This window comes from Scyliorhinus torazame, chromosome 14 (assembly GCF_047496885.1).
Source record: "Scyliorhinus torazame isolate Kashiwa2021f chromosome 14, sScyTor2.1, whole genome shotgun sequence".
NCBI lineage: Eukaryota > Metazoa > Chordata > Chondrichthyes > Carcharhiniformes > Scyliorhinidae > Scyliorhinus > Scyliorhinus torazame.
The window spans coordinates 137,193,758-137,265,619 of NC_092720.1; the positions used below are offsets into that span (position 1 = coordinate 137,193,758).

Below are 71,862 nucleotides of genomic sequence, written 5' to 3' on the forward strand. Positions count from 1 at the left end.
TCCTGGGCTATGGGAATAGATTGGGGGAGTGGGCCAAGGTGGGGTGCTCTTTCAGTGCAGACTCAATGGACCGAATGATCTGCTTCTGCACTATAAGGATTCTATGATTCATCCGGCACCCGATATTCACCGGAGCGCCTGGGAGGTCTTGCCAGAACACCGTCTAGTACAGGTTCACCCAAACATGGACCAGGCCATTGGAGAGCCCCGATTGTGGGGGACCAGTCAGTGTGGCACACTGGCATTCCCCCTGGCGCCTGGGCACCAGGGCATTCTGGCAGTGTCACACGGGCCTGGAATTGCTACCTGGGCACCCTAACAGTGCCACCCTGGCACCATCAGGGTGCCTTGGTGGCACTGCCAAGGATCCAGGCACTGTCATGGGTCAGGCCCAGGGGGCGTTTCTATTTAGTGGGGATTGCGCGTGGGGGTTCCTGGCGCTGCGCTGGGGTTGGGGGAGTGAGCGGATGGGGGAGGGGGGGTGGGGGGATGGAGGGAGGAAGATCAGGGCTGATGCTGAAAATGGCTTGTTTCCTGCCACTCCGGCCTGCAGAAAACACGCTACGGAACCCACCCGCCAACTTAGTTTCAAAAACAGAAACCTCAGCACAGCAGTACAAACAGGAAGAGAATGATTTCCCTCTCCATCCTGTCAATTACTTTCAGTACGGCTTTCCTCCTCTCATGATGCTCTGTGTCGGAAAATCCGGGGTTAAAGCCCCACTCCGGGCACCAGAGCACAGAATTCGGGCTGGCGCTCCTATGCACGACCGAGGAACTGCTGCACTGTTGGAGGTGCTGGCTCCTGACTGAGACTGTGGCCCTGCCTGCCCTCTCAGGACAGAAAATATCCCAATGCCCTGGTAAATATTTAGCCCAGTAGTGGACAGTATTGGTCTCCCTATTTTAAGAAAGATGTGAATGTGTTGGAGGCAGTTCAGAGAAGGTTTACTAGACTGATACCTGGATCGGGTGGGTTGTCTTATGAGGAATGTTTAGACTGGCTCAGTTTGTATCCACTGCAGTTTAGAAGTCTGAGAGGGTGAAACATATAGGTCGGGATTCGGCAACCCCACACCGGGTCGGAGAATCCCCGGGGGGGGGGGATGTGAGAATTGCCGCCCTGACGACGGCTTACCTATTCGTCGGCGCCGATTCTCGGGCACCCGCGGGATCGCTGACGCGCCGGTCGGGGGGCCGTTGAAAGCGCCCCCCCCTAGCGATTCTCCGGGCCCCGAAGGGCCGAGTGGCCGCCGGGTTCGGCCGAGTCCCGCCGGTGTGGGTTACCCAGGTCCCACACGGCGGGACCTGGAAGGAGTGTCTGCGGGGACCATCCTGGAGGGGGGGGGTGGGGGGGGCAGGGGGGTGGGGGGGGGGGGGGCCCACGGTGGCCTAGCCCGCGATCGGGGCCTATTAATCAGCAGGCAGGCTGGTTCCATGGGGGCCTATGTTCCTCCGTGCTGGGCCCCGTAGGGCTCTGCCATATTGTCTGGGGGCCGGCGCAGAAATGGGAACCCACACGCATGCGCGGAATCACGCCGGCCGCTCCGCGCGTGCGCGGAATCACGCCGGCCATACCACGCATGCGCAAACTCGCGTCGGCCATTCCACGACGGCTGGAGCTGCGGGGACCACTCCGGCACCGACCTAGCCCCCTAGGAAGGGGAGCATTCCTCAATATCGGGGACCTTCGACGCCGGAGTGGTTGGCGGCACTTTTCACACCGGCGTCAGAACTTGGCCGTGTGATTGGAGAATCCCTGAGGATAGAAGTGGATAAATGTTTGAGAAGGAGGGTTGAAAGGTTATCAGGTGTCAGCAAGAATGTGGGGGTTGAGGTTACAATCAGATCAGCCATGATCTTATTGAATGGCGGAGGAGGTTCGAAGGGCCGAGTGGCCTACTCCTGCTCCTAAAGCGTATCTGTGCAAGTAATTAGCATCAGCAAAGTAGATGATCATTTGATCATTGCTGTTTGTGGGATCTTGTTCTGCACAGATTGGCTGCCACGTTTCCTAGGTGACAAGTTGACTGTAAATAACTTTGGGATTTCTTGAGGTTGCGACAAGTGCCCTGTAAATAAAAGGGCTCAAAAATGATCGGCGTTATCTTGCTCCACTCCATCTTTCCTGTACAGTTTCACCTTGGCCTTAACCCCGAACATTTGCTTGCCCATGGCGAAGAACCAGGCAGTTTATTCTGCCCGCTTCTTTCAAGGCAGCTGCTTCACTTCTCATGTCTCTGCAAAGTTTTGTGCATCGTAAACAGCCTGAGGACTGCGTGCCAGATGAGTGTTGCTGCTGTATTAATTTACAGGCAGCGGAAGCAAGAAGCTGTCTGATTCATTGCTAGGATACCAGCTGGTGTGCAGCCAATCACTTGCTTCTCTTGCAGTCTGGCTCCACCCTCCCAACCCAGATACTGCATTTTCAGTAGTCACCTCAACTTATTTCTCTCCGCTGGCACAAAGATCGAAGAATCAATTGCTCTGCCTGAGCTGCAGGCTGCTGAGGAGGAATTCAGTACAAATGAAACAGGACAGTTACTCAGACGGTCTTTTTGGAGAAGTAAGATAAGTGAATATTTCTGCCTCTTTAACACGACAGCAGTGTTATGTTTAGGTTTCTGTTAGCTGTGCTCCTTCCCAATGATGGTGAGATTCCCAGTGCTATCCATGTTTCCCTGATTCTCAGCTCGGCTTGATATTCAAATTCAGGCGGGTCAAAGCTTGAGGCCCAGTGGAATGTTTTGAAACCCCCAGAGGCCTGTGCAGAACGTTTTAAAGGGACACACCTATCTATCTTAGCAGGAAGCTGAACTTCGCCTGCAGTGCCCAACACTGTCGATAATTTGTGAAAGTAACGTTATACATTCTGCCCGTTCAGTGAGTTTAATGTGGGAAAATGTGAGGTTGTCCACTTTGGCACGGAGACGAGGAAAGCAGAATATTATTTAAATGAGGAGAGAGAGAGCTCGCAGAATGCTCCACTACAGAGAGATCTGGGTATTCGTTGACTGTGAATCGCAAAAAGTTAATATGCAAGTACACTCAGTGATTTGGAAGACAAAAATAATGTTGACCTTTATTGCAAAGGTGATGGAGTATAAAAACAGATAAGTCAGGTCGCAGCTCGACAGGGCATTTGATGAGACCCCACCTGGAATATTGGGTGGAATTACCCCATCCCTCCCTCAGCGGGTTTGGTGGTCGGCGGGGGCAGGGAATCTAGCGGGAGTCAAAAATTCAGGAACCCACCAGCGTAATATTGGGCGGGATTCTCCCTTTTGGGGACTAAGTCCCCAATCCCGCCGGAAAACGGGTGAGAATCACTCCGGACTTTTTCTCGAACGTCCGGGGTGATTCTCCGTTTTCCAGGGGGCTGGCAGGATCCTGGAGTGCGTCCCGCAGCTCTGGCTGCCGGTGGGGCCCTACTGGCCAGACCGTGCGGCTGTGCCACGGCGGCCGCAAGCGGGTCCACGCATGCACGCAGCGGCCTACCTCGGCGTAGGCGCCGCCGACATGGCGGACCCACACAGCGGGTCCGCAGTGAGTAATGTAGTTCCCCCCCCGATCGTGATGGCCTACCGATGGGTGGCCCCCGATCGCGGGCCTGGCCACCGCTGAGGCCCCCCTGGAGTCAGATTGCCTCCGCCCCCCCCACCAGGACTGCCACCGCGGCTGCAGGTCCGAGCTCCGTCTGGGTGGTACCAGATGTAAACCACGTAGGTAGGTGTTCGGCAGGTCGACCGCGGGGGCCTCTTTCAGCGGCGCGCGACTTGCGGGTCCGTGGAAGTGCCGTCGCACAGGATTTCCGGTATGAACGGATATTCTCCGCCCCCGCGCAGGGCATGATTCTCGCGCGGAGGGTCGGAGAATTCCGCCCGTAATGTTTCAATTCTCCCATTGGTGGGTGGGTCATCCTGCTGGCTGGTGGCGTGAACTCCAGTTGTGTTCATTTGCATCCCATGAATCGTCAGTTAAAACAGCTGCCCGCCGGAATCCCGTCAGGCCTTCTAATCTAGTGTCACGCCAGCGGGAAATCACCTTGGTCTCTTACCTGATTGATGAAGAGTGGCGTGCGCCAGGCGGTCCTCAGCTTACAAGAGATGAGTGCAACATACAAAGACTTTCGGCCAAAGCGCTGCTCCTGATTTTGCTGGTCACCACTCTGCCGGGGCTGCCCAGTTCCTGCCGCCTCCATGCTGAGCTTGTCTCCATGGACAGCACAGTGCTGCTGGAAACATGGACCCTCCTGTGCCACCGACTCAGATAGTACTGTGCCTGGGGTTGGGGAGTACAAGGGTCTCCTCGCCCCCCCTAACCTCCGCTGCTTCACACCAGTGTCCATCTGGACTGCACTGTGCTGTGGGACACGTGCAGCCGCCACAACAAATTTGGACGGGGTTGGAGTGCAAGGTGAGGCTCGGGGGAAGGGAGAAGGGGTTGGGTTGATGAAGACAAGGGGGGCTGTGTAAGGAGGGCAGATCGGGGAGGGGGGATGTAAACACAAGGGGAAAATATGGAAGGAGGGTGAGGGCTCACAATAGGAGGCAGAGGGGAAAGGAGGTGGATGAAGAAGATGAACAATGGAAGGCAGAGGGAAGACCGAGGGGAGGGAAGCTGGACCCACACTAGGCTTCATGAAACACAGACAAACTACAGGGCCTAAGATATTACTGGAAGAGGATGGACACAGACTGCAGATTATGGGGTGGAGGTGTGTTAGTGTGGCACATTAGGGATGGTTCGTACGAATGCTAAACAGGTTGGAGCTGCGCTGCTTTGTGAAGGTCAGTTTTCATAGTCCTCTTTGGAAATAAGATCGATGTCAAGTCTCCCCTTTATGTTCAGGGATTGGCAGACAGGAATCAGAGAGTGCAGGCATTCCTGCTGTGAAATGGAAAGGAGTCACAGATGGCAGGCAGCCCAGAGGCTATGTTGGCCTCTCAGACTGAAGTCAGAGATGGAGACAGCGCAGAAGCACAGTGGGCATACAGCAAAAACAATCATTGGGAGCAACGGTGTACCCCAACTGGAGAGAGGGGCAAGTGCTGTGTGCTCCAGAGCAGGAATGCACAGCTTGGTGTGCAGGGTTGGCCTATAGTCAATGTCTCTGGACATGGTGGGCTCTATTCTGAGCTACAGGGGGTATGATGATGGTCACAGGGAGCATCTGCAGCCTGTAAATAGGGAACTGCATTTGGAGTGAGGGGGGATGGGGGCTGGTGGTGGAGGAAGCCCTGTAAGCACGCGGTCTCCAGATGTGGTGGGTTCAGGTGCATGTGGCATGGGCTCATGGGGCGGGTTGCAAGGAATGTGGGAACATCACCACCATAACGATGGTCTCCAGGTCAATTACATAGGGCGGTGGCCCCATTGTCGAAGTAACGAGAAAAGGCCGGATTTCTAATCTTGTGCTTTTAAAGAGATCGGCACAACTCAATAGACTTATGTCAAGGTTTCCAGAGCGACATAGTGGAAGGCAGGAATGCAGTCTTGGGGAGCAAATGGGGCACAGCTGCATCAATTCTGCCATCCCATCAATAAATGGAAGTCCCAGGTTAACAATTAACACCATTCATCAGTAGCCAAATGGCTTCCATTCATTCATCATGAGCAAGTGAATGCTCTCGGTTCTGCCAAATCAATGGAATTCAGAGCCACATTGGTTCAATGATATCATTCACAAGTTCTCATCCTCCACATGGCTCCAGATGTCATATCTGTGGAATGGAATGCTGCTAACCTCTATTGTTTGCGAGAGTCCCAGGGGTATGCAAGTTTGAGGAACAATGCCAAAGCTTCACTTCCCAACCTCTCCCTTGGTTCTCTCATTCATACATTTTTCTGCATCCTTTTACTGTTCTGGTCTTCAATATATCTTTTCAGAAAAGAGGCAAAAGTAATAATGGATCCAATAGTGCAACTAGCTTTTTGCAGAATCCTGATTCGATTCAGGAGGCGAAGGAGAGAAAGGCATCGCCAAGCACAGCTCCAGCAGGAGGTATTGCCTGGGGAACATGGTCAAGAGGGGGGGCTGAGCATCAGCAAGAAGTTGAGGAGCAGAGACCCAGACAGTGGAGATGACCCACCACCTCTTGGGTCTACTGTTCCTGAGTTTCCTACCTGCACATGAGTATGTGGCAGTCCAGGGCAAGGTTGCGGTTGTCCAGATCTCTCGTCTGTCACATGTAGGACATCCTTCACGAGGACCTGACGCCACGTGGGTTTGGATGAATCCCCCAGTCGGTGGCCCTGAAGGTGACAGAAGCACTCAATTTCATTGCCTCTGGATCTTTCCAGGGACCAACTGGGGACCTGTGGTGCAGGTGATTAATGTCCTTCACAGGAGGCCTATCATTATGTAAACTTTCCTCTGGGCAAGGAAAGCCAGACTCAGAGAGTCACCAGCTTTGCAGCTATCTCTGGGTTCCCTAGTGTGTAAGCTGCAACTGACTGCACACATGTGGCAATAAGGGCTCCCTCGCAGCTGTCCTTGATGTTCATCAACTGTAAGGGCTTCCATTCCATCAACGTGCAGTAGGTGTGTAACGATCGCAAGTAAATCCTGCACATGTGTGCACGATACCCTGGGAGCTGCCTTGACTCCTGCATCCTCAGTCACTTCCAGGTGCCTGGGATCTTCAAGGGGCCAGAACATCTACAGGGATGGTTACTGGGGGATAAGGGTTACACTGGCTGATGCCTCTGGTGCACCGCCTGTCGTGTTCTGATGCACAAACGATCCAACACGGCTGGAGATGGTGTAACTCAATTTTATTAACTACTCAACTGTGTGTGTGTGATTGCACCATAATATGCTGATCTAGATATCATGACATCGCCCTCAAACACCAGCTGAGGAATGGTGCAACATTGGCATGCTGCCACAAGCTCCCTCAAAGAGCAGACCGTAGGACTGTTGAATATATAATTCAGATGCCTGGACTGTGAGGCGGCTCTCAGCATTGCGCACTGGAGAGGGTTTGTCGCTGGATCGCAGTTTGCTGTGCCCTTCACAATCTGACCATGCAGAGATGTGAGGCCCTATCAGAGGGTTTACACACCTCTCCCTGAGGACACACAAGGGCCAGGTGTGCAGGCCATGAAGTGCAGGGGCGAGTGCAAGTGCAGATGTCCAGCAGGACATCTTAGGCCAAGGCCTCTATGGTGGTTGTCAACTGTTATAACCCCCATGAGACCCATGAGAGTTTGATGGTAGAGGGAGCTGAGGGAGAACTTACCCTGGTGGGTGGATGAGATCAGGCATCTGTTTCCTGCACTGTATGGCACTTCATGGGAGGGTGCCAACCAGGGCAATGACTTCCCAGGCCCAAGAGGTGGGATAAATATCCTTCTTTGAACCATTCCTGGGGTCAAGCGTATGCCAGTGGGCCCAGACTCCCCTGGCGGCACGGTAGCACAGTGGTTAGCACTGTTGCTTCACAGCGCCAGGAAGCCAGGTTCGATGTGAATGTGGTGATGAATCCATCAGGAGCTCCGGTACAGGAGGTGGTGGCGTCCATGGACCCGGAGAAGGCATTTGATCGAGTGGAGTGGTGGTACTTGTTTGAGGTTTTGGCAAGGTTTGGGTTGGGCCGAAATTTGTCGCATGGGTACGGTTGGCACCAAGGGTGAGGATGAGGACGAATGATATGAGCTCACGAAGCTTTGACTTACACAGGAGTACGAGGTAGGGATGCCCGCTGTCACCGGTGCTGTTTGCGCTGGCCATAGAGCCATTGGCGGTGGCTCTCAGGGGGTCGGCAGAGTGGTGGGGGGTTATGAGGGGACAGAGGGAGCACGGGTGTCGCTCTATGCTGATGACCTCTTGCTGTATGTTTCGGACCCGCTGGAGAGTATGGGAAGGGTTATGGGCCTGTTGGGGAGGTTTGGAGGGTTCTCAGGGTTCAAGCTGAATGTGGGGAAAAGTGAGGTATTCCCGGTGAATGAGCATAGTGAGGTAATTTAGGGGGGGTTGCCATTTACGGTAGCGAGGGATAGGTTCAGGTATTTGGGGACAGAGGTAGCGAGGGAATGGACGGAGCTCCATAAGTGGAACTTAACGAAGTTGGTGGAGGAGGTGAGGGAGGATCTTAAGATGTGGGATGCACTCACTCCACTTAACGCTGGCGGGGAGGGTCCCAGTGGTGAAAATGAATATTCTGCCGAGGTTCTTGATTATCTTTCAAGCTCTCCCGATCTTTATACCAAAGGCTTTTTTTCAGAAAGTGGACACGATCGCTTCTGAATTTGTAGGGCAGGGAAGGCGCCGAGAGTGGGGAGGACCCTGCCACAGAGGCAGAGGCAGCAGGGGGGGTTGGCGTTGCCAAACTTGCTTCATTATTATTGGGTGGCGAATGTGGACAAGGTGCAACGGTGGTGGGAAGGAGAAGGGGTAGAGTGGGTTAGGATGGAGGAGGAATCTTGTAAGGAGTCTAGTTTGAGGGCTATGGTGACGGCAGCGTTGCCAATGGCTCCGAGTAGGTATTCAGGGAGCCCAGTGATGCAGTCCATGGTGAAGATATGGAATCAGTTGAGGAGGCATTTTAGGGTGGAAGGGATGTCGGTGCCAAAACCGCTGTGCATATTTAAAAGAGACTTCAGTTCCTGGAGCAGGCCACAGGCTGCAGGGTTGCTGGGAGAGGTGAGTGCATATTTAAAAGAGACTTCAGTTCCTGGAGCAGGCCACAGGCTGCAGGGTTGCTGGGAGAGGTGAGTGCATATTTAAAAGAGACTTCAGTTCCTGGAGCAGGCCACAGGCTGCAGGGTTGCTGGGAGAGGTGAGTGCATATTTAAAAGAGACTTCAGTTCCTGGAGCGGGCCGATTGGCTCATTGGAAATCAGGCAGGGTACAAAAGGTGTGGCAGGAGTGCCTTTAGACACGGAGTGCTGATTGGAACAGAGTGCATCTGAGTTTAGGTGAGTGACTGAGTGCTGATTGGAACAGAGTGCGTCTGAGTTTAGGTGAGTGACTGAGTGCTGATTGGAACAGAGTGCATCTGAGTTTAGGTGAGTGACTGAGTTCGGGTGAGTGGCAAGCGAGGGCTGTGTTTTTGTTGGTGTTCGGGTTTATCCTTGAGGTTCTATAAAAAAATATGAAAAAAATTATTTAAATTAATTAACTAGTTGAATATGGCTGGACAGGTGATGTGCTGTTGCTGTATGATGATGGAACTGGTGGATCCCATTGAGACCGTCAGTGACCACATCTGCAGCAAGTGTTGGCTGCTCGAGGAACATCGGCTCAGAATTGATGAGTTGGAGACCGAGCTGCACACACTGCGGCAAATCAGGGAGGGGGAAAATTACCTGGACGCTTTGTTTGAGGAGGCAGTCACACCCAGTGGAATAAGTACTGTTAATTCGGTCAGTGGCCAGGGACAGAATGGTGTGACTGCAAGGGAGGCAGGTAGGGGGATCCTGAGTTTAGGAGTTGAGGAGCCTCAGCCCTTGACCTTGTCCAACAGGTATGAGGTATTTGCTCCCTGTGTGGATGAGGAAGAGGGCTGTAGGGAGGATGCGTTGACTGACCACTGCATCGTGGTACAGGAAGCCATTCAAGAGGGGGGAGCAAAAAGACAAGTGGTAGTTGTAGGGGATTCTATAATTAGGGGGATTGATGGCATCCTTTGTAAACCAGATTGTGAGTCCCGCATGGTATGTTGCCTGCCCGTTGCCAGGGTGAGGGACATCTCTGATCGGCTTGAAAGGATTTTGGAGAGGGAGGGGGAGGATCCAGTTGTTGTGGTCCACGTTGGGACTAACAACATAGGTAAGACTCGGAAAGAGGACCTGTTTGGGGATTATCAAACACGAGGGACTAAATTAAAGAACAGGTCCTCCAGGGTTATAATCTCTGGATTACTACCCGAGCCACGTGCCAATTGGCATAGGGTTGAGAAAATTAGGGAAGTTAACACGTGGCTAAAAGAGTGGTGCGGGAAAGAGGGATTCCATTTCATGGGGCATTGGCATCAGTACTGGGGCAGGAGGGACCTGTACCGTTGGGACGGTCTTCACCTGAACCATTCTGGGACCAGTGTTCTAGCGAATAGGATAAATAGGTTGGTCACAAGGACTTTAAACTAGCAAGTTGGGGGGAAGGGAAGGGTAAAGCTATGGACAGTATAATGGTTAATGGAGAGCAAGGCAGCAGGTTACATGACAGGTTATTATGTAGAGATATGGGTTCAAAGACAAGGAAAATTAGGAGAAAGGATAAGAGGAAAAATAATTTGCGAAAAGTTACTGATCAAGGTGTTAGGATTCATAACAAAGACATAAAAAACAGCATAAGTGTACTTTACCTGAATGCTCGTAGTATACAGAATAAGCTGAATGAGTTGATGGCGCAAATCATCGTGAATGACTATGATTTAGTGGCCATTACTGAAACATGGTTAAAAGATGGTCACGACTGGCAGTTAAATATCCAAGGGTATCAGACTATACGAAAGGATAGAATGGACGGTAAGGGCGGTGGTGTAGCTTTGTTGTTTAAGGATGGCATCCGGGCAATAGTAAGGGATGATATTGGTGCTATGGAGGACAAGGTTGAATCAATTTGGGTGGAAATCAGGAATAGTAAGGCGAAAAGGTCACTGATAGGAGTAGTCTATAGGCCACCAAATAGTAACAGGATGGAAGGGCAGGCAATAAGCAAAGAAATAACGGATGCATGTAGAAATGGTACAGCGGTTACCATGGGAGATTTTAATCTGCATGTCGATTGGTTTAACCAGGTTGGTAAAGGCAACCTTGAGGAGGAGTTTATAGAATGTGTCCGGGATAATTTCCTGGAACAGTATGTAATGGAACCTACAGGGGAACACGCGGTCCTAGATCTGGTCCTGTGTAATGAGGCAGGATTGATTAATGATCTCATAGTTCGGGATCCTCTTGGAAGGAGCGACCATAATATGGTGGAATTTAAAATACAGTTGGAGGATGACAAGGTAAAATCAAACACTAGTGTCTTGTGCTTAAACAAAGGCAATTACAATGGGATGAGAGAAGAACTAGCTAAGGTAGACTGGGAGCAAAGACTTCATGGTGAAGCAGTTGAGGAACAGTGGAGAACCTTCCGAGCGATCTTTCACAGTGTTCAGGAAAGGTTCATACCGACAAAAAAGAAAGACGGTAGAAAGGGGAAAAATCGACCGTGGATATCTAAGGAGGTGAGGGAGAGTATCAAATTGAAGGAAAAAACATACAAAGTGGCAAAAATTAGTGGGAGACTAGAGGACTGGGAAGTCTTTAGGGGACAACAGAAAGCTACTAAAAAAGCTATAAAGAAGAGTAAGGTAGACTATGAAAGTAAACTGGCTCAGAACATAAAAGCAGATAGTAAAAGCTTCTACAAATATATAAGACAAAAAGGAGTGGCTGAGGTAAATATTGGTCCTTTGGAAGATGAGAAGGGAGATTTAATAATAGGAGACGGGGAAATGGCTGAGGAGCTGAACAGGTTTTTTGGGTCAGTCTTCACAGTGGAAGACACAAATAACATGCCAGTGACTGATGGAAATAAAGATAAGATAGGTGAGGACCTTGAGATGATTGTAATCACTCAGGAGGCAGTATTGGGCAAGCTAATGGGGCTAAAGGTAGAAAAGTCTCCTGGCCCTGATGGGATGCATCCCAGAGTGTTAAAAGAGATGGCTAGGGAAATTGTAAACGCACGAGTGATAATTTATCAAAATTCACTAGACTCTGGGGTGGTCCCAGAGGATTGGAAAGTAGCAAACGTGACACCACTGTTTAAAAAAGGAGGTCGGCAGAAAGCGGGTAATTATAGGCCGGTAAGCTTAACTTTGGTTGTAGGGAAAATGCTGGAATCTATCATTAAGGAGGAAATAGCGGGGCACCTGGAGGGAAATTGTCCCATTGGGCAGACGCAGCATGGGTTCATAAAGGGTAGGTCATGTCTGACTAATTTGGTAGAATTTCTTGAGGCCATTACCTGTGCAGTAGATAACGGGGAGCCAATGGATGTGGTATATCTGGATTTCCAGAAAGCTTTTGACAAGGTGCCACACAAAAGGTTGCTGCATAAACTAAAGATGCATGGCATTGAGGATAAAGTGGTAGCATGGGTAGAGGATTGGTTAACTAACAGAAAGCAGAGAGTGGGGATAAATGGGTGTTTCTCTGGTTGGCAACCTGTAACAAGTGGGGTCCCTCAAGGATCAGTGTTGGGCCCGCAGTTGTTCACAATTTACATAGATGATTTGGAGTTGGGGACCAAGTGCAATGTGTCAAAGTTTGCAGACGACACTAAGATGAGTGGTAAAGCAAAAAGTGCAGAGGATACCGGAAGTCTGCAGAAGGATTTGGATAGGTTAGGTGAATGGGCTAGGGTCTGGCAGATGGAATTCAATGTTGCCAAGTGTGAGGCTATCCATTTTGGGAGGAATAACAGCAGAATGGATTATTATTTAAACGGTAAGATGTTAAAACATGCTGCTGTGCAGAGGGACCTGGGTGTGCTGGTGCACGAGTCGCAAAATGTTGGTGTGCAGGTTCAACAGGTGATTAAGAAGGCTAATCGAGTTTTGTCTTTCATTGTTAGAGGGATGGAGTTCAAGACTAGGGAGGTTATGCTGCAATTGTATAAGGTGTTGGTGAGGCCACATCTGGAGTATTGTGTTCAGTTTTCGTCTCCTTACCTGAGAAAGGACATATTGGCACTGGAGGGAGTGCAGAGGAGATTCACTAGGTTGATCCCAGAGTTAAGGGGATTAGATTATGACGAGAGGTTGAGTCGACTGGGACTGTACTCATTGGAGTTTAGTAGATCTTATTGAAACATATAAAATTATGAAGGGAATAGATAGTATAGATGCGGGCAGGTTGTTTCCACTGGTCGGGGAAAGCAGAACTAGGGGGCATAGCCTCAAAATAAGGGGAATTAGATTTAGGACCGAGTTTAGGCGGAACTTCTTCACCCAAAGGGTTGTGAATCTCTGGAATTCCTTGCCCAGTGAAGCAGTTGAGGCTCCTTCTTTAAACGTTTTTAAGAAAAAGATAGATATCTTTCTAAAGAATAAACGGATTCGGCGATATGGTGTACGGGCCGGAGAGTGGAGCTGAGTCCACAAAGGTCAGCCATGTTCTCATTGAATGGCGGAGCAGGCTCGAGGGGCCAGATGGCCTACTCCTGTTCCTAATTCTGATGATACACCCTGCTGGAGCGATTGCTGCTTCCGGATGTGGAAGGGGAGGGAGGAATTGGGGATATATACAAGTGGCTGGGGGAGCAAGGAGGCGAGCGGGTGGTGAAGATCAAGGAGAAATGGGAAGCGGAGTTGGGAGGGAAGATCAATTGGGGAGTATGGAGTGAGGCACTGCGTAGAGTAAACAGGACCTCCTCTTGTGCAAGGATGAGTCTGATACAATATCAGGTGGTGCACAGGGTGCAAATGACTCAGGCGAGAATGAGTGGGTTCTTTCAGGGGGTAGCAGATGAGTGCGAGAGGTGTGGGCGGGGGCCAGTGAATCATGGGCACATGTTTTGGGGTTGCGAAAAATTGGGAAGTTTCTGGTCTGGAATGTTCGCGGTCTTAGCCAGGATAGTGGAGCAGGAGTTGGACCCGGACTATTTGGTGGCAATATTTGGGGTTTCAGAGAAGCCGGAGCTCATGGAGAGGAGGAAGGCTGATGTCTTGGCCTTCGCCTCTCTGATTGCATGGCGGCGAATTTTGCTGGAGTGGCAGTCAGCATCGCCACCGGGGGTACAGTTTGGTTGGGTGACCTGTTCTCTGACCTACTCTTGTAGCCACAGTATATGGCTAGTCCAGGTCAGTTTCTGGTCAATGATAATCCCCAGGATGTTGTTGGTGTGGGATTTAGCGATGGTAAAGCCATTAAATAGTCTTTATTAGTGTCACAAGTCGGCTTACATTAACACTGCAATGAAGGTACTGTGAAAATCCCCTCATCGCCACACTACAGCGCCTGTTCGGGTACACCGATGGAGAATTCAGAATGTCCAATTCACCTAACAAGCACGTCCTTCGGGATATATGGGAGGAAACTGGAACACCTGGAGGAAACCCATGCAGACACAGGGAGAACTCCGCACAGACAGTGACCTAAGCTGGGAATCGAGCCCGGATCCAATGAGCTACTGCAGCCTATTGTCAAGGACATGTAATTTGATTCTTTCTTGTTGGACATGGTCATTGCCTGACACTTGTGTGGCACAAATTTGCCACTTAAGAACAAGGGCCTGAAGGTTGTCGAGTTTTGCTGCATGCAGGAATGCTTCTGTACCTGAAGAATCATGAATGCTGCTGGATATTATGCACTTATCAGTGAACAACTCCACTTTTGATTTTTCATTGAATATCATTGATGAAGCAGCTGAAGATGGTTGGACCAAGGACATGACCCTGAGCAACTCCTGCAGTGACGTCACGGAACTGAGATTTATGACCTCCAATAACTCCAATCATCTTCCTTTCTGTTAGGCATGACTCCAGCCAGCAGAGAGTTTTCCTCCTGATTCCTATTGAATTTTGCCAGAGCACCTTAATGCCACACTCGCTCGAATGTTGCCTTGATGTCTAGGGCAGTCACTCTCACCTCACCTCTGGCATTCAGCTCTTTTTTTGTGCATGTTTGGAACAATGTTGTAATGAGGATAGGGGCTGACCCTGGTAGAACCCAAACTGAGCATCAGTGAGCAGGTTATTGCGGTGTCAATGCCACTTGACAGCACTATCTTTTTTTTTAAAGTTAGAGTACCCAACTCTTTTTTTCAATTAAGAGGCAAATTAACATGGCCAATTCACCTACCTGGCACATCTTTTTGGGTTGTGGGAGTGAGACCCATGCAGACACGGGTAGAATGTGCAAACTCCACACAGACAGTGACCCGGGGCCGGGATCGAACCTGGGACCTCGGCGCTGTGAGGCAGCAGCTACTGCGCTACCGTGCCCCGTCTGCTTGACAGCACTGTTGACAACACATTCCATCACTTTGCTGATGATCTGGAGTAGAAGATGGGCCAGTAGTTGGCCAAATTTGAGTTTAAATTACTTCTGTGGATAGGACATATCTGGGAAATTCTCCCCATTGTTGGAAAAATACCACTGTTGTATCTGTACGAGAACATTTTAGCTAAGTACTCAGCACTACAGTTGGGATGTTACCAGGATATCTGTGATGTTGGGGACCTCAGGAGGAATCTGAGATAGATTGCCCGCTCAGCACTTCGGGCTGATCATGGTTACAAATGCCTCAGCCTTGTTTTTTAACTGCTGTGCTGGGCTTCTCCATGATTGAGAAAGAGAAAATTAGTGGCCCTTATCCATTGGTTAGTTGTTTAATTGAGCACCACCATTTACGACTAGATGTGGCAGGACTGCAGAGCTGAGATCTGATCTGCTGGTTGTGAGATTATTGTTCCAATTAATTAGTCTGAGCATCTTTCTTACTGCGATCCATCCTATTATGCCACCTCAGCCCACAACTTTATTGCACCTGACTCAACATTTTGTAATGCTTTTCCTGGCGAGTTTTCCACCTGTGTAATTCCCGTACGCTGCTGGGTAGAGCTGATTTCACACCAGTTCATCCATCACTCCTGTGCTCATTGAACTACACTGTCGAGTTTCCTGCTTATCCTTCAAACACAAACTCATCAATCACTCAATAGGATTGGTAAACTATATTGTGAGTTTTTTAGTCGAAGATTACGGTAGCACATACGCATAACCAGCGAGCTTTTACTAGTACCTTGATTGGTCAAACACATTCCTACTACATCACATGACTGATGGCATCAAATCCTGTCTGATAATGTACACAGAATATGGACTTGTCTACTTAAAGATATTCAACATATATTGGCTCCCAGTCCGCATGGGCTGTACCTCAATTTTAAATTTTTCATTCTCATATTCAAGCCTTTCCACGATTTCACCTCTCACTATTTCTTTAAGCTGACAACGCTTCAAGATTTCTGTCTTCCTCCAATCCCCCACTTCCTTTGCTCTGCCATTGACAGCCGTGGCTTCAGCAATCCTACCTCATCCAGTCCGGGTCTGTGTACAGTTCCGAACTTCATAAGCAGGATATGGAGGTGGTGGAAATAAAATTACTTGGATGAGAACAGTACTGAGAGCTTATAACCATCAGGAAAGTTTGAACAGGCTGTTCCTCTAGGGTAGAGCAGCATTTAGAGGTCAGTAACAATTGTATCAGAAGGTTTTGGCTGGCCATGGAAAAGGACAAGGAACAATCCAGAGCCGGAATAATTTCTTTTGAAATTGTTTTTATTGGGTTTTCTCTTATTTATAAACAGTTGTTGTGTGTTAACATTATATTTGTCTTGCCTGCGCTAATTTACTTTATTGTACAGAAAGGTTTATTTTGTCCTTCATTTAATTAACTCTGTACATTTCGCTGCCCTCAGGATCGGTTTATAATTCCACCCCCTTCCCTGTTGCCTTTTCTTCCTCTCCTCTCCCCCTCTTTGGCTTCAGCACACTTGTGGTTTCCCCACCTTCCGTCCATTTCTCTACGCCTCGGCATTTCTCTTTGAATTCAGATACTTTAGTTCAATCTGATCACAGAGTCCCTTGTAATTCTCCAACACAGAGCAGTGGTTATCACAGCTTTCAGGCCGTCAAATGCCTGTTGAAACTCTGCTGTCCACTGGAATTTGTTACAGTTCTTGAGCAAGTCCGTCAGTGGAGCAATCACGCTACAAAAATGTTTCACAAATGTTTGAACAAATTCACTCATGCCAAGAAATCGCATTAGTTCCCTTTGTGTCGAGGGTATCAGAAAATCTTCAAGGTAAGTGACTTAGGGTTTTCCAAATTTACTTTTGGCTAGGGTAACTACCACACCCGCCTCCTGAAGTCGATCAAATAACTCCATCAGATGTTTTAAATGTTCCTTCCATGTCTGGCTGAAAATTACCAGATCGTTGATGTATACCACACAATTGGGTAATCCTGAAACAACTTTGTTAGTTAACCATTGAAGTGTGGCTGGGGCGTTTATCATGCCAAATGGCACAGCTTTGAATTGGTATCTACCATCTGGAGTCACAAAAGCTGAAATCTCCTTCGCCCTTTCGGATAAAGGTACCTGCTAGTAACCTTTAAGTAAACCCAGTTTAGAAATAAAAGCTGATTGTCCCACTTGCTCAATGCAATCCTCCAAATGTGGGATAGGATAAGAGTCCGTTCTTGTAACTGCATTAACCTTTCTATAGTCCACAAAATGTTGCTTTTAAAGGTTCACCGACCACTGGTAACAATACTAAAACTTTATCTCCACTGGCAAAACTGCGAACTTTGGATTTCTTGTCCGCTACCCGTTTCATCACATTTTGTGCAACTTTTAAATGTTGTCTAGCCAATTCACCTGCTCTATTTAATCGTTCCCTAAAATTTGACACGTAATCCAATAATGTAAGTTCTGATTTCTCATTCACCAATTTTCTCTTAATCAATTTAAGTGGTCCTCTTACCTCATGACCAAAAATTCGTTCAAAAGGACTGAATTTGGTTGACTCATTAGGTGAATCCCTAATTGCAAACAGTATGAATGGAATTAATTATCCCAATCCTCTGGCTAACCTTGACAATAAGCCCTCAACATTGTCTTTAATGTCTGATGCCACCTTTCTAACGCTCCCTGCAATTCTGGATGGTACGCAGTTGATTTAAATTGTTTTATTCCTAAGCTATCCATAACTTCTTTCAATAACCGTGAGGTAAAATTCGATCCTTGATCCGATTGTATTTCTGTGGGTAGTCCATATCTGGTAAAGAATTTAATTAACTCCTCCACAATCTTTTTAGCTGTAATATTACATACTGGAATGGCCTCTGGAAACCTAGTAGACACATCCATTATTGTCAAAAGATATTGATTCCCACTTTTTGTTTTAGGAAGTGGTCCGACACAATCAATTAAGACCCTTGTAAAAGGTTCCTCAAATGCTGCAATGAGTGTTAAGGGCGCTGGTTTTATCACTGCTTGAGGTTTCCCTATCACTTGACATGTGTGACATGATTGACAAAATCTAACTACATCTTTATGTAGTCCAGGCCAATAAAAATGTTTCTGGATTTTAGCTTGAGTTTTCCTTATTCGCAAATGACCTCCCACTGGTACCTCACGTGCAACTCGCAACACTTCCTTTCTATACCCTACTGGCAATACTACTTGATGAACTTCTGCCCACTTTTCATCCGCCTGCATATGTAAAGGTCTCCATTTTCTCATCAAGCCATCACTTTTACGGTAATAACACTCTGGTATACACTCAGATTCCTCTTCCGTATATGCTTTCTGATACATCCGTTTTAATTCTATATCTTTCTGTTGTAACGCTGCCAATTTTCCTGAACTAAAAATATCTGCCTCATCCTCCACCTGTTCTTGTAGTTTTTCAACCATCTGATCAAAAATCGTTTCTGATAATTGCATTTCAACTTCATCGTCACTGTTTGATTTCTCCTCTTGTCTTAACATGTGACTTTGCGACGTTGTTACTACACAATCCGGAAAAATCCCAGGATATTCGTCCTTCAACACTTCAGTTGTCTGATTTTCCACTGTCTTATCAGCCACAGCAGGCATCACTCACACCTGCGATCCAGCTATATCATTACCCAAGATAAACTGTATTCCTGGACAAGATAGTTTCTCTATTACTCCTACTACCACTTCACCACTCTTCACTGAAGTTTCCAACCTTACCTTATATAATGGAACACTACTCCTCTCACCCTGAATTCCACATATTACATTTATATTACATATAACATTTTCTGGTTATATTCTTCCCAGACTACATAACTCCCATCTCTTACCATTAAAGATTGACGAGCTCCCATATCTCTTAAAATTGTGACTTCTTTACCTGCTCCTCCTGATATACATGAGTAAACTTTACCCACACAAGTAAATTCTTCAAAGAGATCTGGTACCTTCTTATCAATCATCTCTTGATCAGGCTGTACAATCATTTGCACCTCCTTCACTTCACTTGGGCTTTCCTTTACCACTTTAACAAACCGTACTGTCTTGTCCTGTTTTACCACATCTGCCTTTCCAGTGCTTTTCTTCAACCACCAACTCTGTGGCTTTACATGGCCTAGTTTATTGCAGTGAAAACATTTGAAATTTTTCATTTCTTTTCCACCCACCTGGATTTCTTTTTAAATCTGAGGTACGCTCTCCTTATTATCTCCCAATCAGATCACCTTTAACTTTACCACTTGAGTATTTCTCATGTCCCCAGTTTCCATCCCTCATAGGTGAAACTGATGTCGGAAACCAAGCTTTGATTTATGAACTAATTCATAATCATCTGCCATTTCTGCTGCTAATGTCACAGTTTTAACCCTCTGCTCTTCCACATGAGTTCTCACTACATCGGGAATTTAATTTTTAAACTCCTCCAAAAGTCTAATTTCTCTGAGAGCTTCATATGTTTGGTCTATTTTCAAAGCCCTTATCCACCTCTCAAAATTACTTTGTTTGAGCCTTTTAAACTCCATGTATGTTTGACCAAATTCTTTCCTTAAATTTCTAAACCTTTGTCTGTCAGCTTAAGGCACTAGTTCATAGGCACCTAAGATGGATTTTTTCACCTCCTCGTACGTCCCAGATACCTCCACCGGTCGTGGTGCAAATACTTCACTAGCGCTACCTATCAGCTTTGTTTGAATCAGTATACCCACATGTCCTGTGGCCATTTCATTTGTTTAGCTACCTTCTCAAATGAAATGAAAAAGGCTTCTACCTCCTTCTCGTCAAATGTTGGCAGTGCTTGGGCATATTTAAATAGATTCCCACCAAGCCTTCGACTTTGATGCTCTTTCTCACTATCCTCATCACTATCAACCAACTGTACGTTTCCCTTTACGTCTGCCAATTTTAACTGACTATCATCTTTCATGGCCATTTTCTGAAGTTCAAACTCTCTCTCTTTATCTGTTTCTCTGATCTGTATCTCCCTTTCTGTTTCTTTTTATTCTGCCAGGACTATTCTTTCGGTTTTCCTTTCTTCTCTCTCTTTTTCCTCTCTCTCACTTTCTCTTTCTTTTTCCTCTCTCTCTCTTTCGTGTTTAAGCTGCTTTATTTCTTTCTCATGTTCCATTTGTTTAATTTGGACCTGAATTTTTGCCATTTCCAATGAGTCAAACTGTATCTCAGGTAACTTTAAATGCTTAGCCACCGCAATAGTTACCTCACCTTTTTGCATTTTGTCAGGTAATGTTAACTGCAATGTTTTTGCCAAATCTAACAGTCTGCTTTTAGTCTCTGTCCGTAAAGTGCTGCGTGTGACCATCTCCACCCCCAAATACTTCAGAGCCTCTGAAAGAGCCATTGTCCACAACACACACCCTACTTAAACTAAAATACCACACCAGAAAAGCACCCACAATATGCTCACCCCTCACTGCCTTTAAGTTCACAAAGCCAATCCAATAGATAGACTTTTATCCTCCTCGAGCCCCCAATTTGTTATGGGCCAGGGATTAGAGAACCCCAAAGTGTATCATGGAGTTCACCTGACCCACAACTTCTAATAGATTGTGGTATGAGGAGCACGTGGCCCATTCTACAGGTGCGGCACAGGAGACATGGAAAAGTATTTTTAAAGCAAAACAATGTTTATTCTATTAACTCAAGTTAACCTTTTTAAAACAAACAGTGAGCATCTTAGCAACCATTAATTCAAATACAACCCCAAAGAATACAACACTAAGTAATGTGTATGCTGTCCTTTTAACATCCAAAAGACTTACAAAAAACATGAACCTTTAACAGAAGCACATCAGGTTAAAGTCACTACTCAGAACATTTATAATTCTGAATTCACCAAATGATCAAGAGACAGTCTGTTGATGGCAGAGAGAACAGCAGTACAGTTGCTTTGTCTGGTTTCAGCGCCAACACTGAAAACGAAACCAAAAAGACAAAGGCACACCCAAGCTTTTCCACCCAATTCATGAACTTTGGACTCATAAATATTATTTGGTATTGTATGATCATCACTGCCATCATGATTTGTACATGTCATCACTTATCTACCTATTTTGTTCAATTTTCTTTCACACTGTACAGAAAATATGTAACACGAAAAAAGGGGGGATGTGGTGATATGCATCACTGTAAATACACAAGGGGTTAATTTAAATACACTAAGACTAAGTAAACACTAGAGGGATCACCAGAGACATCATGACATGCAGACATACAGCTAATGAACACATAGAATAGGACACGACCAATGGGCAGTCAAGACACCCAGAGGTGACACTACCACAAGGGGGCTACCCATATAAAAGGACAGGGCACACATGCTCTTTCTCTTTCCACAGGCGACACTCAGAAAGAAGCACAGGGGCAGATCAGAAGCACCACACCCACCGCATGGCTTAGAGCAGACTGGTTAGTTAGACTGAGTTACTATAGCAAGATTAGCAGGAGAGTCAAACTCAAGTAGGAGAATTGTTAACTGTTCAATAAATGTGTTAAACCTATCTCCAAGTCAGAACCTTCCTTTGTCAGAGCATACATCAAGGAAGCAGCTTATGCTACATGAAGAAGCATGACACAACAGTCAGGACCTATTTTCCTGGCCTTCCTCTTTCCCCTTAGGCTCCCTTGGGACGTTACCAACCTTTTCACCTCGGCTTCGGGGCTATCACCCTGTCGCTCTGGTCCGAGGCGGCCCTCTCCAACTCCAGAATCGTTTTCTCCTGTGCCTCCATTTTCCTTCCCAGGCCTTCGATAGTCTGCTGCATTTTATGCGTTGTCTCCACCAGCACCTCCTTCATCATTGAGTGGAGCTCCGACCAGATCACCTCCTTTATGGTGCTTAGCTCCTTTTTTATCACGTTTCTCTACTCTTCCCCCTGTGCGGGGGGGATGCTGGTCGCTGCGTCCTGCTCCCGCTCCGCTGTTTGGTCCCCCAGTCTTTTCCCTTCCAGGCTCGCCCAAACCTCCGTCTCGTCTCGTGGGGCCACCTGCCTGTGCATATGCCGCTGCTGCTCTTTTCCTCATTGCTGCTGCTCCTTGTGTCTCGCCATCCCTTCACTTTGGTATTTTTCTTTTCTCCAGCCATCTGTCTCTCTCTCTCTCTCGCTCTTCACGCTGCTGTTCCTTACCCTGAGGTTGCTCTCCCCTCCCCCACTCCTCTCGTGTCTCGCCGGCTCTGGTCTGCCTCAGGTTTCAGGTTTAGGTATTACTTTATTTGTCTGTCCGATTTTGTTTATGTTTTGTGGTTAGTCCCCCCCCCCCCCCCGGTTGACGGATCCCCCGCTCCCCACCAGGGCGGCCGCGGACTGGGTCCGCAGCCGCCACTCCGAGTTCTCGCCAGGTGGAACCATGAATGAAACACACCAGCGAAAACTCGGCCAGTTGTTGGCGGAGAATGGTTGCATGGGCCTCTTTCAATGGCCCCCGACCGGTCTGCATCTACTGCGCACGACTGGCGGCCATTCTCCGAGAATTGCAGGAAAGCATTGGACTCGATCGTGGGTCTTACACCCCTATTCTCCGTCCCCGCGCCGAGCTTGATTTCGGCGGGGAGCCTTGGCGAACACCGTCCAGGATTCCTGCCTTCCTTGGCCACAGAGGTGGCGACAGAGGACTGGAGAATTGTGAATGTTACACACTTGTTCAAAAAGATGTACAAGGATAAAGCCGGTAACTACAGACCATTCAGTTTGACTTCAGTCGTAGTGAAACGCTTGGAAACTATCGTGTGGGTAATTAAGGAAAGTCAGCATAGAGTCATTGGAGGAAAATTGGCTAAGATTCTCTGACCCCCGATGGGTCGGAGAATCCCCGGGGGAGGCGCGAATGCTGCCCAGATGCCGGCTGCCCTATTTGCCGGCGCCGTTTTTCGGGCACCGGTGGGATTCCCGCCACGCCAGTCGGGGACCGTTGACAGCGGACCCTCCGGCGATTCTCCAGGCCCCGCTGGGCTGAGCGGCGGTCCAGTTTTGACCAGACCCGCCGCTGTGAATTACTCACCTCACGCACGGCGGGGCCTGGCAGGCAAGTGTGCGGGGGTGGTTCTGGGGGGGGGCGCGGGGGGATCTGACCACGGGTGGGGCCCCCACCGTAGCCTGGCCCGCGATTGGGGCCTACCGATCCTGCAGGCGTGCTGTTTCCGTGGGGGCCTTCTTTCCTCTGCGCCGGGCCTACTGTCAGGCTCCGCCATATTGCCCAGGGGCTGGCGCAGAGAGGAGAACCCCCGCACATGCACAGAAATACGCCGGCCGGTCCGCGCATGTGCGAGATCACGGTGGGCGTTCCGCTGGCGTTGGCTGGAGCGGCGCCAACCCCTCCAGCGTTAAACTAGCCCCCGAAAGTTTGGAGAGTTCCTGCCCATATAAAAAGCTGTTGACAGAGTGGACTTAGTCCCCAGAAGGGAGAATCCCACCCATCATGTTTGACTAACTTGCTAGAGTTTTTTGATGAGGTAACAGAGAAGGTTGAAAAAGACAATGCTGTTATCGTGGTACATGTGGATTTTGAAAAGGCATTTGAGAGTGCCACACAACAAACCTTTGAGCAAAATTCTAGCTCATGGAATAAAAGGGAAAATAGTCACTTGGATAAGAAATTGGCTGAGTAACAGGAAACAGAGAGTAGTGATGAAAAACTGTTTTTCAGATTGGGAGAAGGTTTGTCGTGGAGTCCCCAAGTGTCAGTGTTGGGACCTTTGTTCTTACTGATGTATATCAATGACCTAGACTGTGGTGTGCAGGGCATGATTTCAACATTTTCAGAAGATACACAAATTGGAAATGTTGTCAATTGTGATGAGGATAGTCTTGAAATCCAATTGGGTAAACAAGTGGCAGATGAAGTTTAATGTCTGGAGGCCCGCCATGGATCATGTATACCCGTAACGGGGGCAACCCCAGCCTTGCCTCTCCTGCCGACCCCCCCATAACTCCCACTGACCATAGAGACCTGCAGATGGTGTGCCAGAGAAGGGGGTTGGGGGGGGGGGGGGGGGGGGCTGCGGGGGCGGGGGGGGGGGGGGGCGTGGTTTGGATTGATATTTGAAAATAAAGAATATTCAAGGTCACGGGGGAATGGCAGAGGAGTGGAACTAGATAGAATGCTCTTTCAGAGAGACAGTGCAGACTCAATGAGCCAAATGGCCTCCTTTTGTACTGGAAAGATTCTGTGACTGACCGTGACCTGATCGAGATCTTTAAGAATATTCCATGGAATCCTGAAATGTAGAAGGAGGCCATTTGGCCCATCGAATCTGCACGACCCTCTATAAGAGGACCATTCCCCCACCCTAGCCCCTGAATCGCACCTAACCACCACCTTGGAACACTAAGGGGCAATTTAACATGGTCATTCCACCTAATCTGCATATCTTTGGACTTGGAGGAAAGCGGAGCACCTGGAGGAAACTTACGTCGGCACTGGGAGGATGCACAAACTCCACACAGTCACCGAAGGCCAGAATCAAACCTGGGTCCCTGGTGCTGTGAGGCAGCAGTGCTAACCGCTGTACCACCCTGAACAAATCAGAAGATTGCCACCTGGAAGAAAGTGTCCTGCTTACCTTCCCCTTCATGTTGCAGTGCAGTGTCTGTAGCTCAGCCTGCAGATCATTGGGCAGGATTCTCCAATAATGGGGCTATGTCATCACGCACGCGAAAAAACACGAACAAATCACTCTGGACTTACCTGGAGAAAGTCCAGGGTGATTCTCCTACCTGAAGGGGGCTAGCAGGACCCTGGAGTGCTCATCGCAGCTCTGGCTGCCGATACGGGGCCCTGCACTTCCGGTCGGGGGTCCGCGCATGCGCACACTGGCGGCCTGTGGCGACTGCCCTGCACGACATGGCAGACCCCGATCGGTAGCCTGGCCGTCCTGGAGCCAGCCCCCCCCCCCGCCCCCCCCCCCGCCCCCCGTGAATGATCCCCCCGTCCCCTACCAGGGCGGCTGGGGACTGAGTCCGCAGCCACCACGCCGAGTTCACGACGGAATCATGAGAGAACCACGCCGGCGGGAACTCGGCCAGCTGCACTCAGTGAATCGCCGCGGGGGCCTCTTTTAATGGCCCCCGACCGGCACCGCATCGACCGCGCGCGCGTAATTGGTGGCGATTCTCCGGGAACCAGAGAATCGCAGGAGCAGCGTCGGACCCGATCTCGGGTTTGACGCCCATTCTCCGCCCTCGCGTGAAGCCTGATTTCAGCGTGGAGGCTCGGAGAATCCCGCACCTTTTCTGTGGATCACACTGGCATCAACAGTGACTTCATACTGCAGCTGCAACACATTACCTGCATTCCTTATTGCATTTTAGTTACTTAATTGATTTTTTAATTGATACCTGTTCTCACCATTTACTGAACTGATTAAAACCTTAGTAATATATAAATCTTACCACTTAAAACTAAAATACAACTCACCTTCTGCTTGCACCTTCTTAACTAAAGTAAAGTAACCATAGTCCCAGAGTACCAGAGGCTGCTTTCCCCTTTCAGAGGGGGAGCTGACGGTGGTGATTTAACCTTAGAGAGGCAAGGTTGAGAAGACAGAGTCTTCATGAATGACCTCAGCTGGTACGGATCTTAATCATGATGAGGTAGCTACTTCAGAATTTTAATTAAAAATTTCTAATTTCCAGCTATTTACACACACACCCTAATAGCAGTGAACTACTTTAGCTATTTACAGACATTCCCTAACAGCAGTTACTCACCAACCAATCAACCCACAGCTGTCACTGATTTTTTTCAAACTCTGTCAGCGCGTGCCAGCTCCTGAAGGCCCCGAGTCTCACTCGCTATTTATTCGCTCCTCACTTTAGGTGCATCCTCGCCTGTACGATCTCTCTCTGTTTCCTGAAGGTAAGCAAAGTGAAGGTTTTGTGATATCTGCATTCCTCCAATTCTGGTGTCAGGCACAACCTCTATTTTTAAATTGCTGTGTCATTGGCTGCTGTATGCTCCAGAATTCCCTCCTTAAACCTTGACACCTCTCTGCCTCTCCCAGTTCCTTTTAGGGTTTCCTCCGGGTGCTTCGGTTTCCTCCCACAGTCCCAAGATGTGCAGGTTCGGTGGATTGGCCACACTAAATTGCCCTTAGTGTCTAAAAAGGTTAGGTGGGGGTTTCTGGGTTGCAGGGATAGGGATAGGTCTTGGGTAGGGTGCTCTTTCCAAGGGCCAGTGCAGACTTGATGGGCCAAATGGCCTTCTGCACTGTAAATTCTATGACTCCTTAAAACTTAACCCTTTGATTGATATTTTATCTGATATTCTGTTATGTGGCTTAGTGTCAAATACTATTGTGAAGCGTCTTGCGATGTTTTACAATCTTAAGGATGCTGTATTAAGGATGGCACTGTAGCACAGTGGTTAGCACTGTTGCTTCACAGTGCCAGGGTCCCAGGTTCGATTCCCGACTTGGGTCACTGTCTGTGTGGAGTCCGCACGTTCTCTGCGTGTCTGCGTTGGTTTCCGCCAGGCGCTCCAGTTTCCTGCCCCAAGTCAAGAAAGACTTGAGGTGCTTCTGAGGTGAATTGGACATTCTGAATTCTCCCTCGGTGTACCCAAGCATGCGCCGGAATGTGACGACTCGGAGACATCATTCAGTGTTAATTAAAGCCTACTTGTGACAATAAACATTATTATTATTATTATTATTATTAATGTAATTTGTTGAAGCCTCAATTCCTGGATATTGGCCAGATCCTGACATACGGAAGGTAGAAGGTTAAAGAGTGTAACTAACCCATTCCTTGAGTTAAATGCCAGACTTGTGATGTTCCAGTGTCCAATGCCTCAGAGGGATTGTTTTAACCCCCTGATAAATTCAGTCACTCAGTCCAAAATTCCCAGTTGAGGCGAAGAGATGGGTTATGATACCATCAATGTGTCTGACCATCCGAATTAAAATATGCAAAATTTAAATGGGTGGGGAATCTGCTCCCTGAAATGTGTGTAGAAAGGGAGTTTTCCAGAAAATTTGGCCGAGCTTCCTGAAATAGTCCTGCCCATCGAAAGGGCTAATGCCCAAAACTGTTGCTTCACCCTTTCCCCCTCTCTCCTGAAGCTGAGTTAAAGAGGCTGACTCATCCTCCAGAGGATTAACGCTTCATTTGATATGTTGACTTGTTTGTTATTTCAAACGCGTCCAGTTACAAGCCTCCCCTCGCAGCTGAGTGAGAGCAAAATGAGCCCTGTTGACCTGAAAGAGAATGCTAGTGGATCAGAGGGTGGGGGTTGTGAGGGTCGAGGGACCCCGTGTGTTCATGTCGAGGGGAATTGACAATAAACTATAGGCAGCTTGGGAAAGCTCCAAACCAAGTGACTGAGTTCACTGTCGCAGCTCAAACAAAGGCATCTGTGAGCTAATTTTGAACTGTAAAGTGTTATTCTATCTCCAAAACACAGGGCGTTGTTATGTGATCAAACATCATGCGGTCAAATTTCCAGGATGATATTCAAAACAAGCTGGAAGTCCTTCTGAGCAGGGCTTGTAAAGAACAGGAATCAAGAATCATCAGAATGGAAGAAAACATGAGGGAATATTGTAATCAGAAATGTTGGCACAGGGAAAGGAGAGAGAGAGAGAGAGAGAGAGAGAGAGATAAGATTTGAAGGTCTGTGTGTGAGTGAGTGTGTGTGTTTGCCGACACATCAATCCGCTTTGCATACAGGATAAGAATGACAGGACCATCGAGTCTGCACTGGCTCTCGCAAAGAGCATTCTACCTAGTCCCACTCCCTGACCGTATGCCCATAACTTTGCCTGTCCTTTCTTTTCAGACAACAATCCAATTCCCTTTAGGATGCCTCGATTGAACCTGCCTCTGCCCCCTTCTAGAAAGTTCATTCTGTGTGAAGACGATTTTTCCTAACATCGCTTTCACTTTTTGGCAATTATTTTGAATCTGTGCCCTTCAGTTATTGATGCCCCCCTTGAGAGGAAACAATTTCTCACTATTTATCCTGTCCATACCTCTCAGGAGCTTGAATACCTCCATCAAGTCTCCCCTCAGTCTTTTCTCCAAGGAAACAGTCTCAACTTCTCCAATCTATCTTCACAGCTCCAGTTCTTTATCCCTGGAATCATACTTGTGATTCTCGTCTGTACTCTCTCCAATGTCTTCACATTCTTTCTCCTGTATAGCGCCCATAACTGAACACAGTACAACAGCTGAGCTCCCACTAGTGTCTTATACAATTTCAACATGACCTCTTTGCATCCATACATTTATTTCTATGATTTCTGCTTCCCGCCTATGACTTGGAGGATGTGATTCAACGGCCTTGTCGTGCCTGTTGAATCTTGGCGAGGTGAATTCAACAAGGCTGTTGAATCTTGCGAGGTGCCTCTTTCACGATTCGCCATGTTCAAACTTAACGGAGTCTTGCGAGAAGTCGCAATCTGGATCTCATTCTCGCTGGGTGAGATCCAGATATGCATATAATGGCTCATTTAAATATGCATTCGCCAGATTCTACCGACGTCCGGGATTCACCAGCCGCGCCTGGGAGACCTCGCCAAGGCGTCCTTTAGTACTGGTCCACACAAACGTGGACCAGCTGGAACGGCACCTGGGAGGGTCGCCAAGGTCATTGGAAATCTCTGCAGGTCGGGAATTGGGCAGAGTTTACCCATATTTAATGTTAATAAATCATTTATAGCTTTAGCTACAAGTGTTCTTGTAATGTTAATCAGGCCATCCGACAAGAATATTGCACGCACCTGCCCCGTCATGCACCTGCCCTGTCTGCACCTGCCCTGGCAAGCATTGCCAAGCCACGTATTGCTCTGCCAAGAAAACCGCAGACTTGAACCTTTAACAACTTACCTGAGTATAGCAGCTACAATTAGGAAACGACAGGGTGTCCTCCCTTCACCCATATCTTCTCGTGCTCCTCCCCTAGAGAGGCTTCACTGAGCCTTCCATGTTTTAGCCGAGATCAGAAGATGTGACTGAAATAAATCCTGAGGGTTGGGTCGCAGGAATCTTCATGAGCCGGTCAGCGTTGGCACTTACCATAAAGCTTTGGCCATTGTAAATAGTTGAGATCAATGCCAATGAGCCAAGCAATAAAATGCTCTGTCCTTCCATTTCCTTGAATGCCTCTATTAATTCCCTAGTCTCATCCTCTAAGGGACCAATGTTTACCTGAGCTAGTCTCTTCCTTTTTTCCTTTGTTGACATCTCACTGTGTTTTTATATTTCTTGCCAGTTTACTCACCCATTCTTATTCCTCCTTCAGTTTTAGTCATTCTTTGCTGGTTTCTAAAATGTTCCCAGTATTCTCCGCTACCATTGAACTTCATAGCATTGTATATTCATCCTGTAATGAAGAACTTGTTGTATGAAGAACGTTTGAGGACTCTGGGTCTGTACTCGTTGGAGTATAGAAGGATGAGGGGGGATCTTATTGAAACTTACAAGGTACTGCGAGGCCTGGATAGAGTGGACATGGAGAGGATGTTTCCACTTGTAGGAAAAACTAGAACCAGAGGACACCATCTCAGATTAAAGGGACGATCCTTTAAAACACAGATGAGAAGGAATTTCTTCAGCCAGAGGGTGGTGAATCTGTGGAGCTGTTTGCCGCAGAAGGCTGTGGAGGCCAAATCACTGAGTGTCTTTAAGACAGAGATAGATATGTTCTTGATTAATAAGGGGATCAGGGGTTATGGGGAGAAGGCAGGAGAATGGGGATGAGAAAATATCAGCCTTGATTAGATGGTGGAACGGACTCGATGGGCCGAGTGGCCTAATTCTGCTCCTATGTCTTATGGTCTTATTTTGTTTTACAATTTGATACCATCCTTCACTTCCCCAGTTAGCCACAGGTGATACATTCTTCTCAATAGGATATACCTTTGTTGAGAATTATGAAGCATCTCCTTAAATGTCTGCCATCACTTCTCTACCATCTTGCCTTTTAACTAGTTTTCCCAGTCTACCCGAGCCAAAAATGTTCTCATACCTACGTAATGGCCTTTATTTAATTTTAAGACACTAGTTTAAGCCCAGGCTTCTCACCCTCCAATTGAATGTGAAATGTTATCATGTTATGATCACTCTTGCCTCGAGGATCCTTTTACTATTGAAATCATTAATTCATCCTGTTTCATTGTATTTCTGTGAACCTGTCCTGCAGGCTACCATTGCCAATTCAGCTTGACAGACCTACATGATTATTGCAGTACCTTTCTTAAGGCCCTATTACATTTCGATTTATACTCTATCCTACATTGTTGCTGCTGTCAAGGGCCTATTAACTACTCTCATAGGTAACTTATTTCCCTGTCTGTCTTATTTGTACCCAAACTGATTCTACAAGAGGAATGATCAGCTCTCATTGCCGGTGGGTGCGTTTTGTGGCGCGAGCAGAAAATATGACAAAAGTCCAAAACTGGATTTAATGTCATCGTTCCCCCTGTCAATGGTGGGTTGCATTTCCCATTGCTACATGCCGGGAATCTAATTTCAATACATTAGAATCTGCTCATTAAAATTTCATAACAATACATAAGCAGTGCGTACCTGGCGAACTGCACTTCTCCCGGGACGTTGAGGTTAGCTGGCTTCGTTTGATTTGGGCAGCACTCATGGTCATCAGCTCCAGGCTCCTCAGGCAGCACCATATCACTTTTAGGGGAGCTCACTGGAAAGTCTCCACCTACCAGACCAGTGGTAAGACGAGGTTGGCTTTTTAGTGACTGTAGGGCTCGAGCTTCCTGGGGAAGGGGAAGAAGTGGCCTCAAGATGATAAGGGCTGTGGAAACAGTCTCCAGATGAGATGAGGTAAATTACTCCTCTGATACTGAAGCAGTCCATGTCCACTTGCAGCAAGACCTGGACAACATCCAGGCTTGGGCTGACAAGTGACCAGTAATATTCATGTCACACAAGTGCCAGACAATGAATATATTCAGCATAAGGGAATCTCATCATTGCCCCTTGATATTTAATGGCATGACCATTGCTGACTCTTCTCAAGGGCAATTAGGGATGGACAATAAATGCTACCCTTGCCAGCGAAGCCCACATCCCCTCAAATGAATATAAAAAAGAAAAGATGGAGATGTGAGGGTGTGTGTGACTTGAGCTGGCAGTGAGTGAGATGCCGGTGAGTGTGTGTGGGCGGGTAAGTGAGTGAGTTGAGAGTGAAGAGATGGTTCACTTTTGCTGGCTGCACGGATGAGATTATTCATCATTCTGCACTGAATTGTCAACCTCTTGTGTACAGTGTTGGCACTGGCCACCGCCTCCCATGGTGCAGTGTTGAGATTGATGGACCTGCAGCCAAAGCAAAGGTAGAGGACATCACAGCTGGCCTCCACAACATCGCTAAATCAGAGAGCTGTGCTGTTCTTGGATTCTGGAGCCATGTCTTCATTGGGAACTGTGCGCATGGCTGCAGTTTATATATGGCACCTAGAGTGAGGAAGCGGTGGGATAATGGTGTGGCGGGCGAATCGGAGACCACCTGTCAGTGAGACGGCATGTTTCCCGATTCTGCATAATTTGAGGTGGGAAAGGGATGGTACTGTGCAAAATTGCTCCATTGCCGGTGGCAGGTAAAAGCTTGTTTCCCATGCCCATTGCCCCACTTAGCGTAATTCTGGGATGTTTATGCCCTCTCTCTTGATTTTCCACACCAAGATCATTTCCCACTACTGTATTGATCTCGCCCTTCATTAACAGAGCTACCCCACCTCCTTTTCATTTCTTTGTATTTTGAATGAGTTGATACCTCCATTAAATAAAGCAGAGCGAAATGTTCTGGGAATGCAATGTTCTGGGAATGCATTGATTTTATCTGTTAATGTTACCTGTGGTCATTTCGATGTTTTTAGCTGTTGGCATCACCCTGACTGTTCCACAATGTAATAAGGCTTTTGAATCTTGGGTCCTGAGGTTTTGAGTTATGTGATTTTTTTTTTTTTTTTTTTTTTTTCTCATTTAGGGCTCTTTATAAGGTAATTTTCCAGGAAGTAAAATAGCCTGAGGTTTTTCTTCCTGATAAATCGTTCCTCAATCTTTTTTGTTTCAGGGAAACATTTGAGGAAAAATCTCAGCTCAAGGTGATGAAGAAGCTTCAGAAAGTTCTCCTGGCTCTCCTTGTTCTCCTAGTTTTCATCATTTATTTTCTTCAACATGTTTCCCTCAGCTGTTATTTTCTGACCTGCTATTCAAAGGATGAATTCCCTTCAGATCTTGATGAGACAAACATAATGAAAGCTCCTGGGATTATGTTTGTTGAGACCACAGACACCGTGGAGCCCTCGGCACTTGCTGTTTGCTCAGTGGAATCGGCTAGTCTGAGAAACCCGGACAAACATGTTTATTACTTCCTGAAAGGATTCAGTGGGGAATTGTCGCATTATCCACGCTCTCGGCATAAAGCCATTCACGTGCTCGCATCATTGAAAAATGTGACCATTTCTCCTCTGAGTCTAAAAGCACTATTTCAGGAGACCCCTCTGAGCAGCTGGTATGAGCAGGTAAGGAGGTATGGTATACATTTAATAAATGTCAGTCATGGCTCAGTGGGCAGCGCTCAGGTGTGCTTTCACAAGCCCCCATTTCAGAATTTTGACGCCAGACTGAACTGATGCTCCAGTGCAGTACTGAGGGTTTGCTGCAGTGTTGAAGGTACAGTCTCGCAGATCAGATGTAAACCAAGGCCCTGTATACCGTCTCGGGTAGATAGAAAGTATCCCATGACATAAGTTTGAAGAACAGTGGAGTCTTCCATGTGCCATGATCAGATGATCTGTTTTGGTGATGTTCAGTGAGGGGTAAATATTGACCAGGATCCCAGCTGGAACTCCCCTGCACTTCTTGGGATTGTGTATCATCTACTCAGTCCCTAAATCGTTGAAGGTAGGGGTCTGACCATCTCCCTCACCTGGTTTTGCTTTCCTGTTAAAGAGGTATACCGGGGTGTGGTCACTGATATGTGTTAACAGCTACTTGGAGCCAGAGAAGAGAGCAGGGTGATGGCCTCTCGCGAGAATGACCAGCGGTGCGGCCGTTAGATTTCGCCCCTTGTAGTCCTGTATTGTAACTTCACCAGGTTGACTCCCTGTTAAGCATTCCCGGTGCTAGGGCAGCACGGTGGCGCAATGGTTAGCACTGCTGCCCTCACGACGGCGAGGTCCCAGGTTTGATCCTGGCTATGGGTCACTGACCGTGTGGAGTTTGCACATTCTCCCCGTGTTTGTGTGGGTTTCGCCTCCACAACACAAAGATGTGCAGGGTAGGTGAAGAGGTCAAGCTAAATTGCCCCTTAATTGGAATAAATGAATTGGGCGCTCTAAATTTAAAAAAAAAAAAAAGAAGAAAGTATTCCTGATGCTGGAACATGCTCTTCTGCATTCCTCTCTGAACCCGTCTTTGTCCCCAGGTTTGATGTCAGTGTGAGGTATCCGCTGGACCATAGGTTGACAGATTGTGGCCATATAACATTCTGCCGATGGTCCACAAAACTGAAACATTTAATTCTCTTTCTCTCTGCCAACCAGAGTAAGCCCAGCATTTGTTATGTGTATTTTGGGTTTCCTGTATTAGCAGTGATTTGCTCCATCCCTGTAACAGGTTTTGCTCCATCCCTGTAACAGGTTATCAACAAAATGCCTGTTGGACCCCCCCCCCCCCCCCCCCCCCCCCCCCCCCCCCCCCCCGTGCTGCTGGCCTGCCTTGGTCTGCTTTCAAAGCCAGCGATTTAGCCCTGTGCTAAACAGCCCCATATTGTCAACCATATTGCTGTGGGTTTGGAGTCACATGTAGGCCAGACCAGGTAAGGATGACATATTTCAGAAAAGACATTAGTGACACAGGATTTCCAACTATCAATGAATCATTGAGGCTGGCCAGTATAAATTGCGATTGTTTGAAATTTGGAATTTTTGGATTTGTGAAAGTCAAAGATTCAGCAGCATGCCTCTTCTCAACAATAATCAAGGAAAACAGACAAAACCAACCAGGGAGAGGTTATTTTATATCTTGTGTTGTGTATGAGCAATTACATAGTGAGGGATCCTCTTTAATTTTAAATTCTCCAGTCCTCTGCAAGCACCCATAGAAAGGTTACAGCACAGAAGGAGGCCATTCAGCCCATCTTGTCCATGGCAGCCCAAGGACACCAGGTGCCTTTTCCAATCCCATCTTCCTGCACCGGTAGCTTGCAACATATCTAAGGTGGATTGAAAGATGGAGTGTCTGCAATTTACACCCTTGCTTCCCTCCGTAACCAGATGTATCCCAACTGGACAGGTCACTGTTTTTATTTTGATCACGCCAACCGTTTAAGTACTCCTCTATATCTACTTTTTCCCTACCTAATTTCTCCACTACATAATGATGATAATAATCACTTATTGTCGCAAGTAGGCTTCAATGTAGTTACTGTGAAAAGCCCCTAGTCGCCACATTCCGGCGCCTGTTCAGGGAGGCCGGTATGGGAATTGAACCCCACACTGCTGGCCTTGTTCTGCATTACAAGCCAGCTGTTTAGCCCACTGTGCTAAACCAGCCCCGACAACCTCTTCCATTTATCTGTTCCACAAGGTCTTCTCTGAGCTTTATTATTATACCTGTGCAGCTCTCTTATGCAATCTAACTGCACCTTGTGGTGAGTTAAAACGCACCTTGTGGTGAGTTAAAACAATGTAAAATCCCAATGATGCCTGAATGCCGAGAAAAATCATTCAAGGTGACACCCAGAGGGTTTGAATCTGTTCCTGAGCTGGAGCTTGTGACCAGGGTTTCTTTATTTCCTGCTCCTTTACTGTCATATTCTTTGCTGTAGCCGCAAAGGGAAAGAATCCGAGGGGGCACTTAATGAGTTTGTATAGCTCCGAGCAGGGGGTTTGTTTCCAAGATGCTGCTCTAAGCTGGATGCAATGGTGAACTCCACAAAAGCCCGCAAACGCTCCAATAATGTCTTTGTGTGACAGGTGACGTCACACCAGCCAGTGGTGTTTCTCTGATACGTAACACCCTCTTTACCTTTTCTTCTCACATAAGTTCACGAGCTGAATTCTCCTCCGGCGGGATTCTCTGTTGCACCGGCAGAGCACCCATGCCCCACGGGTTTCCGAGCGGCGTGGGGTGGCCACAATGTGAAATCCCATTGGCAGGTGCTAGGAAAGGACAATCCCATGCGGCACGCCCACACCGGGCAACTGGCATACCGGTGAATCACCCCCACCCCAACGCCATGTGTGTGGGTCAAGTTCCTTTGTCCATGTTGCGGAGCCTGGGGCAAATGCCCCTAATTTCCCAGACCAATGGAACTGATTTTCGTATGCACAAAGCTAGTGCACTGAACATCTCTCTCCTTCAATCAGATCGATAGGGGCAACAAAGTGAAAATTGAATAATGCTATTTCTTATTTAAAAACTCATTATTAATTCAACATGCTCGTGGGTTCCATGACTCAAACTATCCCATCTGGTATTCCAAATAGCTATTGGACAAAATATGAGATGCTAACAACATAGAAAGCTCTTTGCTCAATCCATTCTCAGGTGGCACACTAGTTAGCACTGCTGGCTCACAGCTCCAGGGACGCTGATTCAATTCCAGCCTTGGGTGATTATCTGCGTGGAGTTTGCACTTTCTCCCCTTGTCTTCGTGGGTTTCCTCCGGGTGCTCCGGTTTCCTCCCACTGTCCAAAGATGTGCAGGTTAGTGAATTGGGCATGATATAAATTGCTGCAGTGTGTACAGGTTAGGTGCGGTCATAGGGATAGGATGGGGAAGAGCGCCTTAAGCAGGGTTCTCTTTCAGAGGGTTGGTGCAGACTTGATAGGCCGAATGGCCTCCTTCCGTAGGAATTCCACTGGTTCCTTAGGGACAGATATCCTTTCCCCAACAGACAGTGACATAGTGGGAACGTTGCTAGACGAGTGATCCAGAGGCCCAGGCTACTGTTCTGAGGCTGGAGACATAGGTTCAAATCCCACCATGGGAGCTGGTGAACAAAACCTGAAGTTGAAAGCCGTTTCAGTAACAGTGGCAATGAAATTATCATTGGATGTGGTTAAAAACCCATCTGGTTCACTATGTCCTTTTGGGGAAGGAAATCTGCCGTCCTTACCTGGTCTCGCCAACATGTGACTCCAAACCCACAGCAATGAGGTTGACTCTTAACTGTCCTCTGAAATGACCCTAACAAGCCACTCAGTTCAAAGAAAATTAAGGATGGGTAACATATTTTGGTCTAACCAGCGACACCCACATCCCGTCAAAAAAAAAAAGGTCATATCATATACAATGGCTGAACTCTTATTAATAACTCAACCTGAAGCATCCAACTCCTCCTTTAAGAGTGGGATAAAGGAAGAAAATTAGAAAACGAACAAGTGGCATTAGCATGGGTCTAGTCGTGATGTATTTGTTCTCCTGGGTACAGAGTCGTTGAGTTCGACAGGCAATTATCCAGCAAGAGAGATTTTTAAGGAATGAACCAGGTTGTTTTCTGTACATTTCAGGTCAATCCGTTTTGGGAAAAGTATTGGATCCATGTGTTGTCTGATGCCTGCCGGATAGCACTGCTCTGGAATTACGGAGGAATCTACCTGGACACGGATATCATATCGCTGAAGCCCTTGGCGTTCCAAAATTTCATCTGTGCTGAAGGATATGAGGCAGCTAATGGTGCAGCACTGGGATTTGAGAAGCATCATCAGTTTATCTGGGACTGCATGGAAGACTACGTCAGAAACTATGATGGAGGCACTTGGGGTTCCCAAGGCCCGGCTTTGGTGAGCAGGGTTTTAAAACGGTGGTGCCAATCTAATGAACTTGGACCATTTTTCAACTTGGAATGTAAAGGCATTTCCTATCTGCCGCCCAAACATTTCTATCCAATTTCATACACTAATTGGGAAAGTTACTTCCAACACTGGAGAAAGTCAGACATTAAATCGTTTTTTGCGGAGACAAAAGGGGTACATGTCTGGAATTACAAAAACGTTGGGCAGCAGAAGCAAGTCACTTCAGGAAGTGGAACATTAATAGAATATTTCTTCTCAAAGTATTGCCCCACAACCTACAAATCTCTGGTCAAAGGCGCCAATCAGGGACAGCACTTTCAGGAACTGCTTGAGGACTGAGTATGATCTGAGCAATGGAGAAGGGGGGGGGGCTGTGCTGCGCAACCAACCCCCCACCCCCAAACACCCCTCAAAGCCTACCCCCACGACTCATTCTGATTTTCAAACCCTGACCTCCATTTCAATTTGGCAGGCGAGCCAAATGGGTAGCTCGCCAGGCTGAGGCCTCGGGATCTGGCTGGCTCAGTGGAGCTCTTGGATGTGGAGATTGTGGGGGTAACCCGGTGTCAGTGGATTTTTGTGGTCACTCCTGCTGCTCTTTTCTCAGTAATAATTTGACATCTTTTGTTGGGTCTCTATTCTTCCATCTCCTGTGGATGGGCTCCATGCCAGCTCAGACTAGACCTAAATTAACAATTGGGGTGCTATTTACCTCTTGGGGCCTTGATTTCCATTCAAAAGGGGTGCATTACCTTAAATAGGCAGGTACTTTGGGCACCTGCTTGTAGTTTTCTTGGCAGCAGCTATATTGCCAGTAGTAATGGGATTGGTAGGTGACTAACCTCATTTTCAGACCACTGGCTCATTAATACCAGGTCAACGTCGAACTTACTGACTGTTACCATAATGGCCTTAAATCATAAAATCTCTTATTGATACGGGCAAGAGCATTTTGATATATTCTCTACATTACAAACCCAGTATCGGGGTGTCACAGCAGACGATGCCTGCACTGTGCTCATTGACCATCTTCAATGTATCCAATAGTGTCGGCGCCTGTGTTTAGCTGATGGTCTGTACGGAGGAGTGCAGCTCCCTTCCCTCTCCAGAAAGTTGACCTGCTTGTTTAGATGGAATTCCACAAGTTGTGGTGACCTGCCTGCATTTCATCAAAATGGTGTTCCTTCAAGTGTCCATCCAGGTGGTTCAGCTGTGACATGCATCAGCTCCTCGAGTCTGATCCGGCAAACATGCATGTGCCCCAGTTATAGGTGCTCGTGAACAATACCAAGCACCCCATTGCTCATTACTTTTTCCTTCCTTTAATTCAGTAGCAGTGAAACCGGTTATAATCACCGTTGACTTGAATCTGGGCCCTCCCATGAATGTAGAGCATGGTGCTCCACATAGCAGTGCCTTCTCAAACTGGGGTAATCTGTAGAATTCTTGAGGGCATTTTAGTCCTGGTTTAAAATTTGACCTCCACCAACCTCAAACCTGCCACTTTCCGTGAGGAACCAATTCATGCTCAGGATGTATGGCTCTCATTTAAATATTTTAATAAGGGAGTGTTCCAAAGTGGTTTTTTTCTGTGATCCAGCTTTAATATTGACCGGACACATGTCACAGCTTGAAAGGGGCATGGACTAAAAGATTGAACAGGCAACTGCCTTTCCAGCACTGCTTGTGGGCTGGGAAGGGGAGGAGTGCTTCCTCTGCCCCCGTCCCCAACCGCTACAATCTGCCCTGTTAATCTCCCCACAAATCCGACTCCCCCCACCTCCGCTTCTTGACCAATCTTGCTGATCCCTAATATATCATCCTGGGCTATCCATTGTCTCAAAATTCATGACCCATGTTCTCACCAGCCCCCCCTTGTTGCATTCATGTGTATCTCAAACATAGCCACACTACCAGACTTTGGAGAGGATACAGAAGAGGTTTACCAGGATGTTGCCTGGTATGGAGAAAATTAGCTATGAGGAGAGGTTGGATAAACTTGGTTTATTCTCACTGGAATGGTGGAGGTTGCGGGGCGACCTGATAGTCAGAGGCATGGACAGAGTGGATAGTCAGAAGTTTTTTTTCCCAGGGTGGAAGTTTCAATTACTAGGGGACATAGGCTAGTTGTGCGAGGGACGGTTTTTACACCAAGGGTAGTAGGTGCCTGGAACTCGCTGCCGGATGAGGTGGTGGAAGCAGGTGCGATCGTGACTTTAAGGCGACGCGGTGGCGCAGTGGTTAGCACTGCTGTCTCACGCCGCCGAGGTCCCAGCTCTGGGTCACTGTCCATGTGGAGTTTGCACATTCTCCCCGTGTTTGCGTGGGTTTCGCCCCCACAACCCAAAAGATGTGTAGGTTAGGTGGATTGGCCACGCTAAATTGCCCCTTAATTGGGAAAGAAAGAATTGGGTACTTTGAATTTTACAAAAACGATAGTGACAGACACATGAATAGAGGGATATGGACCTGGAAGTGTAGAAGTCTTTAGGTTAGACGGGAAGCATGGTCGGCGCAGGCTTGGAGGATTGAAGGCCACATAAGGGCTGTTTAGCACCGGGCTAATTCGCTGGCTTTGAAAGCAGACCAAGGCAGGCCAGCAGCACGGTTCAATTCCCGTACTAGCCTCCCTGAACAGGTGCCGGAATGTGGCGACTAGGGGCTTTTCACAGTAACTTCATTTGAAGCCTACTTGTGACAATAAGCAATTTTCATTTCATTTCCTTTTCATAAGGGTGGAGGCGGCTCGGGTGAATTGAGGGACCCGGGGTGCAGTCCCTAACTATTTGTCAGTCTCTCTCTCTCCTTCTCCAAAGTCCTGTGCTGTACTTTTCTTTGCTCTTTGTAGCAATCATTCAGCAGGGATTCATAAAACAACAATATATTTGAAGATAAATAATGTACATATGATGGTAGGCTGTGTAAACATATCTGACCTGTGGGACTGCTGCTGTATTCTGTCTCCAGAGTCATGGGATTATATATCACACCCTGTCTTGTGTGAATAATGATGGTCAACAATTTAAGATGTATTCCCTTGAACGTACAGATCACAACACCTCCCATTACTGATCCTGAATGAAGGCACGTTTTAACAGCCACATTGCGCTTGGCGTGGATCCGTGTGCATCAATTAAATTGCAGAAAAGGCCCAAACCGGTATCCGCACCAGGCAGGAATTGGTTTGGCATCTAACCGGCCTGCTCCTGTTGGCGGGTTCTGTATCCTGCCTCGACGTGACAACACACCAATTAAGACTTCTCCATCTCATTAACGAGATGGAAGCTCAATCTCATGGCCTTGGGGAACTAACTGGATCCCCAGCGAGAGGTCACAGGGGCCTTGTTTAGCACTCCAACCTTTAAAGGTCACAGGGGCCTTGTTTAGCACTCCAACCTTTAAAGGGGAACCTAACGCAATGGCTGCTGAGGGGATTGGAGGAGAAGAGTAGCCATTTTCATTTTCGGAGATGCAGCCAAGGGGCACGGGAGGTGCTGTCCTGGTGCTCGGGGAGGGGGGGGGTGGGGTTGCTGGGCACCATCAGTCAGGAGTCGCCCCTGGGCTGTTGGGGAGTTGGGTGGTGAGGGGCTCAGTGCCTGTGAGTCCTAAAGGCCACCCTCCAATATTGTGTATACCCATAACAGGGGCAACTGCAGCTGCTGCCTGTCTGTCCCACCAAACACTTCCAGCACAGAGCCCTGCTCGTCACTTTAACTCCCTCTGACTGTCTGCAGCCTCTGGCTGCACAGCTGAAGGCTATTGCTAATGGGGAATTGGCAATGTTAGTTATGTTAGCAATTCCCAGATCTCAAGCGCATTCTCATGTGCACATGTGCCATGTCTCAGATGAATGTTATTGACTAGCATTCCAATCAAACTGCGAGGCCTGGACACTTTGCCTGAATTCTGGGGCATCAACACCACAAAAGGCAGCAGCCAACAATCAAACACCCAAGAGCTGGGCTTCCCAACTGGGGGTAGCCCCGTTTCCAGAGGGTGTGTGTGGAGATTGGAGGATGGTACCTGAGCACAGTCTCTGAGTGTTCCCGGCAGTGGTCTGGGGTCGAAGGGTCCTCGATGTGGCTGGACGGGAGTGTGAAGGACGGGGTCCTCCAGCACAACTGGCTTGGTGGATGACTCTGAGAGAAGGCAGGACACATAAGGGTGGAGGCAATTGAGGGACCCGGGGGGCAATCCCTTTCTGACTGTCAGACTCTCTCTGATTCCTTACAGCAATCAAGATGGATGATGTTGTTGACCTCGCAGCGCTGACCTCGTGGTGCTGGTGACTGCCCAGATGGCCAGATGCATCAGAGGGGGCAGCAGCATCGACACAGGCTCGAGGTGGCACCTCAAGTGCAGGGCGCTGCCGCACAACCATAAGACCCAGCCACCCAGCAGGCCAGGGAGGGACCTCGAGGGGGATGCCGCCAATGGCCCAAGGTGTACAGGCACCATTAGACATTTTGAGGAGATGACGGACAGTGTATGCTGCTGAAGGCTCTGTCTCAGAGAGATGGTGCGCCACCTGTGCCATGTCCTTGCAGACTTGGCACCCCGTGAAGGAGGAGGACACCCGCTCCCAGTGTCACTGAAGGTCTCTGCAGCTCAGAACACTTATGTCATGGGTTCATTCCAGAACTTGTGCGCTATTTCACAACCTACAGCCTACAAGTGCATCCATGAACTATCGGATGCCCTGTATGCCCAGGCAGCTGACTATATAAACTTTGACCTGGCCCAAGCCCTTCAAGATGCACGGGCAGCAGGATTATCCGCCATTGCCGGGTTGCCCCAGGTCCAGGGTGTAATTGATGGCATGCATGTCACCTTGCGTGCATCGGTGCATCAGGGAGTGCCCTTCTTTAACAGGAAAGGGTTCCACTCCCTAAATGGTGTGCGTGTGCGCGTGCGTGCGTGCGTTCTTGGGGATAAGGGGTATCCGCTGAGGTCCTGACTGATGACCCCAGTGCGGAGGCCAGAGACTGACGTGGAGACCCGATATAATAAGGCCAATGTTCACCCGTGCTGTCGTTGTGCAATGAATCGGACTGCTCAAAATGTGGTCCCGATGCCTGGACCGCTCTGGTCCACTGCAGTACACCCCCCCCCCCCCCCCCTCTCTCTCTCTCTCTCTCTCTTTCTCTCTCTCCCCCCCCCCCCCCCCCGGAGGGTCTCCCATTTTGTGGTGGTCTGCTGTGCTCCCAGAACCTGGCACCGCAGCGGGGTGACATGCTGGAGGAGGAGGGACATATGGCCTCGTCTGAGGGGGGGAAAGCGGAGGGCAACAAGGAGTGGGGGTGAGGGCCGGCCCGCTGTGAAGAATAATGGGACAGAGGCTTCACATGTATCAGTTGTAACATGTTTTAATAGTGAACATTCAAAACCTTAACCGTCTCCAGATACAGGTGGTTAACCCCCCCCCCCCCCCCCCCTCCCCCCGCCCCGCCCCGGTGCCCACTCACTGGACTTCAATCTTCTAAAGCTTCCTATGCTCTGCCATTCATGCCTCTAGGTGTGTCCGCAGGATGCATATCAGAGATGGAGGCAGCCTGCTGCCTCTCGAACCTTGCGGCCTTGGATGTCCTTGTTGGGCGTCCTCTGGGGTGCCTGTTCTACCCGCTTCCCTTGAGATACGCAGGTGTCACGATGGGGGTTCGGGTGAGGTGGAGGCTGCCGCCATCTCCCTGGTGAAAGGCACCGGGTCGGCCTCCAGTGCTTCCGCCTCCTGGACAGTGCCCATTGGACCTTGGGGAATTCCATGCGATGGAGAGAGAGCTGGAGTGAGCTCCACCGGCTTCTGCTTCATCTGTCTCAACTGGTCCTGTTGCCTCCCCAGTGTCTGCATCATGATGTTGAAGCCCTTGACGATGCTCCTCAGTGAATGGGACATGGTCCGGAGAAGCTCGGCAATGTCTACTTGTATCTGGGACTCACTCTGGAGCACCTCGGCAATATCCACCTGCATCTGGGACACGTGCTCAGTGACTGAGACATGCTGTCAAGGGCCTCAGCCTTGGTCGACACAAACTGAGCCATGCCTTGGACACTAAGACTCATGATGCTGACCTTCACCACAGTTCTGGTCACCATCCTTTCGGAAGGAAGTGATTGCACTAGAAGGGTGCAGTGGAGATTCACCAGGATGTTGCCTGGGCTGAAGCGTTTCAGCTATGAAGGGAAACTGGATTGGCTGGGGTTGCTTTCCTTAGAGCAGGGAATGCTGAGGGGGGATCTAGATAGGGTGCACAGGAAGGAATCTTTCCCTTTAGCGGAGGGGTCAATATACATTTAAGGTAAGTGACCGGAGATTTAGAGGAGATGAGGAAAGGCTTTTTCACCCAGAGGGTGGTTGGAATCTGGGTCTCACTGCCTGAAAGGCCGGTAGAGGCGGCAACCCTCACAACATTGAAGAAGCCTTTAGATGAGCACTTGAAACACCATAGCATGCAAGGCCACGGACCAAGTGTTTGGCAAAAGGGGTTAGAATAGATGGGTGCTTGATGACATGATGGACCAGAGGACCTCTTTCCATGCTGTAAATATTCTATGGCCAGGATTCTCCATTTCCCGACACTGCTTTCAGGAATCCCCATCGGGTGGAGAATGGATTGCCGGCCAAAAGATTTCATTCGGTGCTGGGCACCAGACCTGCTGCCATTCTGTGCTCCTCCGCGGCTGGCCGTAGGGTGCTGCCCGCACCGTGCCGGTGGGAACATGCAAATTCACGATAAGCATGCATGAGCATGAAATTAACAGGCTGGAGATTGATTCTCGCCCCCACTGTGATGCTCCAACCCCCATTGCAGGAAATCCATTGGACACGCTTTGGTGCGGGATTGGCCAACCGCAGTCCATGGTGTGGTGGAGCCTGGCGGAGGGTTCAAAGGGATCAGGGTATTGATAATGTGTCCCTTTACTGCTTCCAGGGTCAAGGGGTTGGGTGGGCTCGGGCTGTGGGCAAGTGGTTGACTCCGAGACACCCCCCCCCCCCCCCTAAACAACGTGATGTGGTCCCGTGTCCGGTCTGCCCCTTCTAGCCCTGGGCAACCTGAAGTCCTGGGCAACCTGAAGATCACCTTTGTGATGGTGATCTCTGGCAAAAATGCAATGCCTGACAGCTGATGAGCAGATCAGGCAGCCATGCAGGACAAAAAGCAATGCAGGACCACATTCCTTTTCCTACCACCTGCCCTCTCAGACAGATGCATTGAAAGCAGCAGCTGGTACAAGTGTCCGAGGCTTCCTCTAATGCCCACAACACTTAAAAAGGCTTCAAATCCCCTGACACCCTTTGAGATGTAAAACTTTCATCCAGTTTCATAGAGCAATATCTTTCATGAGCCTGTGATTGACAGTTTAATGGTTCGGACACAGCTGTTTGGTGGATTGTTTATTATCATAGAATTGACAGTGCAGAAGGAGGCCATTTGGCCCATCGAGTCTGCACCGGCTCTTGGAAAGAGCACCCTACCCAAGGTCAACAACACCACCCTATCCCCATAACCCAGTCACCCCACCCAAGGGCAATTTTTGACACTAAGGGCAATTTAACTTGGCCAATCTACCTAACCTGCACATCTTTGGACTGTGGGAGGAAACCGGAACACCCGGAGGAAACCCACGCACACACGGGGAGAATGTGCAGACTCCACACAGACAGTGACCCAAGCCGGAATCGAACCTGGGACCCTGGAGCTGCGAAGCAATTGTGCTATCCACAATGCTACCGTGCTGCCCCGCATATTATCCTTCCCTGTGTGCTTGAATGCATCTCCAGTACCGGTTTTGATGCTAACCACAATGTTTATAAACGCTCTTGTTTATGATTGACAGCTCCTCACCACGTCAAATGAGCTAAGTGGTTTCAGTTCCTCTTCTCACAGCAGCAAACACTTCTGAGCTGATAAAAGGCTGACTTCAGTTATTGTCTTGTGATTCACTGATATCCACACTGTTTTCTTCTGAGTCATTCACTCAAATACTTTATTTATGGATCATTGGTTCTCTGGCAAAAATTACCGTGTCTCTATTTTACTGAGCTGTACTTCAGGCTTCCTGATTGGACACTGCCTCTCTAACTGAAACTAGCAATATCATGAGCAGGAGAATTTCAGAATCAAAGTATTGCCTTAGATCGAAGTTGCCTCTTTAGTTCAGAACAGGAGCAAGATCAATCTTGAATTTAGTTTGGTCGGAAAACCTAGTCAACAACAAATTGCATTGATGTAGCGCCCCTACCTCAGTATGACATCCCCTATCGAGCAGCATTACCTCAAAAACATTTGGCACAGCTGCTTAAGAAGATAGGGCGACACAGTAGCACAGTGGTTAGCACTGTTGCTTCACCGCGCCAGGGACCCGGGTTCGATTCCCGGCTTGGGTCACTGTGCGCGGTCTGCATGTTCTCCCCGTGTCTGCGTGGGTTTCCTCCGGGTGCTCCAGTTTCCTCCCACAAGTCCTGAAAGACATGCTTGTTAGGTGAATTGGACATTCTGAATTCTCCCTCAGTGTACCCAAACAGGCGCCGGAGTGTGGCGACGAGGCGTTTTTCACAGTTACGTCATTGCAGTGTTAATGTAAGCCTCCTTGTGACAATAAAGATTATTATTATTGCAGTGTTAATGTAAGCCTTCTTGTGACAATAACGATTATTATTATTGCAGTGTTAATGTGAGCCTACTTGTGACAATAAAGCTTATTATTATTATTGCAGTGTTAATGTAAGCCTACTTGTGACACTAATAAAGATTATTATTATAGGAGATGAAGTGGGAGGTCTAAATAAACACCTCAAAGGAAGAGTGCGAGACAGAAATGTGGAAAGGTTCAGGGAGTGAGTTCCAGAACTGAGAGCTGAGTTAAAGGTGCAGTAGCTAAATTTGGGTATGTGAAAGAAGCCAGAATTGGTGGAGCTCAGCTATCTCGGAGGGTTGTCGGGGTTGGAGGAGATTACAGAGACAGAGAAAGACAAAGCCATGGCAGGATTTGCAAACAGGAATGAGAAATGCTTGGATTGAAGCATTGCTTACCCGGGAATCAGCGAAGGTCATAGCACTGGGCTGATGAGTGAACGGGGTATGTCATGATATTCAAGTGAACATCACAGCACATACCCACATACATAGTGATGGACAGATCAACGGACCAATTATCACACAAAACACGACAGCCAATCACAGACAAGAGCATACACAGTACAAAACAAGGAACGTGACACTTCCTGGGCAGTCCAGCAGGAGACGGCTCAGGGCAAGGACCTCCAAGCCAGAAACTCAAGACAGCCACCATGTGCTGAGTACCAAAGTTTGTTATATAAATAGTTAAAAGAAATAAAACTGCGTTGTACCAATCGCAACCGTGTTGGTTCGTCTGTGTCTCAGAGTACCCAACACTTCAAGGTAGAGTTCGAACAAGGGATTTTGAACAATTTATTTGTGGAGGGAGGAAGGTGAGAGGCTGAATTAATAACTTCCATTCAGGTCGTTTCCTTAATGTAGAGTAATACCTTCAGAGACTTCACAGAAATTTTGATCCAAGTCAGGAAATTGGCTTCAACATTTGAATAAGTGTCATTCATATACAGCAAGTTGTCCATTTCCCCTCTCCTTCACTTTCTCTTTGACACCCTCCTGTTTCTCATTTTCCTCATTCTTATTTCCTTCTTTTTTCTCACTTCCCTCTCTTTTCTCCCTCTGTCACTCCTCTTTCCCTCTTCCCCCCACCGCCCAGCTACTGAATTTCCCATTGATTGTCTTTTTTTCTGTTGCGTTGTTACGTCTGATTCATCAAGAACATTCAGTGTGGATTTCTACAATTACCAGTCATTGGTCTGCATCTTCACTCTTCAGAATCCTCCAAAATGGAGGTTAAGAACTGTGAGGTCCTATCTATTGAAGCAGTACTTCATGAATGAAATTATTGTAAACTAATGGCTCCTCACACAGGTTCAGAGACTGAGCATGTTGAACATTAAAGGAACAGAATTGTTTTTCACATCGGCGAGTGTGTTTTCTTTTTGTGTGATGACATCATTGCGCTAGGCCTAGTTTTCTGGAAGACATGAGATGGACCAGGATGAACAAAGCATCGAGGGGAGGGAAGATGGGGGAGTGGGAGGAGAAGTTGAGAAGTGGGAGGAGAATGGAAGGGAGAGAAAGGTGGAGAAGAAGGGAGAGAGGAGGAGAAGAGAGTCGAGAGGGTGGCGGGGAGACAGAAGCAGAATAAAAGTGAGTAGAATGGAAGGGAGCGGGTGGAGGATAAGAAAGGGAGAGGAGGGTAGTGAAAACTGAGGGCCTGGGAATGGCGGGCACCATACAGTGAGGGTTAGGGGGTCGGGGAGAAGATGGTGCGATATGATGGCGCGGCTAAAAGAAGGTGATTGGAGGGGAAAGGGGTGAAGATGGAGGTGAAGATAAATGGATGGGATGGAGAGTGGATGGGAAATTGGGTGAAAGGAGAGGGGGAGAATTAATGGGAGAGGAGGGGAAGAGAGGGGGATGGGAAGAGAAGGGACAGAAGGGAAGTGGGAGTGGGTCGGAAGGGGAGAGGAAAGAAAGGGGAATGAAAAGAAAAAGGAAGAGACTGGGGTAGGGCAAATAGAAAGATAGATTTGCATTTTTATAGTTCTTTTCATGACCACCAGATATCCCACAGCACTTTACAGCCAATGAATTGGAGTCAATGTTGGAATGTAGGAAACACAGTCAGTTTACATACAGAATACTGAAGGGATAAGTACTCGCCAGTACACAGGGGATAACTTCCTTTCACTTTGTTCCATTTGGCCTGGGCTGACAGATTGAGCCTTGGGTTTAGCATCACATCTGCGAGCCAGTGGGCAGAATTTTCCGTTTTTTCCCCCAAAGTGCCAGCTCGGGTGAGAAAAGTGGTGTGTAATCCATTGGCTGCATTGCTGGCTTTTCCTGCCATATTTTCCAGCATTTTGAAAAGAAAAGTGGTGGAAGAGCCCACCCCACAAGCCATGTCGGTCTCCCAGAGATTTGGGCACCCTTTAAAAATGGCTAACAGCACAAAAAATAAAACCTATGTTTCCTCTCATGGATGGTAAATACCCCCCCCACCCCACCCCCATGGTGGAACCCGCTCTTCCCACGGACACAGGAACCTCTTGCTATGGGTCCAGGGAACCCCGCACCATAGATACAGGGAACCCAACCCACCATGGGCACAGGGAAGCCACCCCCATGGATACTGGGAACCCCCTCCTCCATGGATCACCCCAGAGGAAGACCCCCTTCCCCCATCGACACTGCCCACTGGTACTGCCCTGTCCTATGTCCTATGTGAAGCGGGCAAGGATGAGGGCTTCCCTGACCTGCGGGTCCTGTCTGGGCTTGTCATCCAGCCCATTCTGGTCTGGCATCACCTTGCCCGCCTCCTCGGAGATGGCCACATGCCGGACAACCCCCTCGGTCGCCCACTGCTTGGCCCTGTTTATGGCAAGTTTCATCAAGCCCAAGTGCAGGTTCATGATGAGGTTTAGTAAAAGGTTTGATAGGAAACTAAAAAGAGAGTGCAGCCTCAAACATTTAACATAGACATGGGGCTGGATTCTCCGCACCCCGTTGCTGAAATCACGTTTGGCGACGGGTCGAAGAATCCAGTTTCCCGCATGAAATCGGGCCCCTGCCGGTTCAGCGATACTCCGTCCCCCGAAAAGCGGGTACTCTGCCGATTGTCCACCACAGGAGGCCATTGCCTGAGGCCTGCCCCGATATTCTCCGCCCCCGACCGGCCAAATTACCAACGGCGTGGACCACTCATACTCCCACCATTCGTGATACTCGCGAGATGACTGCGGACTCAGTCCGTGGCTGCCACAGTCGGGGGCAGGCCGATTGGAGGCAAGGGAGGGCCTCATTCGGGACTGGAGTATTTTTGAGCGGGCGGTCCGGGTCGGGTGCGCGGCCGATCGGGGGCACTATTTCCTTGGTCCAGGTCCACGGTCTGAGTCCGCCATGGAGCACGACGTGGCCACTGGAGGTCACCGCATAAAGGCACTTCCAGTGGGGACCTCCGCTTCGGACTTCAACAAGCATGTCTGGTCACCAGGCGAGGGCAAGGAGATGAAAGGTGTGCAGCAGCAGCCCATACAGGAAACCCCTCCGTGCAGTGCGAAAGGGCACTGAGGACAATTCCTCACAGCGGCTAGGGTTGTGGGCCTCCGGTTCCTGAGGGAGGTTTTGGGGTCTGGGGCCATTGATGAATTCTGTCCGAGCAGGGGTCCTCTCAGTCGGAAGTCCACAGCACACAAACACGTCAACGAGAGCGCAGGTGCCGCCAGGACCGAGCATGACCATTTTAAGACCACGGATGGCATCGGGGCTGTGAAGTGCTCACATTACTACAATTGCCAATTCCCTATTAGCAATAGCCTTAAGATGTGTGCCCAGAGGCCGCCACAGTCAGTGGCGGTCATGGGTGGTTGGTTGAATAGATAGGCAGTAGCTGGAGTTGCCCCCAATTATGGGTACAGATGATCCATTGGGTGGCAGAGCAGACCCGCCTGTGATGGGGCAGCTGCCCCCCAGCCCAGAGGTGGCCCACCACCGAAGGTGGTCCAACCCTGACTGAGGCCGACCACCGCCACCCCCCCCCCCCCCGCCCCACCTTTCAATAACTAAAAAGTCCAGTGATGACCATGAAACCATTGTCGCTTGCCGTAAAACCCCATCTGGTTCACTCCTTTAGGGAAGGAAACCTGCCGTCCTTACCTGGTCTGGCCTACATGTGACTCCGGACCCACATCAATGTGGTTGACTCTTAACTGAGCCTCACGGACAATTAGGGATTGGGCAGTAAATTCTAGCACAGCCTGTGTCACCCCCATCCTATGAACGAATAAGAAAAATATTCACCCTGGTTCTCAATTGTATTTTCTGCCTGACACCTGTTACAAGCACACTTTTTCTTCATTATCTTCCTTTCTATCTCTTTTGTAACCCAGGAAACTCTGGATGTGTTTGCCCTACCATTTCCTTTTGAGGGAATATATGTTGACTGTATCCAAATCAACTCTTCTTTGAAGGTAGACTATTGATCAGCTGCCAGTTATCCTGCTAACAGTTGACTCCATTTTATGTAGTCCAATCCATTCTTACTGACTGTCCTCCAGTTAATCATTCTTACTCTGAATTTCTCTTTGTCCTTTTCAATAGCCAACCTAAACATAATGATACAATGATCATTGTCTCCTAAATGTTCTCCTACAGACACTTAATCCATTTGGCCCTTCTCATTCCCAAGAAGCAGGTCTAGCAGTGCCTCCTTTCTCATTGGACTGGAAACATACTGCTGTTAAAAAGTTTCCTGAACACACTCTAAGAACTCTTGCCCCTCTGTTCCCTCTAACCCATGCTATATTTGGATAATTAAAGATTCCACTGACAACTACTCTATAATTCTTCCACTTCTCTGCAATGTGGTTCGTGTTGTACAATATCATTGCTATCATACGGCATATGACTATGATGACAGTAATGTGTGGGTATACATATCAGGGAATGACAGGATGGGTCAGTTTGCTCCTGAAAGAGGAATATTGAGGTGTGACTTAATAAGTCGACAACAGGTCGATTTCAGCGGGAGAACAGCTGGTGAGTCAGTTTCAGCGGGAGCAGTGCGGAAGTGGTTGCTGGGAGGTAAGTCTGTCCTTTAAAAGCACTTGTCTTTGCAGGGGCAGGCCAGTCGATTTCGGCGTGAGAACAGCTGGTGAGTCAGTTTCAGCGGGAGCAGTGCGGAAGTGGTTGCTGGGAGGTAAGTCTGTCCTTTAAAAGCACTTGTCTTTGCAGGAGCAGGCCAGTCGATTTCGGCGGGAGAACAGCTGGTGAGTCAGTTTCAGCGGGAGCAGTGCGGAAGTGGTTGCTGGGAGGTAAGTCTGTCCTTTAAAAGCACTTGTCTTTGCAGGGGCAGGCCAGTCGATTTCGGCGGGAGTGGAGCTGGCTGGTTAGTCAATTTCAGCAGGAGCTGAGAATTTTTTTAAATTAGTGTTTTAGGCGGAAATAGGAAGTCGACCCGCGGACGTCTGGGAAGACCCTCACCAATACATTCTGGTGGAGAGGAAACCCGAGACACTACACGTGTAGTGTCTCCCACCCGCCCTCCTCCTCTAACCTAATAATAAAACCCATTGGTCTGAGGTAAGTACCATATTTTATTATATTATTATTATTTTTTATAAAAAATTTAATTTAGTTGTTAGCCAGATCTTGGTAGAAAGTTGGAGGAATGGCAGGGAAGGGAGTGCAATGTTCCTCCTGCAGGATGTTTGAGGTGAGGGATGCAGTTAGTGTCCCTGCTGATTTTACCTGCAGGAAGTGCTGCCATCTCCAGCTCCTCCAAGACCGAGTTAGGGAACTGGAGCTGGAGTTGGAAGAACTTCGGATCATTCGGGAGGCAGAAGGGGTCATAGATAGCAGCTTCAGGGAATTAGTTACACCAAAGATTGGAGATAGGTGGGTAACTGTAAGAGGGACTGGGAAAAAGCAGTCAGTGCAGGGATCCCCTGCGGTCGTTCCCCTGAGAAACAAGTATACCGCTTTGGATACTTGTGGGGGGGACGACTTACCAGGGGTAAGCCATGGGGTACGGGCCTCTGGCACGGAGTCTGTCCCTGTTGCTCAGAAGGGAAGGGGGGAGAGGAGCAGAGCATTAGTAATTGGGGACTCTATAGTCAGGGGCACAGATAGGAGATTTTGTGGGAGCGTGAGAGACTCACGTTTGGTATGTTGCCTCCCAGGTGCAAGGGTACGTGATGTCTCGGATCGTGTTTTCCGGGTCCTTAGGGGGGAGGGGGAGCAGCCCCAAGTCGTGGTCCACATTGGCACTAACGACATAGGTAGGAAAGGGGACAAGGATGTCAGGCAGGCTTTCAGGGAGCTAGGATGGAAGCTCAGAACTAGAACAAACAGAGTTGTTATCTCTGGGTTGTTGCCCGTGCCACGTGACAGTGAGGTGAGGAATAGGGAGAGAGAGCATTTAAACACGTGGCTACAGGGATGGTGCAGGCGGGAGGGATTCAGATTTCTGGATAACTGGGGCTCTTTCTGGGGAAGGTGGGACCTCTACAGACAGGATGGTCTACATCTGAACCTGAGGGGCACAAATATCCTGGGGGGGAGATTTGTTAGTGCTCTTTGGGGGGGTTTAAACTAATGCAGCAGGGGCATGGGAACCTGGATTGTAGTTTTAGGGTAAGGGAGAATGAGAGTATAGAGGTCAGGAGCACAGATTTGACGTCGCAGGAGGGGGCCAGTGTTCAGGTAGGTGGTTTGAAGTGTGTCTACTTCAATGCCAGGAGTATACGAAACAAGGTAGGGGAACTGGCAGCATGGGTTGGTACCTGGGACTTCGATGTTGTGGCCATTTCGGAGACATGGATAGAGCAGGGACAGGAATGGATGTTGCAGGTTCCGGGGTTTAGGTGTTTTAGTAAGCTCAGAGAAGGAGGCAAAAGAGGGGGAGGTGTGGCGCTGCTAGTCAAGAGCAGTATTACGGTGGCGGAGAGGATGCTAGATGGGGACTCTTCTTCCGAGGTAGTATGGGCTGAAGTTAGAAACAGGAAAGGAGAGGTCACCCTGTTGGGGTTTTTTTATAGGCCTCCTAATAGTTCTAGGGATGTAGAGGAAAGTGTCATGATATTCAAACACACACATCATGATAGACACACCAACAGACAAATCAGAACACACAACACCACAACCAATGACAGAAAGATATAAAAGCACAGACACGACCCCCGGTGGTCAGTATTAGCTGCAGAGGAGGACCAGGACACATCTGCCACCAAACACACTCAGGAGACAGCACGTGCAGAGTATCCAGAACGAACTGTATTATAAGAGTTAAAATAAAATAGAGTTGTACCACATACAACTGTGTTGGCTCATCTGTGCACCAGAGCACCCAACACCACATGGTACAAGTGGATCGATACCTGCCGGCATACCTCAGTGTACAGAGACAACCAGCAGTGCCCAGGCAAAATGATAGAGCTCCCGGTTCCGCAGCCGCTCCAGTGCCACGGCGACCTCCACGAAAACTGGCGGCGATTCCGGCAATGGTTCGAATTGTTCCTGGTGGCAGCTGAACTCCAAGACCTGGATGATAGCGAAAAAATTGAATTTCTCCTCACCATCGCCGGTGCAAGGGCAAGAGAAATATTCACAAGGTTCAGGTTCTTCAGGAGGCAGCAAAGGTACGATTACCAGGCAGTCCTGGACAAATTCTCCAAGTACTGTGAAGAAAACGCAATCCAATCGGCAAGTAAAGGTAAGAAAAGCTGCAGTACTCACCTCGTAGCTGGGATCCCGGAGCCCGAATTCCCAGAGGCCGAAATCCCGGGCCTGAGAGAGGGCTGGGTCGAGGTCGGCAGCCATCTTGCTAAAGGTATCATGCTCGCACAGTTGCGCGAGCAGTGCGCAGAACCGGAAGTATCGTTTGCGCATGCGCGAGATGCTGCGCATGCGCAGTCAAGAAAACGGCCATCGGTAAAGGAACAGCGATTTGAGCATGCGCAGTCGCTTCCTACGTGCTACATACCGAGCGTCAGGATGTCAGAGGCCCCAGACTGCACCAATTTAAAAGGGAAACGTCCCAAATCCAATTTAAAAGGGAAACGTCCCAATTCAAAAAAACAAAAATCTGTTAAAGCTGTAAAACAACCTTCCCTCACCTGGAATGACAGCACAGTGCCGCAAATTGACCCAGGAGATGAATTTGACCTCCGAAGAACCCTCCGACAAGCAGTTACCTACGCACAAGCCGATGATTCCGACCTCAAATACTTCGATGACGATCTTTACAGTGTTTCTGGACCTCGCGAGCCCAATGATAGCTCCGTGGTCCTATACGACTATGACTCGGACGAACCTTTCGTGTTGCACATTGGCGGCCCCCACATTGAATCCGACGCAGATGCGGATTCATTTTTCGGATTTGAGGATCTTCAATCCAGCAGATATGACGTTCCAACTTATCAGTACCGGATGATGCTGCAGCCTGACATTACCAGACAGGGAGCGGTGCAAGCACACGGAGAGCGCCCTGCTGCCACACAGAGCGTGGTCCACGTCCCGCTCAACGTTCCCGACTCTATGAAAGAAGACATGCAAGACTCCAGAGCGCAGTCCTCGCATGAACCAGAAGTGACTCCAGTGTCACAAGCCTCCACAGCAAGCTCGTGGACAGACTCCACAATTGCAGAAATGCAAGACTCCAGAGCGCAGTCCTTGCACGGACAAGAAGTGACTCCAGTGTCACAAGCCTCCACAGAGAGCTCGTGGACAGCCTCCACGATAGAAGCAACGCAAGACTCCAGAGCGCAGTCCTTGCACGAACAAGAAGTGACTCCAGTGTCACAAGCCTCCACAGAGAGCTCGTGGACAGCCTCCACGATAGAAGCAACGCAAGACTCCAGAGCGCAGTCCTTGCACGAACAAGAAGTGACTCCAGTGTCACAAGCCTCCACAGAGAGCTCGTGGACAGCCTCCACGATAGAAGCAACGCAAGACTCCAATGTGCAGTCCTTGCAGGAACAAGACCATGAGGGTCTAGCAACCTCTCCTGACCAACCAGCGGCAGATGATGCAAGTCTGCCATGCTCACGTGAACAGCAAGAAGGCTATAACAGCCTACCATGCTCCACTACACAGCAGCATGACCATGAAGGTCTCTCATGCTACAATGAAGGGCACAGCGCTGATGACTGTTCAAGCCCAACTGAAGACAAGCCAAAGGAATCGCCTCGTCCAAGCCCGAAGAAAAAAGGTTTATGCGCTGACCTTCAGGATCATTATAGCCGAACAGAGATTAATAATGCTGCACGGCCACAGAAGGATGCTGAGGATTTGCTAAAGAAATTTATTGAATGTTTAACTTGCAAGGAGCAGACTGAGAACTGCCAGTGTTTTAGTACGGATCGAAAAAATGGACAAGACATTGATCCTCAGGTAATGGAAATAACACAACCTGAATCATATCTACAGCAGGGACAAATGTCTCCCTTCAACACAACGCCGCAAAATCCCAACTTCGGAGACCAGCAGTTAGTCAGTAATGACTCTTCAAACCTTGAGGGGAACATTAATTGCATTGAACCTATACACACTCCACTGATAAATGAGCAGAACATTGGAGCAAGAATCCTGAGGACACCGACATCGAGTAGCCAGATAACGAATTTAAAACCCACAGCAGTTTCAAGTGAACCAAGTGTGCTTTCCACTAATGGTGAAGATGCAGATAAGGTCGACCCGATTATCCATTGTACCACACTAACCCCAGTGATTAAGCAGTTATGTATGGGGAGTATAATGTGGGCAATTGAGAACAGTAAAAGAGAGACTGTGACCATGCCAGTCCCAGCAAACTCTGACCCAGAGACCATGAAGGCATGTACATTAGACAAAGATACATATGAGGTACCTGAGAAGAAAAGTGAAACGGAATGTTCTTTGGAAAATAGTACAATGTCGATAGAAACATTGGATCCTATATTCGAGACCATACATATGGGAGAATTTGGGGGTAATAAACAAGGTTCTGCAATGTCTGGGGGAAGATTTAAAATTCCAAAGAAGAAAAGCCCAAATGAAGGACAACGGCAAGACAATGACAGTCCACCGACATGGTGTGCACCACCAGATGAAAACTCTGACAATTTATCCAACCCTAGTGAACAGCAAGCTGCTAATGAGGATCTATCCACGGGATGTGAGACGAGTGACGACAGCATCCCACTTCCCATGCAAAAGGTGCAAGGTGACAGACCTCGCCTAGTGCGTACCGAGGCACTCGACGATCACGGTGGGACCACTGACGACTGCGGTGGCGGCGCACCGCTTCCACCCTCGATGGCTCGAGCCTCTCCACTGGTTGGTGCATTCCTGCATGTTCCGACTCCAGAAGTGCAGCTTCAGGGAATCTCGGCTGCCTCCAGTGAACCTGTTGGGACTCCGGACGGGGGGCATCGACGGAAGGCAGACCGGACTCCAGATGGGGAGCAGCCAAGCGCCGACTCTGATTTGCGCACGCCAGACCTTGCTCCGGACGGGCGGTGTCGCGGCCTCGGTGATGACACGCTCAGGGTGACGGCGGATGCCACGGCGACAGGGAATGGATCGCGTGGCAGTCCCACTGGGTCGGCAGTGGCAACCAGCACCGGCGGTCCAAGATGGACACACCAATTCGCGCCATCGCCAGACGTTGATGCGAGCAACAATTCTCTCTCCAAGGCGACATGCTTCGACGTTTCTCTGCGGAGTCGCCCTTCCGGCACAGCAGGTGGCCGGAACCAGCGTGCACAGTCTCGGCCAACTTCCACATCTGGCACAGTCATCGCCTTGCATGATATTAGTGATGGTGCTACTTCGATGGCAACGACCCATCGGCTACAAGATGCCGTCCACCACAAACATAAAAAGAAAAAAGACTCCACCTTGTTCCTGGCATGCAGGGCGGATGGATTGGTGCGTAGGCGCAATCAGCGAGCTTTGCGCCGCCTTCCACGCTCGCAACTGAACCGTACGCACACGCCGGATCCTCCACTGGTTCCCAAGGATGACTTCTTGGAGATGCCACGGATCATGCCCCTTCCATCGCCACCAGAACCAAACCACAGCCAAGGCACCACTAACAAAGATGTTGAATGTTATATTTGCACAAATGAAAACACCAAGCACTGCACGAAGTACAACAAATGGTAAAGTAGAGACTTCGGCAACAGCATCACCTCCAACAGTCCAAGGTGAACCAGTGTGACCCCAAATCTCCACAGCTGAACCGGCTTGAGGACCAGCCCATTCTTGAGGCGGTCACCCATTAGACTGGACTTATAACGCTGTTCATACGTTCAAAAAGTCAAACACTTTTGTATTATAACCTGTTGTTGTTTATTGTTCCAGATATCGTCTGACCGGACCAATGTTCAAGTTTTTTTTTTTCTCTCGCATCCAAGTTTTGTTATGGTACAACCTTGTTAGTGTGACGCACCCGACATCGCCCCATGTAAATAGTTACATCATATACACACGCTGTACGCAACACACACACACACTCTTAGATGCACTCACGACACAATTATATTTATAACCACGTAGGCACATATCTTTGTAAAAAGGGGGGATGTCATGATATTCAAACACACACATCATGATAGACACACCAACAGATAAATCAGAACACACAACACCACAACCAATGACAGAAAGATATAAAAGCACAGACACGACCCCCGGTGGTCAGTATTAGCTGCAGAGGAGGACCAGGACACATCTGCCACCAAACACACTCAGGGAGACAGCACGTGCAGAGTATCCAGAACGAACTGTATTATAAGAGTTAAAATGAAATAGAGTTGTACCACATACAACTGTGTTGGCTCATCTGTGCACCAGAGCACCCAACACCACAGAAAGGATGGCGAAGATGATTCTGGATAAGAGCGAAAGTAACAGGGTAGTTATTATGGGAGACTTTAACTTTCCAAATATTGACTGGAAAAGATATAGTTCGAGTACAATAGATGGGTCGTTTTTTGTACAGTGTGTGCAGGAGGGTTTCCTGAAACAATATGTTGACAGGTCAACAAGAGGCGAGGTCAAGTTGGATTTGGTTTTGGGTAATGAACCAGGCCAGGTGTTGGATTTGGAGGTAGGAGAGCACTTTGGGGACAGTGACCACAATTCGGTGACGTTTACGTTAATGATGGAAAGGGATAAGTATACACCGCAGGGCAAGAGTTATAGCTGGGGGGAGGGCAATTATGATGCCATTAGACGTGACTTGGGGGGGATAAGGTGGAGAAGTAGGCTGCAAGTGTTGGGCACACTGGATAAGTGGGGCTTGTTCAAGGATCAGCTACTGCGTGTTCTTGATAAGTATGTACCAGTCAGACAGGGAGGAAGGCGTCGAGCGAGGGAACCGTAGTTTACCAAGGAAGTGGAATCTCTTGTTAAGAGGAAGAAGGAGGCCTATGTGAAGATGAGGTGTGAAGTTTCGGTTGGGGCGATGGATAGTTACAAGGTAGCGAGGAAGGATCTAAAGAGAGAGCTAAGACGAGCAAGGAGGGGACATGAGAAGTATTTGGCAGGAAGGATCAAGGAAAACCCAAAAGCTTTCTATAGGTATGTCAGGAATAAGCGAATGACTAGGGAAAGAGTAGGACCAGTCAAGGACAGGGATGGGAAATTGTGTGTGGAGTCTGAAGAGATAGGCGAGATACTAAATGAATATTTTTCGTCAGTATTCACTCAGGAAAAAGATAATGTTGTGGAGGAGAATGCTGAGCCCCAGGCTAATAGAATAGATGGCATTGAGGTACGTAGGGAAGAGGTGTTGGCAATTCTGGACAGGCTGAAAATAGATAAGTCCCCGGGACCTGATGGGATTTATCCTAGGATTCTCTGGGAGATCAGGGAAGAGATTGCTGGACCTTTGGCTTTGATTTTTATGTCATCATTGGCTACAGGAATAGTGCCAGAGGACTGGAGGACAGCAAATGTGGTCCCTTTGTTCAAAAAGGGGAGCAGAGACAACCCCGGCAACTATAGACCGGTGAGCCTCACGTCTGTAGTGGGTAAAGTCTTGGAGGGGATTATAAGAGACAAGATTTATAATCATCTAGATAGGAATAATATGATCAGGGATAGTCAGCATGGCTTTGTGAAGGGTAGGTCATGCCTCACAAACCTTATTGAGTTCTTTGAGAAGGTGACTGAACAGGTAGACGAGGGTAGAGCAGTTGATGTGGTGTATATGGATTTCAGCAAAGCATTTGATAAGGTTCCCCACGGTAGGCTATTGCAAAAAATACGGAGGCTGGGGATTGAGGGTGATTTAGAGATGTGGATCAGAAATTGGCTAGCTGAAAGAAGACAGAGGGTGATGGTTGATGGGAAATGTTCAGAATGGAGTACAGTCACAAGTGGAGTACCACAAGGATCTGTTCTGGGGCAGTTGCTGTTTGTCATTTCTATCAATGACCTAGAGGAAGGCGCAGAAGGGTGGGTGAGTAAATTTGCAGACGATACTAAAGTCGGTGGTGTTGTCGATAGTGTGGAAGGATGTAGCAGGTTACAGAGGGATATAGATAAGCTGCAGAGCTGGGCTGAGAGGTGGCAAATGGAGTTTAATGTAGAGAAGTGTGAGGTGATTCACTTTGGAAGGAATAACAGGAATGCGGAATATTTGGCTAATGGTAAAGTTCTTGAAAGTGTGGATGAGCAGAGGGATCTAGGTGTCCATGTACATAGATCCCTGAAAGTTGCCACCCAGGTTGATAGGGTTGTGAAGAAGGCCTATGGAGTGTTGACCTTTATTGGTAGAGGGATTGAGTTCCGGAGTCGGGAGGTCATGTTGCAGCTGTACAGAACTCTGGTACGGCCGCATTTGGAGTATTGCGTACAGTTCTGGTCACCGCATTATAGGAAGGACGTGGAGGCTTTGGAGCGGGTGCAGAGGAGATTTACCAGGATGTTGCCTGGTATGGAGGGAAAATCTTATGAGGAAAGGCTGATGGACTTGAGGTTGTTTTCGTTGGAGAGAAGAAGGTTAAGAGGAGACTTAATAGAGGCATACAAAATGATCAGGGGGTTGGATAGGGTGGACAGTGAGAGCCTTCTCCCGCGGATGGATATGGCTGGCACGAGGGGACATAACTTTAAACTGAGGGGTAATAGATATAGGACAGAGGTCAGAGGTAGGTTCTTTACGCAAAGAGTAGTGAGGCCGTGGAATGCCCTACCTGCTACAGTAGTGAACTCGCCAACATTGAGGGCATTTAAAAGTTTATTGGATAAACATATGGATGATAATGGCATAGTGTAGGTTAGATGGCTTTTGTTTCGGTGCAACATCGTGGGCCGAAGGGCCTGTACTGCGCTGTATTGTTCTATGTTCTATGTTCTATTCTGAATGGTTTTGATAGAGTGGACACAGAGGGAATGTTTTCCCTTGTGGGGAAGAGCTTAATTAGAGACCATCAGTATAAGATAGTCACCACAAAATCCAATTGAGAATTCAGAAGAAGCCTCTTTATCGAAAGGGGAATATATCTTGACTGTGTCCGAATCATCTCTTCTTTGAATGGAGCCAAATGATCTGCTGCCAGTTTTCCTGCTAACCTTTGACTCAGTTTTATGTGGTCCAGATCCATTCTTACCCATTGAAGTTGGTTTCCCCCCAGTTAATCATTCTTACTCTGAATTGCTCTTTCTCCTTTTCCATAGTTTGCTTAAACCTGATGATATAATGATCACGGTCTCCTAAATGTCCTCCTACAGACACTTGATCCATTTGTCCCTCCTCATTCCCAAGGATGAGGTAAGAATGTTGAACTCGTTACCACAGGGAGTGGTTGAAGCGAATAACACAGAGACATTTTCATAGAATCCCTACAGTGCAGAAGGAGGCCATTTGGCCCATTGAGTCTGCACCGACCCTTCGAAAGAGGGGACCTACCTTGGTCCAATCCCATGGCCCTATCCATGCAACCCGTAACCCCACCTAACCTTTGGACACTAAGGGGCAATTTATCATGGCCAATCCACCTAACCTACACATCTTTGGATGATGGGAGGAATCCAGAGCACCCGGAGGAAACACACGCTGACAAGGGGAGAATGTGCAAACTCCACAGATAGTCACCCAAGGTCGGAATCGAACCTGGGTCCCTGGTGCTGTGAGGTAGCAGTGCCTCCGTGTCACCCTCATTCAATGAGAAAACTGGACAAGCATACGAAGGAGAAGGGAGAAGGAGGAGAAGGGAATACAGGGTCACAATGGTAGATTTAGATCAGGGACGATGAGAGGAGGATCGAGTGAAGCATAAATACTGGCATGAACTTAAAGGGCTGAACAGACTGTTTCTACGCTGAATATCCTGTGTAATCCTATGTGTGTAAGCCTCACATACTGGGCATAATGGGCATGTAAAGTGTAAAGTGAACATGGATCCAACAAAGAGGCTAATTTTAGTGCGTGTTGGCCCTGTTCACATCTGTGCAATGGTGTTCAAATTGGGCTTTAAGCTCCTGAATTGACACCTGGGATACAAGCACTTAACCTGACTACCTGAAGTTCTTCGCTGTATCAGTGATTTAGGTCTTTTAAACTGATGGTCACTTTAAATAAGCGAGGATTAGCCACATAAGATTCCCTCACCTGGGGCGGCACGTGGCACAGTGGTTAGCACTGGGACTGCGGGGCTGAGGACTCGGGTTTGAATCCCGACCCTGGGTCACTGCCCGTGTGGAGTTTGCACATTCTCCCCGTGTCTGCGTGGGTTTCACCCCCACAACCCAAAGATGTGAAGTAGGTGGATTAGCCGTACTAAATTGCCCCTTAATTGGAAAAAAATAAATAATTGAAATGAAATGAAAATTGCTTATTGTCACAAGTAGGCTTCAAGTGACGTTACTGTGAAAAGCCCCTAGTCACCACATTCCGGCGCCTGTTCGGGGAGGCTGGTACGGGAATTGAACCGTGCTGCTGGCCTGCCTTAGTCTGCTTTAAAAGCCAGCGATTTAGCCCAGTGTGCAGTACTCTAAATTTAAAAAAATATTCCCTCACCTGCTGGAGTGTTACAGTTTGCTTGCCGATGTTTAGCCTGCACAGATTATAGGGACCTCAGTGTAGGTTGACATGGTTCCAACCTTCCAAGGTGGCACTCGAGCCCCCCAAAATTAAAGATTAATCTCTTGTAAGCTGCAGTACGCGATTAGGGGAAAAAAATCATTGGGATTTTTTTTGAAGAGTTTTAAAAATATTTTCTTTGAACATTTTAGTTTCTTGATTATATAAATATTGGAGATAAGGAGAAAAGAAACAACCATTTGACTGAGTGCAGTGGTTGGCAGTGGCAGATCAAACAATGGTACCTCCAGGTATATCTGTACGTTTCAGCTTGCCTGTCCTTTTTAAAATTAATGGCAACTCGCCCGAGGCTGTGTGTCAAGGAATTTCTCAACTAGCACTCACTAGAATGCCCCCCCCGTCCAGGAACCGTCATTATTCATCTCATTGCATGACTTGGCTGGAGGGCCAGTGTAGATTTTAATGGCTAATCACGTTAAGCAAAATGTTAAAAACATTTGGTAGATCTTCTTTGTGAGTATATTTAATTGCAAACTTGAGTGTTTTATTGTTTGATTTAAGATTAGGCAATATCGCTGTTTGTCCTTTACAGCCAGTGCACCCGTTCTTAAAGTCAGCTTGGCCACTCCGTCTCAGAGCCACAAGGTGGCGGAGTCTCCTTTGTTCTTTCATTGCAACCTTTCCAATCCCAGGATGTCCGTAGCTTTCCCCTTTATTTCCTGTTTACTTTCCACTGCCTTCAGTGGATGAGCCTATTTCCCAACCAGTTCTTTTCCGTTGTTAGAAAGGGTGCAGCATGTGAGCTGAGCCTGTGTGAGTCAGGTATTTAGATCTGGAATTCTGTCCCGAAACCTCTCCAGCACTGACGACGCTCCTTTAAAACCTCCCCCTTTCGCCATTGATATACCATCAATTATGACACGAGAGAGAGATCAAGTGAATGAAGGCTTTAATACGCAAAGAATGTATATGTAATACGCCAGAGACTTCAGTACAGACTGAGCACCACCCACTGGACGCAACATTATATACAGCCCCGGGAAGGCGGAGCAGAGGCCCCCGGGGTTACAACCCAAGCCTTAAAGGCATATTGCACCAAACCTTCAAGGCATATCACCTATCTTGTGAATACATTCACCACATTCACCCCATGTTTAAAAAAACACAAAGTCCATTGGGAGTGGCGTGGGATCAAATGTTCAGTCTATCAGGAGGCCTGATCGTCCTCTTTGACCTCCTCAGCTCAGGCGGTGGTGCGGTGGGCACAGACGTCATCGATGATGGTATATCCGGGAGCACGGCGGTCGGAGCTTCCGTCTGGTGTGTCGAAAAAAGTTGGGGAGCAGGGGCCGGGTGGGGGGCTGGGGGCGACAGTGCAGGCGTGGGGGGCATGGGGGGGGGGAATAGAGGCACGGGAGGGGCACGATTGGTGGCGACTGATGACGCGGGGATGCAGGGGGAAACATTGGCGGGGGAACCAGTGGGTGCTAGATCCCGTAGGGAAACCGTATCTTGCCGTCCATCAGAATGCGCGACATAGACGTACTGGGGGTTAGCATGTAGCAGCTGGACCCTCTCGACTAGGGGATCCGTCTTATGGCTCCTCACGTGCCTCCAGAGAAGAACAGGTCCCGGAGTTGTCAGCCAGGGTGGAAGCGAGACCCCGGAGATGGACCTCCTAGGGAAAACAAACAAACGGTCATGTGGGGTCTCGTTCGTGGCTGTGCAGAGGAGTGATCTAATGGAATGGAAGGAGTCGGGGAGGACCTCCTGCCAGCGAGGAATTGGGAGACGTCTAGACCGCAGGGCCAGAAGGACAGCCGTCCAAACCGTCGCGTTCTCCCTCTCCACCTGCCCGTTTCCCTGCGGGTTGCAGCTGGTCGTTCTGCTCGAGGCGATCACCTTACCGAGCAGGTACTGACGCAGCTCATCGCTCATGAACGATGTACCCCGGTCGCTGTGGATGTAAGCGGGGAAACCGAGCAGAGTGAAGATGCTGTGCAGTGCCTTTATAACAGTGGCCGAGGTCATGTCGGGGCAGGGGACAGCGAATGGGAAGCGGGAGTACTCGTCAATGACAGTTAAGAAATAGGCATTGCGGTTGGTGGACGGAAGGGGCCCTTTGAAGTCGATACTTAGGCACTCAAAGGGCCTGGAGGCCTTCACCAGGCGAGCCTTGCCTGGCCGATAGAAGTGCGGTTTGTACTCCGCGCAGACTTGGCAATCCTTGGTCATGGCCCTGACCTCCTCGGTGGAGTAGGGCAGATTGCGGGCATTAATAAAGTGGGCAAGCTGGGTGAACCCCGGGTGACAGAGGTCATTGTGGATAGCCCACAGTCGACCTTCTTGCGCGCTGGCGCATGTACCGTGGGACAGGGCATCTGGGGCTCCCCCGGACGATACTTAATATCGTAAGTGTAGGTGGAGAGTTCGATTCTCAACCTCAAGATCTTATCATTCTTGATCTTGCCCCGCTGTGCGCTGTGGAACATAAAGGCGACCGACTGTTGGTTGGTGACGAGGGTGAACCTCCTACCGGTTAGGTAGTGCCTCAGCCGTCAGGGGAAATGTCGTGGTCTTAATAAGTGGGCGGGCTTTGCCCGCATAGTTGGGGACCCACTGGGCATAGTAGGAGAAAAGCCCCAGGCATCGTTTGAGGGCCTTGAGGCTGAGGGGAAGAGGGAGTTCCGTGAGGGGGCGCATGCGGTTGGACCCCATTTTCCACGACGTAGCCGAGGATGGCTAGCCAGGTTGTGCGGAAAACACATTTTTATTTGTTGTAAGTTAAGTTGAGGGCCCGGGCGGTCTGGAAGAACTTCTCAAGGTTGGCGTCGTGGTCCTGCCGATCATGGCCGCAGATGGTGACATTGCCCAAGCCCGCAGCCCGTACTGGTCCACCATTCGGTCCATCGTTCTCTGGAAGACCGAGACCCCATTAGTAACTCCAAAAGGGAACCTAAGGAGGTGGAAGAGTCGGCCGGCTGCTTCAAAAGCCGTGTAGTGGCGATCTTCTAGGCGGATCGGGAGCTGGTGGTAGGCGGACTTCAGATCAACCGTGGAGAAAACCCGGTATTGTGCGATCTGATTAACCATCTCCGCTATGCGGGGAAGGGGGTACGCATCAAGCTGCATGAACCGGTTTATGGTCTGGCTATAATCCACGACCACCCGGTTCTTTCCTCCGGACCGGACTACCATCACCTGCGCCCTCCAGGGGCTGTTGCTGGCCTCGATGACTCCCTCGCTCAAGAGTCACTGAACCTGACTTGATGAAAGTCATATCTTGGGCACTGTATCGCCGGCTCCTGGTGGCGATGGGCTTACAGTCGGGGGTGAGGTGCGCGAAGAGCGAGGGGGGGGGCGAGGCTACAGGGTCGCGAGGCTACAGATCGTGAGGGGGGTAAGGGTCCGCCGAACTTCAGGGTCAGGCTTCGGTGACTACATTGAAAATCCAGACCAAGCAGAGGTGAGGGAGGACATAGAGTTTAAAGCGGACGTATTCAGTGCCCTGGATCACGAGGTTTGCGATACAGTACCCCCGAATTTGGACCGAATGGGACCCAGAGGCGAGGGAAATTGTTTGGGAGGCAGGGTAGGTGCGCAGGGAGCAACGTCTTACCATTTCTGGATGCACGAAACTCTCCGTGCTCCCGGAGTCAAAGAGGCAGGGGATCCCTTGCCCATTGACCTGGACGACCATCATGGAGCTTCGGCCGCGACTGGTCGAGGGTGACTGCTCCAAGCTGCGGATAATCTGAGTCATCCAGGAATCGGAGTACCAAAATGGCGCACGTGTCGGGTTGAGCAGAGGATGGCGGCCAAGGTGGTCGCCCCCATGAATAGCACGAGGCCGATGACGTGTCGGAAAAGGGCGTGTCCGGCAGACACGCAGCCACGTTGCGGGGCCTGCCGGCCTGTGACTCCGTTGGCCGGGCCTGGTGAGTTTTCTGCTTCTGGGCCTTCGGTCTGGCCAGGCAGATTCCAGCGAAGTGCCCCTTTTTGCCGCAGTCGCTACATGTCGCGGAGCGGGCTGGACAATGCTGTCTTGGATGTTGGCCCTGACCACAGAGGTAGCACGACGGTCTCCCGGTCTGGGCGGGCAGCCGGACGGCACAGGCCTGTGGTGTGGTCGGGTCTGGTGAAGTCCGCGTGGGGCTCGCAGGGTCTGCGGGGTACACGCCGAGGTTCTGGTAGGCCACCTCTAACAACGTGGCTAATATTACCGTTTCCTGCAGGTCGTTTGCCCCGTTTACTAGGAGTCGCTGCCTGGTGTAGTTTGAGCGGATTCCAGCCACATAGGCATCCCAGATCTGCAGCTTAATGTGGTCCTCCGCCGACACAGCTTGGTAATCACAGTTTCTGGCGAGCATGGTGAGCTTTTCCAAATACTCATCCAGTGATTCCCCGGAGCGCTGCCGGCGGGTAGAGAGTAAATGCCGCGCGAACACCTCATTGACGGGCTTGATAAAGCGCTTCTTTAGAATCTCGACCGCAGCGTCATATGAGGCCACCTTCTCGATTAAAACGGAGATCCTGTGGCTCACCCGGGCGTGGAGGAGGTGCAGCTTGCGAGTTTCGAGGATAGGTGCTTCTGAAGAGCCGATATATGCCTCGAAGCAGCGAAGTCAGTGCGAGAAGATCTCCTTGGCTTCTCGCGCACGGGCATCTAGATCAAGTTTCTCTGGCTTGAGAGCAGGGTCCATAGTGTCGTTTTTTTTGCGTATTAAATAGACATACCATCAATTATGACACGAGAGAGAGATCAAGTGAATGAAGGCTTTAATACGCAAAGAACTTAACTAGCCAGAGACTTCAGTACAGACTGAGCGCCACCCACTGGACGCAACATTATATACAGCCCCGGGGAGGTGGAGCCAGAGGCGGAGCCCACCGGGGTTCCAACACAAGCCTTAAAGGCATATCACACCAAACCTTAAAGGCATATCACCTATCTGGTGAATACATTCACCACAACCATTATCTGCTTATTGACTGGGTGCCACATTTTGTCTGATAAAACTCCTTTTTAAAAATTCACTCCTGGGATGTGTGCGTCACTGGTGGGTCAGTATTTATTGCCCATCCCTAATTGCGGCGGCACAGTAACACAGTGGTTAGCACTGTTGATTCACAGCACCAGGGACCCGACTTCAATTGTCGGCCGTTCCCACTAATATAGCACCCGGAGGAAACCCACGCAGACACAGGGAGAACGTGCAGACTCCGCACAGACAGTGACCCAAGCCGGGAATCAAACCTGGGACCCTGAAGCTGTGAAGCAACAGGGCTAACCACTGTGTTACCATGCTGCAAATGCAAGTTGTTGTAGCGTTGCCAACTCTGGTTGGCCACATTGCTGGAGATTTTATCACATTTTTCTCACCTCTGACCACCAAACCAGTCAAACATCCGTTTTCCCATCGCCATTTTTTTTTACCGCTATTCAGTTAAAGAGAAAATTAAAAATAAACACTAGTTTTAATGCTGGCCAATCCACCTTTGCACATCTTTGGATTTTGGGGCCGAAACCTACTCAGACAAGTGGAGAATGTGCAAATTCCACACGGACAGTGACAGAGAGCCGGGATCGAACCTGGGACCTCGGCACGTGAGACAGCAGTGCTAACCACTGCGCCACCGTGCTGCCGCTCACACCGTTTGTGAACTCGGCATGGCGGCTGTGGACTCAGTCCGGGGCCGCCACAGTCAGGAGAGGGCCAAATGGCGGGCAGGGGGGCGGCTTCATTCAGGGCTGGGGGCACTGTAGGCGATGATCCAGGGCGGAGGGGGGCATTACTTTGGCGGTCCAGGTCCGCGGGCTGCGTCCGCCATGGAGCACGGCGTGGCCGCTGCAGGCTGCCGCCGTGTGCATGCACGGCTTCAGCACTGGAAGTGCTAAGGGCTGTATCGGCAGCTAGAGCTGCGAGGTCTACGCTGCCTCCCTGCTAGCCCCCAGCAAAATGACCAATCGGTGGCCTGTTTTCCTGGCGTAAAACATCACCGCTTTCATGCAGGCATGGGGACAGAGGGCTGGATTTTCCGTTAAGTGATGCCAAAATCGCAAAACGCGATAGGCCGGAGAATCGGCTCAGACGACGAAATCGAGCCTGACGCCTGTTTCTCGCCGATTCGGCAGTCTCCGGCCTCCCAAAAACGCAGGAATCGTGGCGCGCACCACGCAGCCCGAAAGTACAATATGCCTCTCAATATTGGTTCTGACGACCGATTCTCCGGGGCCTCAGCAATTCAGCGCCTCAGTTGGGCCGATTCCCAAAGGTGTCTTTCTGAAGTGACATAAAAATCATGGCTGACAGAGGAGGTAGGAGGTGGCGTGGGGGGACCGCAGGATTCCGGCTCGGACACCGTGCTGGCTGCGGTGGGGGAGCGCCCTGCCAGGGCCGGGGGAAGGCAAGAGAAGTGGGGGGAGACAGGCCGAGCCCCCAACAGGACAGGGGCGGTGCCCAGGCACGGACCGCTATTACGGCGGACATCTTGCTGGCCACCCACTCCGGACAATGGGTGCACGCAGTCCTGTGGCAGCGTGAGCGGGGGCAGCTCAGAGAGGTGGCGGAGTCTACATCAGAGGAGCAGGCAGCAGAGGGGCAGGTGGCAACCGCCCAGGCTGGAGGGCCGCCCGCCTGACAGGCCGAGGAGGAGGAGGAGAAGGTGGTGACAAGGAGGCACCGGATGAGGCCACGCGTTTACCGCGACCGCATGTCCTTTGAGGACCTTCCGGACCAAGCATGCAGATGGAGACTGTGGCTGAGCAGGGAGACTGTGTGACTCTTCTGCCACATGATGGCACACCTGGCACGGCAGAGGTATGGGGGAGGACACCCATGCCACATCAGCCAGTGAGTGAGCCACATTCCTCTGCGATTGGATCACCTCCCTCTGTGTCTGCGCCATACCAGCCTGCACCTGGGCAACGCCGCCGATGCTCTCAGCAATGGCCTGCTGTGATTGGGCCACGCTGAGGAGCACCGCTGCAATCTCCAGCTGGCCCCGGCACATGATTGCCAGTGAGTCAGCAATCCTGCCCTGGCCTCGGCCCCCGCCTACACAGAATGCCCCAGGCCTTGCACACGCTGAGCCATGTCTGACACCATTGCCTCCACCGCGGATGCCACCCATGCGGTTTCGGCCTGGGTGGCATGCATGACCTGCTCCTGGACGCAGATGGACTCCTCCACCTGCCCCTGCAGGTGCTGGAAGCCGGCCGTCATCCCCTCCTCTAGTCCCTGGGTCTCTGACTGCGCCTGCACTATGGGTGGGACTGGATCTTCCAGGAACCCGGGACCCGTCTGGGTGGCAGCTGGTTCCTGGGGCCAGCATGCCCTCCGACCGTTCGGCCCCTCGACTGCTCCTACCTGCACCTGCTGTACCGGACCGATTGTGTGGTGCGCACTAGATTGTGTCCCAGGAGCCTCTTCACTAGTGTGCGCAACCAAGGTGATAGTCTCTGAGATGGTGGAGGGTGTGAGACAGTGACGGAAAGTCAGTATCCTCCTCTGACCCGAACTCCAGAGGGCTGGTGTTCAGGCTGTTCTCCCCATCGGTGCTCTGCCATCCGGGGGGGGCACCGGCTCTGGCACTGGTTGGGGGTGGGGCCCCGGATGGGCTGGCCCCATCTCCGACACGTCCTGTAAGACACAAGACAGCATGTATAGTTACGCCGGACGGGGCTGAGTCGTGATCTGGTGAGGGCTGAGGTGAGGAGTGAAGGGTGGCGCGAGGGGGGTTGGTGTGGGTTGAGGGGGGTTAGGGTGGGCACATATGTATCATCAGGATCCACGACTAGGCAGGGGATCTCACTTCATCACGTGCCGTCGGCCTCCGCGTTGGCGACCTCCCTCTGCTCCGTGCTGCCGACCACGTCCAGTGCCCTCTGCTCGGGCACGTTGAGGGAACACAGGTCTGGTGGTCCCCCTCTAGTCTTCTCCCGCTCCCAGCGCTTGTGTGCGGCCTTCTGCTGGGGGGCGGGGGGGGGGGGGGCGGCGGCAAACACAACCAACGACACTGTTAGACCGTCCGGCGCATGCAGCCCAGGGGTTAGGTAGATGATGGCATCAGTGGCCAGGGCAGACAGCCATTGCGGCTGGTATGGGTGCAGGCATGTGGGGCAGTGTGGGGGGTCCGTCCGTTCCCCGGCGGAGGGGGGGATCTGGGCCACGCGTGTGTGCGAGTGGGTAGGGGGGTTAGTGACAGGGGCACAGCGCTGTCTACCCTGACCGTCCTGAGGAGCACGTGCAGTGGTTTTCTGCCCTGGTTGCCAGTCCGGGCGAATTTGCTGATGGCGGCTCCCAACTCCACCCAGCCACGGCGAACGGTGGCTCCTGCGGACCTCCCTCCCAGGCCAGGGTACAGCACCAGTCGCCTCTCCTCCAAGGAGTCAAGGAGGGTCTCCAGTTCGACATCGCGGAAGCACGGTGCTGCTCACTTTGCAGCCATGATGGCGGTGTGTGGGAGGTGTGTGGGAGGCGTGTGGGAGGCGTGTGGGAGGCGTGTGGGAGGTGTGTGGGAGGCGTGTGGGAGGCGCGTGGGAGGCGTGTGGGAGGCGTGTGAGAGGTGTGTGGGAGGTGTGTGGGAGGCGTGTGAGAGTCATGTGAAAGGCGTGTGGGAGGTGTGTGAAAGGCGTGTGGGAGGTGTGTGGGAGGTGTGTGGGATGTGTGTGGGAGGTGTGTGGGAGGTGTGTGGGATGTGTGTGGGAGGTGTGTGGGAGGTGTGTGGGAGAGGGGGAGTCCCTTAAGTGCAGCTGCAGCTGTGCGGCAATTATAGTACCGCGAATCCGCCGCCGTTCCGCTTCCAGAGTGCGGCATTTCGTGTGACGCTCGTGCTAGCCCATTTGCAGTGCTTGAACAGCTTCATCTGTGGACCCGATTTCACCGTCGTGAAATTCCACAGTTTAAACGATGGCATCAACACTTAGGGCAGGATTCTCTGATGCCCCCGCCGGGTCGGATAATCCCCAGGGGGTGGCGCGAATCCTGCCCCGCCGCCTCGACGCCGGCTGCTGTATTCTCTGGCGCCATGTTTTGGGCGGGGGCGGGTTTCACGCCACGCCGATCGGCGGGCCTGTTCCATGGGGGCACTACTTCCTTCTGCACCGGCCCCTGAAGGACTCCACCATGGCCGGCGCGGAGAAGAAACCCCCCCCGCGCATGCGCCAAAATACACCAGCCGGTCTGCGCATGCGCAGAACCACGCCGGCTGGAGCGGTGCCAACCCCTCCGTCGTCCACCCAGCCCCCGAGACAGGTGAGAATTCCTCACCTTGGGGGCCCGTTGACGGCAGAATCGTTTGCGCCGGTTTTCCCGCCAGCGTGGGGACATGGTCCCGGGAAGGGAGAATCCCGGCCTTAGTCTCCAGAACGGAGAATCCAACCCTTAGTCTCCAAAACGGAGAATCCAGCCCCATGATCAGCCAAAACCAACTCCACTATGTGCTTAGGATGTCAGAGCCCAGGCGTCCAAAGCAAATCTTCTTCACCAAGGTCAAGGAAGGTACCCAAACAAGAGGATGACAAAGGAAGCGCTTCAAATACACCTTGAAGGCTTACCTCAAGAAATGCAACATCGGTGTCAATGTCTGGGAGACCCTTGCTCAGGAGAGGCCTACCTGGAGGAACCTCCTGATTGACGGGACACAATTCTTCGAGGACACACAATGGCAGGAGGAGGCCTGAAAAAAGAGCCTGAGAAAGGAGCACCGGTGATCTAGAGCCCAAGAAGAGAAAATTCCACCTCCTAGAAACATCTGCCAAATGTCCAGCCGAAGATGCGACACTAGGATCAGACTCATCAGCCATGCAAGAGCCAACAGAACTCATTACCAGTAACTTGGAGTTTCTAGGGTGGATAATTATACTTATCAGCGAGTGATCACCGAAGAAGAAAGAAGTTTGAAATATCGTTTACTGAAAAAGACCATCGAGCATCTGCAGGAGCATGATGCAGAATATCTGTGTGTTATGTGAAATCTGAAAGAAGCACAGGGGGCAGGATTTTCTCAGCCCACGCCGGGCTGGAGAATCGGCGGGCTGGGTGCGAATCGCGCGACGACGCCCCGACGCCGGTCCGCCGATTTTCCGGAGAGCGGAGAATCGGCGTCATTGGCGCAGCTGCCGGTGCTCTACGCGGCCCTCCCAGCAATTCTACGCCAGGATGGGCTGAGCAGCCGCAAAACAAATCCGAGTCCCGCTGGCGCCGTCCACGTGTGGTCTTACCCGGTGGGACCTTGGCGTCCATCCATCGGGGGCGGCCTGGTGGGGGGGGGGGGGGGGGGGGGGCTGGTGTCCGAACACGGGGGGAGACTCCGCTGTGGCCTGGCCCGCGATCGGGGCCTATCAATCGGCGGGCCAGCCTCTCGGGCTGGGGGCCTTGTTTTCTCCGCGCCAGCCCCCGTAGCCCGATGCCATGTTGCGTCGGGGCCTGCACGGAGAATGGAGCCACCA

At 49.7% G+C, this 71,862-nt stretch overlaps 1 protein-coding gene across 2 annotated transcripts; it reads left to right on the plus strand.

The window, feature by feature from the left end:
• Window positions 1–2,419: 2,419 nt before the first annotated feature.
• Window positions 2,420–41,905, plus strand: LOC140390074 (lactosylceramide 4-alpha-galactosyltransferase-like). 2 transcript variants are annotated; one of them, XM_072474950.1, is made up of 4 exons: window positions 2,420–2,566; window positions 25,840–25,879; window positions 32,063–32,513; window positions 36,510–41,905. In XM_072474950.1, the coding sequence occupies exons 3-4, from the start codon at window positions 32,097–32,099 to the stop codon at window positions 37,131–37,133; spliced, it is 1,041 nt and encodes a 346-aa protein (XP_072331051.1). In that variant the 5' UTR covers window positions 2,420–2,566; window positions 25,840–25,879; window positions 32,063–32,096; the 3' UTR covers window positions 37,134–41,905. The 2 variants fall into 2 exon arrangements, with proteins under 2 accessions (XP_072331051.1, XP_072331050.1); XM_072474949.1 differs by lacking the exon at window positions 25,840–25,879.
• The last annotated feature ends 29,957 nt before the right edge of the window (window positions 41,906–71,862 follow it).

Bases quoted from the DNA above. Each gene is read 5' to 3' on its own strand.
- LOC140390074 (XM_072474950.1), top strand. From the start codon at position 32,097: ATGAAGAAGCTTCAGAAAGTTCTCCTGGCTCTCCTTGTTCTCCTAGTT. The intron at 32,514-36,509 runs GTAAGGAGGTAT...TGTACATTTCAG, and splicing joins TGAGCAGCTGGTATGAGCAG to GTCAATCCGTTTTGGGAAAA.